Consider the following 72,089-nt stretch of genomic DNA (forward strand, 5'->3'; position numbering starts at 1 on the left):
AAACCCAACAACTAGAAAGGACACTTTGTAGCCTCTTAAGCTTTCTGCAGGTGGTGCAGTGAGACTCAAGTTTCAAGATCTTGTGAGCCCATGCTGAGGTAGGCTTTTGTGATGTGCTGTCCCAGAGTGATTTCTGTTCCTGTAAGTAATCCCCCACCCATATTTCTGTAAGTAGCCTCAGTAAGGGTTCACTATCTAAAGTGAATAGACATTTGTTCAGTCCTCCCAGGAATAGGTTTGACATATGGCAAAAGCTAAATTCTACCTTATCTGTAGCATAGTTAATTATGGGAGTGACTGCTAGCCAGCAGAGAAATCTGTACCAACCCATTTGTATCTCAAGATAATAATAATGGCCTGGGTTAAATGTGAGTGTACCAGATACAGGCAGTGAAATTCATTGAGCATACTTAGATATAAAGGGGACTTGGAAATGGCAGAGATTTCATGCTGAATACAAACATACATGTTAATTTACACTGGATGGGAAGACATGAAGATGGGCCACCAAGGTCTCCTGACTTCCTTCTTGAAAACTGCTTCATTTCTAAATGCTGTAATTCTTTGAATTACCACCCAGATCTTAGCATTGAGAAAGGCAGCAGCAGGGATGGAGAGATGGCTCCGTGGTTAAGAACATTGATTGCTCTTCCAGGGAACTCATGTTCATTTCCCAGCATCCACATGGCAGCTAACAGCTGTCTTTAACTCTACTTCTAGAGGGTACAATGCCCTTTTCTGGCAACTATGGGCACCACACACATATGATATACATGCATTAATGCAGGAGAAGCACCCATATACATAAAATAATTTTTAAAAGGCAGCACCAATTTTCACCTCTCCCTCACCAGGGATATCTCTTCATTCAGTGGACAGCAGTTAATACAAACTCATAATCAGTCAATGTGCAGAGAATAATGGATTGTGGAATGTTCACCCTAAACAGGCAACTGTATCATCCCCTTGCTGGCCAAGGCTCAAGAACCATCACAGAGGAAGGGATAGAGAGACTATAAGAGCCAGATGTCAGGGAAGACTGATAAAACATCATTGCCTCCTGGACCCAGCAGGACTACTGCACTCATGAACTCACAGCAGCCATGGCTGCCTGGACAAGGCTTGTGCAAGACCAAGCCAGTTAGTATCACAGCATGGAAGGTGTCCAGGATGGTTTCATGTCAACTTAACACAAGCATGGTCATCAGAGAGGTAGGAGTCTCAAGAAAACATCTCTGTGAGATTAGACTGTAGACAAACCTGTAGGGCATTTTCTTAGTGATTGATGTGAGAAAGTCCAGCCCATTCCATCCATGGACTATATAAGAAAGCAGGCTGAGCAAACCACGAGAAGCAAGGAAGGAAGCAGCACCCTCCATGGCCTCTGCATCAGCTCCTGCCTCCAGGTTCCTGCCCTGTTTGAGTTCCTGTCTAGGCTTCTTTCAGTGATGGACTACAATGTAGCAGTGTAAGCCCTGGGTAAATTGTCCATTTTCCAGTGGGCATCCCTACACCCATCCATATACAGCAGAACCGGTTGAAAAGGTAGAGGTGTGAAGTTGGAATGGGGGTGTTGGGAGGTCTGGGAAGAGTCTGAGGAGGTTTTAACATCATAGAATGGATAAAAGCACATTGTATCCACCTATGAAAGTCTCAAAGGATAAATTAGAAAATGCAACAATAGAAAAAATAATACAAGGTGTTTGGCTTTTCATTTGTTTATTAAAAAGTATATATCTCTTTCCAGTTCTTTCATGATGCTGGCAGAATGTAAGTTTTGTCCCTCCTCAGGCAGAATCTACACCTAATTCTCCCACAGCCATGGTGACTAGGACCAGGGAGCACATAGGACTCTCTTCTGGAGAGCATCAGGACATACACGCTGCCTCTCCTCTTACTGCATCCCTGAGCTCCAGTTGCCAGTTACTCACAAGATACAGCTGATTCTAGTTGTTAGGCTCTTGGTTCTGTAACCGTGTTCAGCAATGTCCCTAGCTGTGAAACACTAAGACCACATTTCCATGATCTCAGACAACAGAAGCATTTTGAAGGTCACGGCAGAACCTGTATCTGCCCTTTGTTGGATTAGCAGGGGTGTCAAGTCATGAGGAATGTCACCATGACAGACCCTCAGGTCTCACTAGGCCACCTTGAGGAATTCGCCAAAGACGTGATATGTCTCAAAATCAAATTCTTCTTGGAATGTAGGAAAACCGATTCCTCCTGTCACCATAAAACATCAGCTCCAGCGACTCCGATGCAGCCTCTTTGGTAAAACTGAGACCCGGTCTCAGGATATGGAACAGAATGGCATTGATGTGGTGGGTGTGCACAAAGTATAGACACGAGAAGTCTTTATTACACTAACGTCACATTTCTGACCTTCTGAGGACTGGCGATGTCAAAGGAAACCCGCGGATGAGTTGCTGGGCTGGGCCGATGATTATTGAGTTCCTGGTAACAAAGGTAGAAAGGTCAGTGTGCTCCCTCGCTGGGCCTCTCAGGCACTGTGCTCACCTGAGAGGCCCTCACCTGGGAAGACGCACTAGGGAACAGGGATAAGGCATGCCCTCTCCTCCTTTTTCTTCTGCAACACACTCTGCATGCTTTCCAAGCAAGCCCGAGGAACAAGCTCATTCCAAGGATCCAAGATTACTTTTACCAAACCAAGTTACAGATGCAAAGATTCTGTGTTTTGTTTTGTTTTCTAGTCTCCCTACGGAAGTTTTTACTTTACCTGGTAGGTGTTTTTCTTTTTAAACATAAGATATTTATGGATGTCTTCAAATAACACACATTCCTTCTAAAAGAGCAAAAGCAAAATGGAAGGGCTGACCTGAAATCCACCACCCCTGTGTCTCCTGCAGTTTCGTGTGGCACTGGTTTCTCATTCAGAAACCTTCTAGACTAAGCCTGGCCAGTGACATCACCCCAAGAGGATGTGAGTACAAGCTAACACGTGCCCATAAACCTGGGAGACTGAGGCAGGAGGATCATGAATCCAAACTACTCTGAACCACACAGTAAAACCCTGTCTCAACAGCAAAAAAGTTATGTGCAACCCATTTTCCCTGCCTGCCCTGAGAGTAGCAGTTCAGACTGCAGGGCACAGTGAGCGTTATCGAACGTCTTAAATAATGCAGCAGGGCAGGATGAATTATTCAGCTGCAGTGGAACATTGTGGATCTTGAGTGGGAAGAGTCTCAAGCTCCTGGCTGTGTGGCATTCATTCACAGACTCCCAATGAGGAAAGGAAGCCTGCTTGTCGGGGTAGTGTGTCTTGCTGGGGGTGTCTCTGGAGGGCTCCTTCTGCTGGGAGTGTTGGAGGCTTTTTGCAGTTGTTTGCCTCTGTTTACGCTGCTGGGGTGCACAAATGCACTGCCGCTTTCTAAATTTATCACAGGTTTATTTCTGTTTATCTCAACAGGGGGAATGGATTAGTGGGGAAGGCACATGCTGAGTTATGAAACATTCATATGCCCTCAAAAAACTAAATGGTAAAGAGACAGAATTGCTAAAAAAAAAAAAAAAAAAAAAAAACACCGGAGAACTCGACTGACCGCAAATGAAGGCCCCAGAAGAGGAGAAGGGATAAGGAAAGATGGCCATTTCTGTTGCATACTTATCTAGGTAGAAGGCATTCATAAAGCCCATGGTTTTAGACCAAAATTAAAAAGGCTCGCTGTCCCATGAGCTGATTTTGATTTGTAGCAAACATTAAAGCCTTGTGAGTTCAGTCCTAAGGTGTGTCAGTCATAGTATACCTGAGCTCCATCTACCACTATGACAAGCTCTTACTTAGTAATCAATGGCCACGTTCCATATCCTAACCACACACCCCATCATGACCAGAGCCAGCACTGAAGAGGGGTGGGTCATGCTTGGCATGTGTCCATTTTGATAATCTTTTTCTCTTCCAACTCTTCTAGACATTTAATGTCTGAGCTGGTTTCTACAGCCTAAAATCTATTCTCCTAGTCATATTCGATGTGGTATGTCTTAGAACACATCTAAAACACTAGAGACTAAAAAGAAAAAACTTCTGCTGCAGATGGGGGGGTGTTTGATCCTTGAGACCGTGTGCTTGGTGCTGATCACTATACCGAGAAGCATGGGAAGCTCACTGCCGTGGGCACACGAGGTACAGCTTGGGCAGCCTCCTAGAACTCAGAGAGGACACTGCCTTACAAAGAGGCTGCCTGTGTCTACAAGAACAGTTTCCCCAAGCAGGTCATCTGAGGAACATGTGAAAATACAAGTTCTTAGTCTTTCTCTTGTCTAGGCACTCTGGAAGAGCCCTAAAGGCTTGCACAAGCATCCCAAGTGTTTCTTGGATATGCTGCATTGATTTATCAGAGAACCAGGCACAGGTTTCTATATGTGCCATGCATACTTCGTATTTACCCAGCATTCTTTAGGAATTCAGGTGTTCAGCATTTGGAAATACACCGCCATGTTTCTATCAAGGTATGACATGAATTGGGAGTACAAATTCCTAAGACAAAAACTCCCTGGAGCTGAAGAGATGGTACGGTGATTAGGAAAATATGCTGCTCTTATAGAGGACCCAAGTCCCATTCCTCACAACTATAGAGCAACTCACAATCATCCATAACTTCACTTCCATGAGTTCTGACACCCTATTCTGGTTTCTCTGATGGTTCTGCACATACAACACACGCGCACGTGCGCACACACACGCACACACACACACACACACACATGGGCAAAAACACTCATACATATAAAACAAATAAATCTTTAATACTCCAATATCCTAGGAAGACCCCACACATGGGGTTGAACAAAAAGGAGCCCTAGGCAATGGAGGGTTAAGCAGTTCTGAAAGCCTATATCTTGCACCATTGATAGAGCTTTCCATCCTCTGTGATGATCTATGGCAGCTACTGTCCTTCTTAAGATTCCGGCCACGGTGGCAGGCTTTCTGTGGGGCACACCTCCAGCCCCCTAACACTCTGTCCCTGTGACAATCCTTACCCTTCTGAAGTCTTACAAGGACTCTGCACTGAAACTATCAGAAGATGATGAAGGGTTTGACTCAAGAGCACCCCCCACCCCACATGCCTTCTCCATGGCAGTGGACAACAGCACTCTAGACTTCAACTGGAAAGACATGGAACAGAAAAGAGTCATAAGAGCTGTTCCGTCAGAAGATGGGGTCTCCCAGCATTCCAAAAGTGAGCCTGCTGCAGGGTAACTGCTGGACATAGGCTGTGATTAGAATCATGTCACATGGTCCAGGATAAAGATGCATATGTAGCAGATCTCACCAGCCTGGAGATGGAGATACAGGTGCGTGGAGCTCAGAGGTCCTGGAAGCTGAGGCATTGACAGGAAACCCCGAATAGCCCCAAATACTGCCATCTCTTGAGCTATGTGTAGCCCTGAGCTCCTGCTTGGCAGTTGCTGTGCTGCTTACAGAACCAAGCTTTGCCTGCTCTAAGTCCTATTAGCAGCAAGCAGGAGCCTCTGTTGCCAGTGGTACCGTGTCTCTTTGGATACACCATTTATCTGGCCCAATGCAGCTCCCCAGCAATCCAGATGAGGAAGAACACTGACTGCAGGCTGGCTCATAGCTAGAGAGCTCAGACTATAGACTTTTCAGCCTGTGATCTGGATGGAAGAGGGGGGTGGATCCTCAAAATAGCACAGCTTGTAGACAACAACCCTGAAATCTAACTAGCCAGCATTATACGCTGGAGAAGAGCTGGAGGCCAGGGCACAAACAGAAATGCCCTTGTAGTGATATGAGGGGCCTGGGACAAACTGAAGCCACACTGAAGCCTCAGAAGGGATCATGAACACTCTCAGACATCTTCCCTACCTTTCTAGGGGCACAGATCAGTGCTGGATGGAAGAAGGATGGAGGATGGAGGGTACACAAACTATCACATCCTTACAGGAGACAAAAGCTCTGAGAAACACTGCCCATCACCATCCAGAGAATCCTAGACTTGGCTGAGATGAGGAGCTGGCCTTCATGACGTGCTACAATGTTTGAAGTGATACTGTGATAGAAGTGCTACAATGTTCTGTCTTTGCTTTTCCTAGGCATTCTGTCAAAACAAGAAGAGTATCTCACACATCATGCTTGCAGCTGGGTGGCAGGGAGCCTCTCAGCCACCTGTCCTTAACAACCCATGATCCTACCCAGGTAGAGCCACCAAGACTAGACATACAATACTTACCACAGCCTGCCCATTATTCCCTTTATCTGCTACCTCTTGGTCACTAGACCAGTGCTTCTAAAGAAACCCTGTCTCCCTCTGCCTCCCGCCAGTCAGTTACGAGAGACTCGCCTCCATCTTGGTTCTTGGACACCAGAGAAATCAGACAGACTGAGGTACGCAAACATAACCGGAGGCCAACATCGCAGGGGTCTAAGCCTGATGGGCATTGGCCTGCACCCAGGCCCTGGACGGCTGCTCGGTGGGCCGTCTGTGTGCCAACCTGGCCAGGAGGTTGTTAGCCCAGCAGACTCTCCCAGCACTTTCAGGGACCGTGCACACACCCGCCATCCTGGCCACCTGACAGACCCAATTAATACTCATAGCCTGAGGGGAACTTTGCTCGGACCTTGGCCTGCTAGGCTTTTGCCTAGACTCAGGGCCTGAGCAGCTAGGCTAGCCTTGTGTGCAATAACCCGGTTGGGAGGTCAGCTGCCCAGCAGAGTGACCAACACGCAGAAAAGGTCCCGCAGCATACACCCTCAGCACTCTCTGAAGGAGCAAACAGGTACCATCTGGTTCACAGACACAATCTGGGGCAAAGCACACTAGGGCTGCAAGGGCACCCAAGAGGAGGACAGCACGTCAGCAATCTACAACAGGGGAAACCCAGCCATCCAGTGTTGCAGAAATAGCCCTAGAGCCTCTCAGGAGGCTCAATCACTAGCCAGAAACAAGACCAACTAGCTCCAGAGAACAAGATGGCAAAGGGCAAATGCAGGAACGCTACTAACAGAAATCTAGGCAATATGGCAGCATCTGAACCAAACTCTCCAAAATCAGCAAGTCCTGGTTATGCCAATACACCAGAGAAACAAGATTTGGATTTAAAATCACTGGTCATGATGCTGTTAGAAGAACACAAAAAGGACATAAATTAATCTCTTAAAGAAATACACGGGAACATAAAGAAGCTAGAAACCCGTATAATGGAAACACAAAAATCACTTAAAGAAATGCAGGAGAATAAAGCTCAAGAGATAGAAGCCAATAAAGAAGAAACGCAAAAAAAAAAAAAAAAAAAAAAAAAAAAAAAAAAAAAAAAAAAAAAAAAAACTTAAAGAAATGCAGGAGAACTTGAGTCATCAGGCAGAAGTCATGAAAGAGGAAACACAAAAATCTCTTAAAGAATTAAAGGAAAACACAAACAAATGATGGAACTGAGCAAAACCATCCTGGATCTAAAAACAGAAGTAGAAACAACTAAGAAATCACAAAGGGAGACAACTTTGGAGATAGAAAACCTTGAGAAGAAATCAGGGGTCATAGATGCAAATATCAACAACAGAATAAAAGAGATGGAAGAAGGAATCTCAGATGCCAAAGATACCATAGAAACCATTGACTCAACAGTCAAAGAAAATGCAAAAAGCTTATATCCCAAAACATCCAGGAAATCCAGGATACAATGAGAAGACCAAACCTAAGAATTATAGGTATAGATGAGAGTGAAGATTTACAATTGAAAGGGCCAGCAAATATCTTCAACAAAATTATGGAAGAAAACTTTCCCAACTTAAAGAGAGAGATGCCTATGAATATACAAGAAGCCTACAGAACTCCAAACAAACTAGACCTGAGCAGAAATACCTCCCATCACATAATAATCAAAACCCCAAATGCACTAAACAAAGAAAGAATATTAAAGGCAGTAAGAGAAAAAGGCCAAGTAACATATAAAGGAAGACCTATCAAATCACACCAGACTTCTCACCAGAGACCATGAAAGCTAGAAGATCCTGGGCAGATCTCATGCAGACTCTAAGAGAACACAAATGTCAGCCAAGACTACTATACCCAGCAAAACTCTCATTCATCATAGATGGAGAAACCAAGATATTCCATGACAAAACCAAATTTACACAATATCTTTCCACAAACCCAGCTCTGCAAAGAATAATAGGAGGAAAACTCCAAAACAAGGAGGGAAACTACACTGTGGAAAAAGCAAGATAGTTACCTTCCTTCAACAAACCCAAAAGAAGATAACCAATCAAATATAAAAATAACATCAAAAATGACAGGAAGTAATAATCACTATTCCTTAATATCTCTTAACATCAATGGACTCAATTCCCTAATAAAAAGACAGAGACTAACTTTAGACTGGATAAGGAAACAGGACCCTACATTTTGCTGCATACAGGAGATACACCTCAGTGTCAAAGACAAAAACTACCTTAGAGTAAAAGGCTGGAAGACAATTTTACAAGCCAATGGTCTTGGGAAACAAGCCGGAGTAGCCATTCTAATATCAGATAAAACTGACTTTCAACCTAAAGTCATCAAAAGAGACACTGAGGGACACTTCTTGCTGGTCAAAGGAAAAATCCACCAAGAAGAACTTTCAATTCTGAACATCTATGCACCAAATGCAAGGGCACCCTCATTCATAAAAGAAACTTTACTAAAGCTCAAAGCACACATTGCACCTAACACAATAATTGTGGGGGACTTCAACACTCCACTCTCCTCAATGGACCGATCAGGAAAACAGAAACTAAACAGGGACACAGTAAAACTAATTTAATCTTTGGACCAATTGGATTTGACTGATATTTATAGAACATTTCACCCTAAAGCAAAAGAATATACCTTTTTCTCAGCACCTCATGGTACCTTCTCCAAAATCGATCATATAATTGGTCACAAGACAGACCTCAAGAAATATAAGATCGAACTAATCCCATGCCTCCTATCAGATCACTATGGTGTAAGAGTAGTTTTCAATAGCAACAAAAACAACAGAAAGCCCACATACACATGGAGGCTGAACAATACTCTACTCAATGACACCTTGGCCAAAGAAGAAATAAAGAAAGAAATCAGAGACTTTTTAGAATTTAATGAAAATGAAGGCACAACATACCCAAATCTTTGGGACACACTGAAAGTGGTGCTAAGAGGAAAACTCATAGCCCTGAGTGCCTCCAAAAAGAAAATGGAGAGAGCATACACTAACAGCTTAATGACACACCTGAAATCCCTGGAACAAAAAGAAGCCAATTCACCTAGGAGGAGTAGAAGACAGGAAATCATCAAACTCAAGGCTGAAATCAATCAAGTGGAAACAAAGAGAACCATACAAAGAATCAATGATTCCAGGAGCTGGTTCTTTGAGAAAATCAACAAGATAGATAAACCCTTAGCCAGACTGACCAAAGGGCACAGAGAAAGTATCCAAATTAACAAAATTAGAAATGAAAAGGGGGATATAACAACAGAAACTGAGGAAATCCAAAAAAAAATCATCAGATCCTACTACAAAAGCCTATACTCAACACAACAGGAGAATCTGGAGGAAATGGACAATTTCCTTGACAGATACCAAATACCAAAATTAAATCAGGACTAAATAGATCATCTAAACAGTCCCATAACCCCTAAAGAAATAGAAGGGGTCATAGAAAGTCTTCCAACCAAAAAAAGCACAGGACCAGATGGTTTCAGTGCAGAATTCTATCAGACCCTCAAAGAAGACCTAACACCAATACTCTTCAAACTATTCCACAAAATAGAAACAGAAGGAACACTACCCAATTTCTTCTACGAAGCCACAATTACGCTGATACCAAAACCACACAAAGATTCAACAAAGAAAGAGAACTTCAGACCAGTTTCCCTTATGAACATCGATGCAAAAATACTCAATAAAATTCTTGCCAACTGAATCCAAGAACACATCAAAACGATCATCAAGTAGGCTTTATCCCAGGAATGCAGGGTTGGTTCAATATAAGGAAATCTATCAATGCAATCCACTACATAAACAAACTCAAAGGAAAAAAACCACATGGTCATTTCATTGGATGCTGAAAAAGCATTTGACAAAATTCAGCATCCTTTCATGCTTAAATCTTGGAAAGAACAGGAATTCAGGCCCATACCTAAACATAGTCAAAGCAATATATAGCAAACTGGTAGCCAGCATCAAACTAAATGGAGAGAAACTTGAAGCAATCCCACTAAAATCAGGGACTAGACAGGGCTGCCCCCTTTCTCCTTATCTTTTCAATATTGTACTTGAGGTACTAGCTCGGGCAATTAGACAACATAAGGAGGTCAAAGGGATACAAATTGGAAAGGAAGAAGTCAAACTATAATTATTTGCAGATGATATGATAGTCTACCTAAGTGACCCAAAAAACTCCACTAGAGAACTCCTACAGCTCATAAACAACTTCAGCAAAGTGGCAGGTTATAAAATCAACTCAAGCAAATCAGTAGCCTTCCTATACTCAAAGGATAAACAGGCTGAGAAAGAAATTAAGGAAATGACCCCCTTCACAATAGCCACAAACCGTATAAAGTACCTTGGGGTAACTCTTACCAAACATGTGAAAGATCTGTATGACAAGAACTTCAAGACTCTGAAGAAGGAAATGGAAGAAGACCTCAAAAAATGGAAAAACCTCCCATGCTCATGGATCAGCAGGATTAATATAGTTAAAATGGCCATTTTGCCAAAAGCAATATACAGATTCAACGCAATACCCATCAAAATCCCAACTCAATTCTTCACAGAGTTAGAAAGAGCAATTCTCAAATTCATCTGGAATAACAAAAAACCTAGGGTAGCTAAAACTATTCTCAACAACAAAAGAAATTCTGGGGGAATCAGTATCCCTGACCTCAAGCAATACTACAGAGCAATAGTGTTAAAAACTGCATGGTATTGGTACAGTGACAGGCAGGCAGATCAATGGAACAGGATTGAAGATCCAGAAATGAACCCACACAACATATGGCCACTTGATCCTCAACAAAGGGGCTGAAAACATCCAATGGAAAAAAAGATAGCCTTTTCAACAAATGGTGCTGGTTCAACTGGAGGTCAGCATGCAGAAGAATGTGAATTGATCCATCCTTGTCTCCTTGTACTAAGCTCAACTCCAAGCAGATCAAGGACCTCCACATAAAGCCAACACTCTGAAGCTAGAAAAGAAACTGGGGAACACTCTTGAGGACATCTGTACAGGGGATGTTTCTGAACAGAACACCAATAGCATATGCTCTAAGATCAAGAATTGACAAATGGGACCTCATAAAATTACAAAGTTTCTGTAAGGCAAAGGACACCATCAAAAGGACAACCAACAAATTAGGAAAAGATCTTCACCAACCCAATATATATAAAGAACTCAAGAAGTTAGACTCCAGAAAACCAAATAACCCTATTAAAAAATGGGGTACAGAGTTAAACAAGGAATTCTCACCTGAAGAACTTTGGATGGTGGAGAAGCATCTTAAAAAACACTCAGCTTCATTAGTCATTAGGGAAATGCAAATCAAAACAACCCTGAAATTTTACCTTACACCAGTCAGAATGGCTAAGATTAAAAATTCAGGAGACAGCAGGTGTTGGCAAGGATGTGGAGAAAGAGGAACACTCCTCCACTGCTGGTGGGGTTGCAAATTGGTACAACCACTCTGGAAATCAGTCTGGTGGTTCCACAGAAAACTGGGCACCTCACTTCCAGAAGATCCTGCTTTACCACTCCTGGGCATATACCCAGAGGATTCCCCAGCATGTAATAAGGATACATGCTCCACTATGTTCATAACAGCCATATTTATAATAGCCAGAAGCTGGAAAGAACCCAGATATCCCTCAACAGAAGAGTGAATGCAAAAAAATGTGGTATATATACACAATGGAGTACTATGCAGCCATTACAAATGATGAATTCATGAAATTCTTAGGCAAATGGATGGAGCTGGAGAACATAATACTAAGTGAGGTAACCCAGTCTCAAAAGATGAATCATAGTATGCACTCACTAATAAGTGGATATTAACCTAGAAAACTGGAATACCCAAAACATAATCCACACATCAAATGAGGTACAAGAAGAACGGAGGAGTGGCCCCTTGTTCTGGAAAGACTCAGTGAAGCAGTATAGGGCAAAACCAGAACAGGGAAGTGGGAAGGGGTGGGTGGGAGAACAGGGGGAGAGAAGGGGGCTAATGGGACTTTTGGGGAGTGGGGGGCTAGAAAAGGGGAAATCATTTGAAATGTAAATAAAAAATATATCGAAGAAAAAAAAGAAAGAAAAAAAAAAGAAACCCTGTGTCTTTTCCCCCACTTCTAAAGCTCCACATCCATCCAAGGATACACAAACCCAAGATCTGCATTACTGAGAAAAATTGACCTCTTTGTTTTCCTGCTACTTAGCCCAAGGAAGTGACTACTGTGTGTACTAGATGCTAGTACTCTCTCACTGAGACCTATCTTCATTTGTGCCACAGTGCCCCCTGTATCCTCTGCTGGCTTCCTGTGTCCCCCTAAGATGGCTTAAGTTTCTAAGCTATCTACCTGAGCACCAGAGTCTCCTACCCACTTAAAGCCTAAAAGGTCTGTGTCAATGGCAGAATGTATGCAGGCAGCTGGATCCCAGAGACAAGGAAAAAAAAAAACCACAACCTAGAGCTTTCAGGAAATCTAAGTCAGTCCATGTGTCCAAAAAGAACAATCAGGGACCACAAAGACAAACACGCTAGATGCCACCTCCACAAGCCAACAGCAGTCACTGCACAGATCAGACCATCCAGTGAGTGACTTGGAGATCTGAGAAAGCTTTTCTAAAAAGAGAAGAGCATCCGTCCTAACTGGGGAGATCAGGGTGGGATCCCCTGGGGTTCATCTTTCTAGGAATTCACTTGTATGGGTCAGAGAAAGTTGCTGGTTATTTTTTGCCAATTTTTCATATGTAAAATCTTTTCTGCATATTAACTCCAACTCACACATGTATGACAACCAGTGCTGACTCTATTAGAAAATGAGCATACTGTGTTCTCACAGTTCCAAGTCGGCAGTTTAATTATTGTGCATCAAGCACTACAGACTTACACATTCAACTGCACACTAAGTCTCCATGATGGTGTCTAATGGGAACCTCAGAAGCATTCCACATTTGCTCTTTGTACCCAAACCCTGTCTCTCAGGAATCTGTCAGTGACAGCTCCAACCTCCAAGAGGTTTCAGACATCTTCCCTTCTCCACCCAAACTCCAGTCTTAACAGGATCTTCCCCACTCTCAACCTCATGGCCACAGACCTTACATCCACAGCAGACCATATTTATTCTCCTGCCCTTCAAACCCAGCACCCAGCATCCTTCCATGAGTCAAATGGCCCAAGGTCCTAGTGCAGGTGGAGCTTATGCAGATTCCAAGGAAGCCAGGACAGCAGAGCTAGCCCAGGTCTTAGAGACTCCATCAAAGAGAATAAACAGCAAAGTTGCATGTGGCTCACGACTTTGCTAGCTCAGGTCAGTGTCTCCCCAGTCAGAGTACATCCTTTCAAACCACCAGACTAGACTTACAGTCATTTCCAAAGGAAAGAAAGAGATACTTCCTCTCTGTACCCCATTCCTGACAGGCTGTCTGTTTCTTCCACAGTGAATTTTCAGTGTGTGCCTACCACAAGGTATGCCTTTTTAAATGGAAGGAAAAAATATACAAAATATTCTACAACACCTGATAAGGAAGGTTACTGCTGCGTTGTTCTGGAAGGCTGACTTCACCAGATTTAGGAGGGAGAGAAGCAATCTCTGAAAGAGAACAATTTTTTTCAGTGCAACATATGATTTTTTTAAGATTGCATATTCTAATAATTAGGATTGCTAACTAAGCACATTTGCTCCTATGTAGTTCTGGCATAAAATAATTTCTATAGTTTAGATCCAGAATGCCCCTGCAGGCCCATGGACTAAAGACTTGGAACTACTAGAAATAAAGAGTCTTTAAAGGGCGTGGCCTAATGGGAAGAGGCTATGTCACAGGGAAGATGGCCTCAAGGAGACTATTGGGCCCCTGGCCTGCTCCTGACCCTCTCTTTATTTCCTAGCACCATGAAGTAAGTACTCTGCTCCAAATGCTCTGCTCACCACAGGTCCAAGCCTGTGCAACCAAAATGAATGTTTCCTCCTCATCTTTGCTGTTAGGCTCAGAATTCCAAGGATGATGGAAAGATGATAATGGTACTGCTGGTACTTGGTTATTTCTCTTTACATAAGTCTAAAACCTCAGTGCTTTATGCATGTGCTATAAAAACATAGAAAACTGACTTAAACATGCATCTCCTTTCTTTACACATTGGTCTTATCTAGACACAAGATGACCCACAGCTTTGTTAGCTGACCAAGGAAAATAAACACAGGGCAAAGCAGGGGTTTGAGCAAAGAGGTTAGGTTTAAGGCATGATTTTGATCACACTATTTGAGAAATGCCCAAAGTATTAGTGAATTTACAATGGCAAGAAATCCTGGAAGAAGTTGGGTGTTTTCAGGTGCAGAAGCTCATGCTTTGGGGAACTCCTTAATGTGATGTAGAATCTCAGATGCACAAGGGAGGCAGATGAAGAATGGGGATACTAAAAACCAGAGCCCCAATCTCAGCAAGGGCAGCCTGGCTAAGGGCCTCCCCTTGGGGCTCATTTTGCCAGCCCACATGGCTGGGACTCCCTTTCCAGGTGCTAAGGAGCTGTGTGTGCCTCTTTCTCGTTTCATCCTTTCAAAGCCTATCACTGTGACATTGCCTACAGAGAGTCCCCACCCCATAGTGACATAGTCTCATGAAATGAGACTCTGCACAAAGGCAGAAGTTTAACCTTCCAACAATCATCCCATCTGCTGGGATGTACTATATGCCTCTCCTACTCGAATTGGGTTAAATTGGGAAGAAGTTATCTGCAGTAAGTTAAAGGGCCATCTGATAAATTTAAAAAAAAAAATACAGGGGAGGAAAAAGCCTTAAAACTTCTATCTTTTTAACATTCAGAGAGTAAGATCTTTATTGCTAAATCTACTCCTAGACTACTCTTAACTCTAAAACTTCTAAAAAAAAAAAAATCTATCCAAACACTGATTGCTCCCAGGGTCTTGATATTCCTGCTTGAGAGACTGGTGATGTCAGCCTGTGTAGTCTTCCTATACATCTTCCCTGTAGTTTTCCAGTGCCCCGCCTGGTACTTACGTGTAACCCTTGCTTCATCCGAACTGTACCCATAGTTTTCCTTTCCACTCTTTAATCTTGTCTCAGGATCTTCTCTGTATGTCTTCACGGTTGTAGATTTCCTGGAATTAGACCATTCCGGTTACAACCTCCGAGTACAGGTGGATAGTCTGTGCATCCAGACGTGTCAGTGAGAGGGAGAGACAGGCTCAGCTCAGCCCACAGTAAGTACTCTGCTCCTAGAAGCTGCTAACTGAGGGGATCAGTAACCTATGACCTCTGAGCCCAATCATTCTGCCATCAGTTGCTGACACACGGGCACACCTGGCTGCTATCAGTTTCTGGTGCTGCCTTCATGTCACAACAACACAACTCAGCGGTTGTTGGGACAAAGACTTTATGGCTGGCAAAACCAAAAGTATTTACTGTATATTCCTTTATACAAAAAGTATGCTGGTCCCCCAAACAAAGCAGAGTCTGGCATAGCTTTACAATGGAAAGCCAGATAATGGAGGGCATTCAGTCTCAGCTCCTAAGAACATCTGCTGAGGAAACAGTCGTGATGTATACAAAGGTATGCCTGAGAGACCGCCCACGCCTGAGCCACAGACAATACAGGGGCCAACATAAGTCAGTGATGGACTTCCATACTGCCCATAAAATGGTGATAGATAAGAGTTCACTCATACTCAGGGAGACAGTGCCCACTGGGCTCTCTTGGCCACTGTGGTGATTGTTCAACACACCTTCCCTGTGGCCTGGCTCTCATTGCTTCAAGGATGGCACAGAACTCTGAACGAGATGGGCATTCAAGTTCTCCACAAGGACATTGAAACACACTGTGCCCAAGCCCCACAGAAAGCTGAGAGGACAAGACCCACATACAGCAAGAGCACAACATTATGTCATTGGAAAATATCTCCATCCACATTACACATTGTGCATGGGCCTCACTGTACAAAGCTCTAGGGAGCAGTCATGTTTGAATGAGTATGTGTGACAATTGTCTCTGTGACATTTACATGGATCTAATCTTAAGGTGTGGGAAAAGAGAAAGATGTTAGAAGGATGTCGCCTTTGGGGGATGGGGAGACAAGGCTCCAAGGCAGGCCTGAGAAGAGCAGTGTGGGACTACAGACTCACTAGTTCTGAATTTGGGCAGAAACCACAGCTCAAGTAATTGAGAACATCAATCATACTGTGTAAATATACTTTCATGCACTTACATTTGTGAATAAAAATGTCATGAGATCCATCACTTTGTAAGACAAATCAGTACTAAAAAATCTTTAAAGATGTTTCAAGTTAAGCGTATATGTCTACATCTGTGTGGGGGTGGTGTGGAGGGGGTTTGAACATGTGACCACAGGTGCTCATGGGGTAGAAAAGGTGTATCTAGAGTTGGTCATGAGCTGCCTGGCATGCGAGCTGGATTCAGGTCCTGTGCAAGAGCAGCAAGTGCTCTTAACCTCTGAGCCATCTCTCTAGCCCTGCTAATAAAATTGTTTTCACTCCTATACTGTTATATAGAAGTGTTTATTTATGTTTTCAAGCAGAAAAAGGAGGTAATAAAACTATATACACACTTCTCGTAAAACAAATGAAATAAAACCATCTAAAGAAAAAGAAATGACCAGACTAAAGTGCTATTTATTAGGCAAGTATTTGTAAACAGAAATCTTCAGAATAGTGTCAGGTAAAAAAGAACACACTGTAAGATAATGGTTGCTTTGGTCCAGATTGTACAAAATGCCTGCATGTACATCTCTGTTTATATGCAGGGACATACTCATACATATAAGCAAACACAAACATAGGATCTAGGCAATGGATCTACAGGTAACATTAACATTGTTCCCCAGACTTATCTGTGTTTTAACTTCTTTTCTATACTAAATGTGTACTGAATCATCAAAAAAAATGTGTTTGGTTATTTTGATGCAAAAATTGTATGTGGCTGAAGACAGAAGCCTGGGCAAATGGAAGGGGAAAGATGGGAAGACTGTCAGGCAGTAAGCTACCTGCCATGCCCCAGGACAAGTCAACCTGTCTTCAACCTGGAACTGCACATAGATGAGGAACCTGCACCTGGGGCCAGCTGCCCTGTCTACATCCCTGACGCTTTGCAGGAGAAACACTAGAGATTATTATCAATCCTCTGCCTCAGTGCCCTCAGTCACAAGGTGGAAATGGTCTATAATTCCATGGTGAGAAACCAGTAAGACTGGAACCCTGTAAAGCTCCTAACAGCACCCGGCTGTGAGTGTCAGAAAGGGGGTCTTAGCTGTCATTCTGTTGTCTACCCATGTGGCTATACATTCCTATTGTTATTCTTCACCATTTTGCTAAATAACTCTGGGTTGCTTTACTGGGCCTTGAAATCCTCAAATCCTGAGAACAGAATAGAAGGTGGTGGTAACAATCAACCCTGCTCTGCCTACAGTCCAGACTTCAATCACCTGGTAACCATCATCAAGAGAAACGCCAGAATATGCACCAAGAGTTGTTTTTTTTGTTTTGTTTTGTTTTGTTTTGTTTTTGCTCTTCCCTAACCTCAGTAAGGCCCCAAAGGGCAATTTCCAGACTGTTGCTGGATGATGCCTCAGAATGTAGATGCTTCTCTCAGAACTTGTTTTGTTGTTGTTGTTGTTGTTGTTGTTGTCATTGTTGTTTTTAAAGCAGAACCAGAGGACAAATGCAGAGTCATTTAGTAATTGTTACCTATCCATCCATCCATTCATCCATCATCCATCCATCCATCCATCCATCCATCCATCCATTCATCCTTGGAACTATACATAGTCAAAAGTTCAAGTTTCAGAGCCTCAAAACTTTATATTATCTAATAAATACCTTATACTAGATGTGGCTGCAGACATCTTCAACTAAACTGTGTAATTATGTGATTCTGGCAATACCACAGATATCACAGAAGCTACTATGTATTCCCATGAACACACTAGCTATCACATATTCCTGTGAACACACCTATTATCACATATTCCTGTGAACACACTTGCTACCATGTATTCCTGGGAACACAATGGCTCTCATGTATCTCTGTGAATATACACACTACCATGCATTCCTGTGAACACACCTGCTACCATGTGTTCCTGTGAACACACCTGCTACCATGTGTTCCTGTGAACACACCTACTATCATATATTCCTGTGAACACACTGGCTACCATGTATTCCTGTGAACACACCTGCTACCATGTGTTCCTGTGAACACACCTGCTACCATGTGTTCCTGTGAACACACCTACTATCATATATTCCTGTGAACACACTGGCTACCATGTATTCCTGTGAACACACTGGCTATCACATGTTCCTGGGAACACACCAGCTATTGTGTATTCCTGTGAATCTGGACTCAATTCCCTCAAAAGTGTTTGCAGCCACTGTGGATGGTTATGGGAGTGGGAGGCATTTTTTGCTCCTGTCTTCTCAGTGCTGGAACAAGCCACTAACCATGCCTAATTTTTCTACTAGAGCAATACCACATGCCTTACAGGCATCTGTCTGGCTTAGTTTGCTGTCCTGCCACACCCCTCAAGTCCAAGTGCAACCTCTGCAGGTGCCTGACTTAATGGAGGCAGGACAAAAGCCAACAGTCACAGTGCACAGTGTCCTCTTGTGGGGAGAATTGCAAATGTCAGGTGATCATGGTACAGTTCACCTACATGTATTGGTCTCTGTTATTCTACAAGTAGGGCTGCTTTATGAATTTGTAATTGGTATGTTTTTCAGAGTATTCTATATCAGTACTTATTGAGTGACATAAACCCTCATGCCCTGTAGTCCCCTGCTTCTGACTTACTTTTCCATTTTACCTTTCTTACCTTATTTCATTGTGATAAGTAGATTCTGAAAAATAAGGAGAAGAGAAAGCCCCGTTAGCAAAATGATGATAGGAGTTCTAAAAATAAATTCTCCCTGATTTTGAAAAACCTCACTTAGACCCAGTTTTATTCAAAGTGACCCTGCATTGAATTACTAAATGATTAAGCCCAAGGAAAATAGGTTCAAAATCAGAAAAATAAATACTCTATAGGTACTTGAAAGAAAGTAGTAGATGCCCTCCCATGTAACTAGTGAATACTAATTGAGTTTGATATCTAAGAATTATACAAGTTGTGTTGTGGATAGCTCTGGGCTTGTATTTTGATGCTAATTCCACTCCTGGGATGGGATACAGAGGAATTACCTTGGGAACTTTCTCCCTGCCTTAACTTTTCAAATAAAGATTGTGCAGGAGGAAGGAGGAGGAGCTGAGGGTGTGGAGGAGGAAAAAAGGATCAACAGAAAAGGGTAGGAAGGGATGGAGGGGAAGAGGAACGGGGATCTACAGAGAGGCTGGAGAGAATCTCGTGGCCTGGAGAAACTCCAAGTTATAAGGGATAACATAGATGGGAATAGAGTAGTGTAGTGGAAGATCTGCCCAATCTAGGCTTATAGCTTGTATTGTTCCTGATGGAGTTGAGACTTCTTTTACCCAGTAATTGGGTTGGAAACAAAGTAGCAACAAAGTTCCAGCACCTAGAAAGGCTCTAAGTAACCAAGCCAGCCACTAGTTTGGAGACCAGTATAAGGCTGCAGATCTGAGTTTATTGCACAGCATATAAGGTTATACACAGTGTTTGAACCAATCTCAAGACCCTAAATCACTGGCTAATCATCTCTCCACACCAACTGGTTGCTCACTGCATGCCAGCCCAGCAGAATCATATTCTCAAAGCATACTCTCCTCTGACTTAAACACTAGTGCTGCGGAACCTTAACAAAGAAGGAACCTATGTGCCTACATCTGAGTTCCTTAATGTTAAGATCCATTTTCAATCAAGTTCATGTACAAGTTCGTGTACAAATAGTGCCACTGCCACACATTACATATACACACACATGTGGGATGTGGAGGTCGACTTTGTAAAGCAAAAAGTGGGATGGAGAGCGAAGCACCAGAGGATCCTGCAGTTCCTTGCAAAGAGTCCTGCTCTGCCATGCAAGGTATTAAAGGTAGATCTAAACTGGCTTCAGAAGCATGCGTGAGACACAATAAAGGAGCCAAAGCCGGGGTGTGGCTGCCTCCAGGTCTTCATGGGTGTCCTAACACAGAAGTCCTAACAGGTAAAGGAGTCCCCCACTCCTGAGGAACCTCATCAGGCAGGGCTTTCATTGGACATGGTGTGTCCAAGATATGATTCGCCAGTGATTTAGGGTCTTGGGGTTTGTTCAAATACTGTATATAAGTTCATGTGCTGTGTAATAAACTCAGATCTGCACCCTGGTCTCCAAAGTCTGGATCCCAGGATTTATCACATGACTCTGTTGCCTCTCATCCCCTATCCTCAGTCCTATAGACACACACACACACACACACACACATACTACTACTACTACTACTACTACTACTACTACTATTCCTTCCTTGGCTAATGGTTCCAATCTATGAACTTTTAGACTAGAGGGAATCCAGAATCTAAAACTTAAAGTCACATACCAAGTCTGTGTACAGAGCTCTTGTTTCTTTACAACCTCACTCTCATAACCAAGCCTTCCACATGCCAAGCTCGGTTGAGGTCACTAATATCCATTTTCCTTAATATTTTTTCTAGGTAATAGCCTCACCTATTTTCCTTCTAATAACATCATCTGATTCAGATCTCAAACTAAACACAGCAACTTTTTTATCTGAATTGCAAGGATCTCTGATCTCCCTCTATCAAAACCCTCCAATAGTGGGACAAGCCACATGGTCCCACTCAGGTAAATGGGCGAAGGGTTTGGATCTTTCTCTCTACACTGCCATCCCAAGGCCTCTGTGTAAGATTAAACAGGACCCTCAGCAATCCTCAGTCAGTTTTCAATTATCCAGCAGAGGGTCAGGAAAACACATTTTATTGATTGAAATTATCATATTGGGAAAACTCAGAAGGACATTGAATTTTAGAATTATGTAAATATGCAGAACAATTTCACTGCAGTCACATCTGACGTGGTGGCAATAAGTCAAGCACTGTAAGTGGGTTGTGGCCAGTCTCTGTTCACAGCCCCAACCTAGGCCTGTTGTAAACAAGACAGGGAAAGAAATACTTTACACTGACATAGGCTTTTCACCCAGAAGTTACATGGTCAGGAGCTGACATAGGACAAGCTAAAACTTAGCAAGTGATCTTCCTAGCAAGATGATGGATTTGCTCCGATAGGCAATGCCCAGGAGAAAATCCCTTTAGGAAAGATTAATATGCTTTTCCTGATATTATTAAACATATATAATAATCACCCCTTTTGAGCAGATTTCTACAGAACAACAAAGGTGTACTGTCTTATAGTGATGCTATATAGACAAATAGACAATGTCTTAATTCTTAATGATGATCCTATAAGAATTCCTAAAATTATATCAGTATTTATTAAGCTCTTTTATAGTGAGACTGCTATTAGGTCCTTTCTGACAGTCAAAACTGCAATGAGAACTCTCCAAGTCTCCCATGTGTCACCAGGTAATTGCTTCTGTGATAGTAAGCAGGCATTGACTACTCTGAGCACATTCCAAACTATTAATCAAATGTCATTAAAAGGGAACTAACCATTTATTATAGGTACTAGGATATAAAATAAAATACTGACTGGGTTTATCTGCATAAAACTTCACTAATAACTTAGTTATGGTTTTTAACTCTCCATGAACCTGTGGAACTGTGACAAGTGATGAACGTTTAGCCAGATAACTACTTCTAATGGATATGCATGTAAATAGTATCTGTTGTAGATGTCTATTTCAATTTGTAATTTGAATTTATGTGTAAACTGATGACCTGGCATGATTTCTGGCATGTTTCACTAAGAGAAAGATCAATGGAAAAGAGTCAGTAGATCACACCTGGTGCACACACTAAGTGCTCTCAAACTTAACAATGCAAGACAAGTGACAGACACCCAGACACTGAATCTCTGCTCTTACAAAATAATAATTTAACTGCAGAAAATGTTCAAATCAGAGAAAAAGACAAAGATTCAACACTTAGAAAGTTCTGGGTTGTCACATGTCAAATCATGATTATGCACTCAAGTTTCAAACTGTCAAACTCTAGGACAAACCGTCCGTCATTCCAGACCTGACCTCCAAAACATCATGAGCTTCCACATCGCTGGGGGTGTCCCTGAAGACTCATTCACAAGCCCACACTGGAACACTTAGAACACCTCAGGATAGGAAACTGTCCTGAGGCATGTTCTAGCCAATGTTATTCTAGAAAAACCACTGAATGCTAAATGACACATCACCACAGCTGCCTGTCCTTACAAATAAGGACAGGAGTCAAGTAACCTAGGCTAGCATAAAAGTCTAAGTCATCACCTTCTCAGGTATGGGAACAGCCTGGTCTCTGGGCAGAGTTCCACAGGTCCTGGTGCACTGGTTACCTACTACATTCTTGCATACACTCATATATATTCACATACAATTACACACTTGCATATGTGTCCTGTGACCCTTTGTTCAGGTCCTCATGTTGTGATGACCCCAACCATACAATTATTTTCATTGCTACTTCATGACTGTAATTTTGCTACTGTATGAATCATAATGTAAATATCTGATTTGCAGGATATCTGATATGTGCCCCCCAAGGAGGTCATAACCCACAGGTTGAGAAGCATTGCCCTAGAGGAACAGCCCTCTCTTCCCTGCATCCCGTGGATCCTCTCCAAGACTGAAGGCCTCGCCGCTTGGTTTCAGTTCTGTTTTGCAATGTTGCCATAAGCCCCAGCTCATTAAGGCAGAATGGGAGCTAAGAAGAATATAAATCTGTAGGCACCATGTATCAAGCTGATACGAGCAGGTGCTGGGGAATTATGAGATGGAGCTGATCCACATACCCATCATTCCATACACCAGTCACCTTTTATACAGAACACAATTAGGATCTATGTTGAATCCATGACATATCATTACTAATATGACTTTCCAGAACACACTTGCTCTAACCAAAGCCTTGTGCTCTTTAACCAGAATGTCCTGGCTCCTCACCTCACCTCTGTCCCAGTTCCTCATCCCCACCTCTAGAAACCGCCATTCTGCTTTGTTTCTGTGCATCCGATTGTTGCGTGTGCCACAGACACGCAAGATCACACCGCCCTTGTCTTTCTGTAACTGATTCATTTCTCTTAGTGTATTCTACATCATTGTGTTATCCCAAATAACAGGATTTGCACATTTTAAAGGTTAAAAATGTAAGTATGTATGTATGTATGTATGTATGTATATGCGTGTGTATCTGATGGTTTGAATATGCTTGACCCAGAGAGAGGCACTATTAAAAGGTGTACACTTGTTGCAGTAGGTGTGGCCTTGTTGGAGAAGATGTGTCACTGTGGGCATGGGCTTTAATACCCTAGCCCAAGCTGCCTGGAAGCAGTATTCTATTAGTAGCCTTCAGATGAAAATGTAGAACTCTCAGCTTCTCCTGCACCATGCCTGCCAGGATGCTGACCTGCTCCCACCTCGATGATAATGGACTGAATCTTGAACTGGTAAACCAGCCCCAATTAAATGTTGTTCTTATAAGACTTTCCTTAGTCATGGTGTTTGTTCACAGCAGTAAAACACTAAGACAGTGTATATGTATGTGTATATGCATATACATGTTTGTGTACATGAATGTTTGTGTATGTGCACATATGTATTCATGTATATATGTGTTTATATATGCATGTATATATGTAAACATGTATGTATATATTTTATGTGTATATATGCATGTGTATTACTGTGTGTGTATATGTGCATGTGCATAAATATGGGCATATATGTATGTATATGTATATATGTGCATTCATATCTGTATATATACACGTGTGTGTGTATATATATGTGTGTGTGTGTGTGTGTGTATGCGCGCGTGTGTGTGCATGAAGCACTGCTTTTATACATTCCATACCTTAGCTATCATGAACATGGAAAGGCATATATGTCTCGGACACACTTGCTTCATTTCCTATGGATGTCCACCCAGCAGTGGGAGAGCTGGATCATAAGTAATTGCATTTTAGACTCTGAAGAACCTCTATACTATTCTCCATGGTGGCCACACCTATTCACATTTCAGCCAACAGTGTGTGAGTTTCCCTTGCCGGCTCTCGGCCTTTGCCTGTGTGATGTGATGAGGGCCATCCGCCAGGGCACTGTGACATCTCACTATGGTGGAGCTCATCTTTCGAAGAAGTTGATAAACTCACTCACTTTAACAGCTTGTATCATAGATTCAAAACCCCACAGAAACAGATATGAAAGAGGAATACCTTCCTTTTCTCTCCTGCAGTCCCAACAGCAACAGAATATTATAATCAGAGCAATGATCAGGATCAAGAGCAAGGAAAAGGCCACTGCCAGCAGGATGATGGCCCAGGTGGGCAGCGCTGGGCCTTCCTTGCCTTCTACAAGAGCAAGAGGAAGGAAGAGTTAGTGACGTCTGTACCTTGTACACTCAGATCCTAGTGGGTCCCAACTGTTTAACATCTTCGGTGATGACTCCAGCCTGGTGCAACAGGGCATTCTCTGCCAGCCTCTCCCGTGTGTTCAATGACTCAGTCCTCAGCAGCGTCTCCTATCCCAGTATTTGTTGGTACATGTGATTGCTTTGTAACCAGGATACAGTTATCAGCTGGCTGACACTTCTCACATTCTTAGGAGCTGAGTATGGGAGGGCCAGCAAGGTAACTCCCAAGGGTTAGAGTTCTGAATAGCATGCTGAGATAGCCTTTGGTCAACCCAAACTGTGAACTAGAGAATGGTATATCCTGGCATCCATGTTCCCATGTTTTGTGACTCCATAGCCCAGAGGTAATTGGGGCACCCTAGGGAGGGCACAAGACCCTGGGTACACAGCTTTCCCAAGGCTTCATCAGAGCCCACCACTAATGCATTTCTCCTACAGTCATGTGAGATTTTCTCAGCTCTTCTGCAGCCAATGTCATTAGTCTCTACTTTGCCCTCTTAACCAGTAGGCCTGGAGTTGAAAAACAAAGGTGAGGTGACACAGATCAAACAGGGAATGAGAAAAATAGGGACAGAAATAAAAAGGAAGAAAAGTGAACTTGTTTTATTGCTTTGTTTTGTTTTGTTTTGTTTTGTCTTTTGGAGTTTTGGGAGGGTTGAAGCCATCCATGTCTTAGGATTGACATGCTGGCTTTGGGTAGTCATGTAAACCCAAATTTCCACTAAAATTGTGTGTAATTAAATATACAGTTCCTTAGTTGAACTACCTATATTTCAATGCCCAAATCAACCCAGATGGAGCATTTCTACCATCCTTGAAAGTCCTGCTGGGTGGCACATCCGCTGGATTGTGGGAACTATGTGAATGATTCCCAAGGGAGTCTTAAACAGCATTTCACTCCTCCGTACCCAAGCAGGAACCATGTAGAAGCCAAACCACAGACAACCACATTGATCCATGGAACTCTGCATTGTATTCAACAAGGTCTGTCAGACTACCTTACTGGTAGCTCTGTGAAAATGGAGTAGAGGCTGGCTGTCACTAGAAACTTTAAAATACCAGGTTTTTTCTGAAGGAACATGAGGTTTGCTTTGAGACCAAAGGCAGGAGAGGCTAATGGTGAAAATCTCTCTTGGATGCTCTCCCCCAATAGAACTTTTCTTGAAGACTGATCTAGCAGCTATGGCTTGCTGTCCTATGCCAATATTCAGTGGTCAAAATATAAGCAGAATGTTTAGAGAGGATCACCACACCTCAGTGTTGAGTCAGTGAAGCAAAAGCTCACCTGCATAAAGAGCCACAGGCAAGCAAGAACTCAGCTACATAAGGAGCCACAGGCAAGCAAGAAGCCAACCAACCACATGAAGAGCCACAGGCAAGCAAGAAGTCAACCATGTGAAGAGCCACAGGCAAGCAAGAAGTCAACCACGTGAAGAACCATAGGCAAGCAAGAAGTCAACCACGTGAAGAGCCACAGGCAAGCAAGAAGTCAACCACGTGAAGAGCCATAGGCAAGCAAGAAGTCAACCACGTGAAGAGCCATAGGCAAGCAAGAAGTCAACCACGTGAAGAGCCACAGGCAAGCAAGAAGTCAACCACGTGAAGAGCCACAGGCAAGCAAGAAGTCAACCATGTGAAGAGCCACAGGCAAGCAAGAAGTCAACCACGTGAAGAACCATAGGCAAGCAAGAAGTCAACCACGTGAAGAGCCACAGGCAAGCAAGAAGTCAACCACGTGAAGAGCCATAGGCAAGCAAGAAGTCAACCACGTGAAGAGCCATAGGCAAGCAAGAAGTCAACCACGTGAAGAACCATAGGCAAGCAAGAAGTCAACCACGTGAAGAACCACAGGCAAGCAAGAAGTCAACCACGTGAAGAACCATAAGCAAGCAAGAAGTCAACCATGTGAAGAGCCACAGGCAAGCAAGAAGTCAACCACGTGAAGAGCCACAGGCAAGCAAGAAGTCAACCACGTGAAGAACCACAGGCAAGCAAGAAGTCAACCACGTGAAGAACCACAGGCAAGCAAGAAGTCAACCACGTGAAGAACCACAGGCAAGCCTAGAGAGGCAGCTCAGCAACTAACAATGCTTGCTGCTCTCACAAAGGATCTGAGTTCTGACCCATGTCGGCAGTTCACAAATGTCTGTAACTCTAGCTCCAGAGGTATCTGAGGCCCCCTTCTGGCCCCTGTAAACACTGTACTCATGTGAACACACACACACACACACACACACACACACACACACACACATATCTTTTTTTAAGGGTGTATTGGCTTGTCTAAAAACAAACCAGGGAATTCTATGCTTTAAAGAATCATATTTTTAAAAGAAACTTGGTTTTTCTCTTCATGAATTGTTTATATTTCTTTAATTTTTTCCTAGAGAATTAGAAAATGCTAGACAATTTTGATGGTTTCTTTACTTTTTAACAGCTTACATTTACTGTCATTTATTCTGTTTCTTCTTATGTATCTTCTACCATCTAAACGTATCCTAACTCCTTTAAGGTCAAGAGTTGTGTATTATATTTCTTATACCACATATACCTGGAATGTATGAGTCATGATGGATGGATAGATGGATAGATGATGGGTGCATAGATGGATAATGGATGGATGGATGCATAAATGATGTGTGGATGATAGATGGATGGATGATAGATAAATGGATAATGGATGGATGGATGTGGATAGATAGATGATGGGTGGGTAGATGGATAGATGGATGGATGATAGATACATGGATGATGGATGGATGATGGATGGATGATGGATGGATAGATAGTCAAATGGATGAATTGATAGATGGATGATGGGTGATGGAATGTTGGATGGATAAATGGATAGATGATGGATGGATGTATAAATGATGTATGGATGATGGATGAATGATGAATGGTAGATGATGGATAGATGGATGGAGGATGGATAGATGGATGGATGGATGGATGGATGGATGACAGATGGATGGAGGATGGATGGGTGGATAGATGAATGGATGGATGGATGGATGGATGGATGACTAAAACAGATGAGTTCTTATTTGCCTCCTGCACTAGGCAGTCAATTATACAGAAACAGGCTTAGGTCTCTTCTTTCTCCCAATACTTAGCTATCTAGAGAAGAACTGAAGGATGCAGGAAGCCCAAACTAGTTTTCTAATAACATCTGTTGCCACCTCTCCCAACATCTTCCTGAAATAAGATGAGAGAGAATGTGCCCTGCCCAACGTGAAGAACTACAGTTTGCATGTAACTAAGGAATGCTGAGAGCAGGAGGAATAGTCTTCTTCAGGGAAGAGCACTCAGATTGAATATCCAAAACCAGATAGTCAGCCCTGTGAGCATATAAGTAACATACAAGAACACATGAGTAAGATTATTCAAACTGAGAAGGTTGTAGTTATATATTTAGGAATACATATATACATATATATATATACATATATATGTGTGTATGTATGTATGTATGTCATGGCAACTAAAGAAAAAGAGGCCATGATTTTGAAAGAGAGCAAGAGGGAATATATGGGTGGATTTGGGTAGAGAAAATGACAGAATTATAATCTCAAAAGAAATATAAGAAATGGTGATGATAGAGGGGACAGGATTGTGCTTTTTTCATATCATACCACCCCAATCCCAAGCTGGGGAGCTGTCACAAGGCAATCCTCACAGTCAGATGCACAATCCTGAGCATCACTAGTGATGCCTGCAGAGCAATCAGATCCAAAGCCTGCTCCAGTGAGGCAGAGCCAAGCTGTCTGCAAAGGCACCCCAGATGTTCCAAATGCACGTGACTGGTGAGCCACAGTCCGGTGATATTATTCAGGCCACTTTGCCCCTTTATGGTATATGTCCACGCTTCCCTTCCCAGGAACACAGCTACAAGATTATGAAGGCCAGAGCTATGTTCTTGACTCCCACAGTTCAATTGAAAAGCAGACCTCTGTGTCAAAGTCTCTCAACTGCCAGAGTTTTGGGCTTCCCACACGAGGAACTAGTCACTCTGGTGGCCCCTGTTTACTTTCTGGGTTGTCTTTGGCCTCTGGCTCACTTGCAAGTCACAAGTCTTGATCTACTGGGTTACTCAGACTCAAGAAATGTGTGTGAAAGTTTCTGAGGTAGGACCCATGTTCTCACAATCACCACGGACGCCCTACATCGTTAGATTCTCTCTCTCTCCTTCTCTCTCTCTCTCTGTCTCTCTCCCTCTCTCTCTCTTCTCTTCTGTCTCTCTCTATCTCTCTGTCTCTGTCTTTCTGTCTGTCTCTCTGTCTCTGTCTGTCTCTCTGTCTGTCTCTGTCTTTCTGTTTTCTCTCTCTCTCTCTCTCTCTCTCTCTCTCTCTCTCTCTCTCTCTCTCTCTCAACACAAGGTTGCAAATGTCACAACTTTTCATGATAAGGGAGCTAGCTGGTGTTAGACACAAGGCCTGGCTCCTGATATGCGTGATGGTCTTGAATTCTCCCCATGTAGGACATGTTTATTGAGTTCTCACACATTCCCTGCCCATGGTCTTTCCTTCCCCTACATAACATTCCAACCTCTGTCAAACCAGGCTGGATCCAACAACTTCCCACCAGCTGAGTAGAGAGAGCCTGTGTTCTCCTTGAGTGTGCGTGTATTCGGGAAGGAAAGACCACCTCTTGAGGCTGATGACTGAGTCTGGAAGGGAATGGAGGCTTCATGGGTGACAAGTTACTCACTGTACTGCTCCTTAATTCATCCACTAAACCTAGCCTCCCTCAACAGCCCCACACTGAACCAGCATGCATACCCACCGCCATGGTTCCTGTTTACTTCCTCTTTGTGGTGACCATTCTCCCCTGGAAGTCCTTCCTCAGGTCCTCATGCTTAGGTGACACTTCAGCTCAAATTGCCTTTAATGCAGTCAATCATGTTTGCGGTCTTCAGCTTAGGCTACTACTGGAACTTTACAGGTGTCTTATTTTAATAATTTTTTTCATTTATCTATATGTGTGTGTGTGTGTGTGTGTGTGTGTGTATGTATCACTAGATAGATAGGCAGGCATACATATATTATATATATCGCTGGCCTCGAACTCAGAAATCCACCTGCCTCTGCCTCCCAAGTGCTGGGATTAAAGGCATACTCAACCACTACCCAGCTAGAAGAAAGTTATTTTTAGAACAAGTGCATTCACATCTGATTGAAAAACAAATAATAGTCATATTGGTAAGTCAAAAAAAAAAACCGATAATAGATAGAAAAACAGGTTCTTGGAATGGCTCATGATCCAGTCTGCTCATAGATGAGACAGATAGGGGAATGAGCCCTTGCCCTGGCTCGGCACAAGAAAGCCAGGGTTCCCAGCATGTGTCATGCTCTGCCGCAGGTCCTCTCTTTGTGGAACAATCCCTCCAGGGAGGCACCACCCAGGGCTCACCTGATATAAAAATATTTTCAGGGAGGGCATCTGGAAAGGCGTGATCCTGCTGTGTGCAGGGCAGAGGGCAAGTGACTGGGCCCTGGTTAAGGCAGGCACACTCCACCGGAGCAACCCACCGTGACAGCGAACAGGGGAGGTTAGTTCCAGGTTTCAAGCTCAAGCCTTTGTCCCCTAAGCTCTTCCCACCACGCATGCTCCATGATGCCACGTGACTGACTTTACTGAGTATTTGGGGACTGTTCTTTTCCCATCTCTAAGCTCTTCCCACCAGTGCTCCTTTGTTCCACGTGACTGGCTTTACTGGGTGCTTAGGGACTGTCCTTTCACCATCTCTGAAAGAAAGAATCCTTTTCCCAAATGTTCTGAAAAGGAGTTAGCAGAGCTCTAAAGGTGTTGCACAGAATTCCTCAAAATTGGCTACACTGCCATAAAATACCCATCCCCCATCCCACCCTCCACCCCACCCCCGTGTACAAAGCCTATGTCTATAACAACCAGAGAGGACATGGGTGTTTGAGCCTCTAACATAAGCTCACCCTTCTGCTCTGCATGCTCTGGGGCACGGATCACACTGAGGGATTGTCTTAGACATTTCAATATACTTCTCCCAAGATCAACAGCTCTGGAGGCGGGTACTGAAGCTATTTCAGCTTCACAGATGACAGAGAGGTTAAGTAACAGAGCTAGAGAGCAGATGCACTATCCCATCTAAGGTCTGCTGAGACTGTGGAACCTGACCAGCTAAAGTACATTAAATTTTTAGTTAACTGCTCTTTTTTTAAACTTTGTTATTTGGAAACTTCAAGTCAGAAATACCACATTGCATGAAAACTAATCAAATGAAGAGCTTATGGAAAGGGCTAGTCCACAGCAGAGGTGTTCAAGATCCTCCAAGGAATGGCTCAATTCATTGCCTGCCCATTTCACATGCAGAAAAACTGAGCCTGGGAAGTCAGTGATATGCCCAGGCTCCTGTCATCAGGGAGGCCATGTGGAAATGAAGGTCTGAGCGAGAGGGCTGCTCCTCAACCCAGGGAGCATCTACGATTGCCAGCGGTCACCAGAAACAACAAAGGACACAGAAAGGATTCTCTCCTATCACCCCTGCTCAGAAGAAAGCTACCCTGCTCACTGCGACCTCAGAGTGGACACAGGATCAGACTCACCACCTTCTCTGTCCCTGACCTTGTCACATCTTATGTAAATGAACTGTGATCACACCCTACAAGATGCTCATGTGCCCTAGAAATGCAGCCTCTTGACCACCACTTCACAAGCTACACAGGAGGGGAACCAACACAAGGGGACCCTCAGAAGGAGACAGGGGCCATGCTGAGAACATGAAGATTTCTCTGTTGGGTATGACAGGGTGTTGAGTAGCTGTTTCCTCCGAGTGGAATAGTCCCTCTTAAAGGCAGCGAGGAGATCATATACTCAGGAAGGCGGGGAAAGCTGTAAAGCTCTTCACAGAGGTCCTTCACAAAGGCCAAGAAGCTGCAAGAACTGTGGGCAGGCTCTTTGGTGGAACTGCCTGCAGCTTGTGCAGGGAGATGCAAGGACATGGCGGCCTTGCTTCATCAAGCTGCACTCTTGAGCCATGTGCATCTCCTGCTCCTGTACACCTGTGCTCCTGTAACTAACCCCAGAAAACACCTTGGTTCACCCAAGTTTGCTCGAGTAAAGTAAGTTTTTTGGTGTGTCACCCATGCTCTACCTTGCAGGAGTAGGCATTCATTCACATCTCTTCCATATACACAACAAAAGGGCTGTGTTTTCTAATGTTCTGCAGTCTGCCACCCACAGGTGTGTGATTTCAGTAACTATGATGGTTTGTATATGCTCAGCCCAGGGAATGGCACTACTAAAAGTTGTAGCCCTGTTGGAGTACATGTGTCACTATGAGCATGGGCTTTAAGACCCTCATCCTAGCTGCCTGGAAGCCAGTATTCTGCTAGCAGCCTTCTGAAGATGTAGAACTCTCAGCTCCTCCTGTACCATGCCTGCCTGGATGCTGCCATGTTCCCACCTTGATGATAATGGACTGAACCTCTAAGCCTGTAAGCCAGCCCCAGTTAAATACTGTCCTTATAAGAGTTGCCTTTGTCTTGGTATCTGTGCACAGCAGTAAAACCCTAACTAAGACAGTAACTGAGAAAACTGGGCTTTCTATAACTGAGAAACCAGCTGTGAAAACAAGCGGTGGCCTCCCATGCACCTTTCTTCGGAGGAGTTTTGATCTCTAGGGCAGCACACACTAAGTAGCCTGAGTCCATTACACTTCCTAAGTTCACCAAGGAATCAAAATAATTCCCCAGCCTTGTGGGTGCAGAACTGAGGTTCCCCGCCCTGAGGAAGTTTGGCAACTCTTGAGGGTGGTTCACCTGTTTACTCTCTGTGAACATGACCCAGCTCCTCTAGCTCCACAGCTAAATGAGGTCTACAACTAAAATAAAAACACAACAGGCATGGAGACAGATACCAGCTGCTCTGATCTTGATGAATAATTTAAAAACAAAGTACCCTTTGGCAAGTGAGTCCAATAAAGCAAGGTTCCTTGCTGCCTACCTGCAGGGTCTTCCTTCCCAGCCCCCTGGCCTGCAGCTGCTGTGATTAACGTGTCATCCAAGCTAAGGAAGAATTCACTGATAGGGGTGAAGTAGCCTTGCCTTCTGCTTTCCCCTTCAGAAGAAAAAGAAGGCAGAGAGCTAATCTGTAAGATTCATGTGCAGAAGGGGCCATCCAGGCAGAGCTCTGGGCTACCCTATGTTCTTGGTGAAAAAGTTAGGTTTTCCACAGTCAGTTCTGGGCTACTTGGAGCCAACAGAATTTTGGCAACAGAATTCCAATCTTTCTGTCAAAGCCTGGACCAGACTACATTGTCTCTAGATCGCTTATAGGAGAGCTGGGTTTGGCAGGGGTGATGCAAGTAAATCTGGAGTATCTGATTGAGCAAGAGCCCAAAAGCTGATAGTGAAGTGTCAGAAGGGCACTTGAGGGGGCAGGAAACACTGGACCAAGCTGAGTCTCAAGAAGAAGTATGGATTATAATAGAATAAAATTGAATTTACACAAGACAGACAGACAGACAGACAGACAGACAGAAAGACAGACATATGGAGATTTGGACAGACACAAGCACAGGAAAGCCATGTCAGAATAAAGGTTTGAGTCAGGGGCTATTACTACAAGCCAAGGAATATCAAAACAAGAAAAGGAGATGGAGAGACTCCTGTGCTCCATCCAGATTTCCCTTCCTCTTCTGTCAGATGAGGGGTTTATTGTGAGTCTCCAAGGATGGAGTAACTGGGGTTATAGATAGTGACAGATTCTTTATCTGGTACATATGAGGCCCTGGGCTCATCCCAACATTGTCTCTTTCTACACACACACACACACACACACAATCTTCATGTTTTATCATATGACCCCTGTACCCTGAGACCTCTAACCATGTCAACTCAGAGCTTGCAAGTGCCACAGAACCCTTTAATGCACAAGGTTAGAGTTTCTGCTATGTCACAGTAGATTCCCTTGAAAGACAAAAACTTTAAAATCTTGCTACCTATCCAAGTTAGATAATGTGAGGTGGTTTTGGTTTTTTGAGACAGGATCTCACTTTGTAGCCCAGGCTTCCCTGGAACTCACTACATAGCCCAGATTGGCCTCAAATCTCAGCTATCCTACTGCCTCAGCTCCCAGGTGCTAGAATTATAAGCATGTACCAATACATTCAGCTTTATTTTTGAAAAATATTAAGTCAAGTATTTATCTCTGAACCTGCTACCTTCTTATCTAAGTAGTGGACATGGCTTCTCAATGGTTCATTTGCAATTAGGGAAAAAGAACTCTCAAGAAGCAATTGTAAGAGCATGTGAGATCATAGAAACACAGAGCCCACAGCTCCAGATGTGCCTCGTCACTGCCTCCACCCAACGTAAAGGTGATTTTCCAGGTTGATAATGTACATTGACCAGGATTTGCCCCTCCTATGAACTCAGAATGGTCACTCCATAGCTTTCAGGATGGCGAGGCTCACTTACCAGATAAAGACTGAACCACAGTCAGGTTGACAGTTAAGGACTTGCTGTCCTGCAAGTCCTTCAGCTCTGCCACACAAGTCAAGGTCCCGCTGCCCAGCGGTGTGAGATCTAGGACACTGAAGATGCTTGTAAAGTTGCCCGGATCCGGAAAGGAATAGTAACTTGAATGGCTTACAGGAACCTCAACCTCCCAGGAGATATCCGGGAGTGGGGTCCAGCCCAGGGCAGAGCAAGTCACACTACAGGGTTCACCCTCAGTGACTATAAGGTTGTTGCTAGGAATGTTCAGGGTCCCCATGACTAAAGAGAAGAGAGAAATAAGCTAAAGAATGAAAGCTGTCTGATTTTTCCCAATTTTAGCTTCAAATTACATTTCATAAGACTTTCTTCCCAGGCCTGAGGAAGGCTGTGTCTCTCCCAGGAAACCAAGGTTCAGGCTTTATCGGCCATATCTTTATGTACCTGCTGGGCTCTTACAAGAAGGTAAGGTGGCTCCCAATAATAATGGAGAAATAAAAGCCGAGGACCACTGGCCTTAGCTACAGGATTCTCTTAGGCAGTCCTGGAAACTGAGGCAAAGAAGGAAATCTATATTCTTTTCCCAGAGACTCACAAAAAGCAAATCTCTCCCCTTAATTTGGGACAATCGCCTTCATTTTACAATTTTGGGTCATAAGCTGTTTTTTTTTGTTGTTGTTGTTGTTTGTTTGTTTGGCATTTTAAGACAAAGTCTCATGTAGCCCAGGCTAGCCTCATACATCCCTGAGAGTTGGCTTTGACCTACAGATTCTCTTGCCTCCACCTCCTAAAGTCAGGGAAGACAGACACATGCCACCTGACCCAGCAGGAAACTTTAAACATTAACTGCCTTGGATATTCCTTTAAAATGTTTCTATCACATCAAAATGTGATGTTTAAATCACATCAAAATCAAATTCATTATACACTGAATTAACCCAATTAAGTTTTGGAATTGTTGACTTAGATCAGTATTTTCTTAAAGAACCCACCTGCCCCTGGCAGCAGGCACACTGCAAAGAATTCATCTGAAAATGATGTTTACGTGTGCTGACATGACCAGCCTGAAGGTTGGCCCCAGCAAAGACACAGCCTCAGTGACATACATACATATTCATTCAAATGTTCAAACTCGAACATGCTACAAGGCACATCCCCCGGCCGTTTGGTATAATGGAAAGAACACTGGACTAAGACTCGGAAACCCTGCTCTCATTCATGACTCTGTAGCATCATTTAGAGCAAACCACTGAAATCTGGGGGTCTTGGAGCCCTCCACCTCTGCACTCCCCATCTCTTAAGGGGATAGTTTGACTAGGATACATGATCTTCAAACACTTTGGTTTCAATTCCTTTTTGAAAGTCACTGGAGACTCCAAAAGAGCTTCCTTTGTGTCAGCAGTAACTACCTAAATTATTCCGAGATATTTACTTAAAACTAACCCTCATAACTCATTATACATTGATGTAAATGAATGCATTGCCGCTAAGCTGTATTTTTTAAAACTAATAAAATTAAATAAATCAAGTGGCAATGTTTATCTATGCAAATCTCTCTTATGTTCCGCTAGATTCTCAAGTCAGTAGGTTCATTCATATGTTACAGGGTTGCTTTGTTTGTGGAGAGCAGGAAGAAAACAAATCTGACTTCCCACAGAAGCGCAGCTGAAACTGTAGAGTGTTCAATGGCCTTTTTAAGTAACCATGGGTATTCTTTGACGCCGTGCCAAAAGCAAAACCAGGAATTTTCCCTTGGAGGTGAGCTCAGGAGGTTACCTGAAACTTTAAACCACTGTGAGAGTTTTCTCTCTCCTTCTAGACCATGGCAGTTGGGTGGATTTTTGCCTGAGTGTGTGAGTGTGTGTGTGTGTGTGTGTGTGTGTGATCATTATGCTCAGTCTTGTGGATAACACTAGCCTCTAAATGAGAAGACCTCGCCAATGTGCAGCACACTGCGCTCCTGCATACTCAGGAGGCTGGAAATGGAAAAGAGTCCCTAGCATGTTAGCATTGTCTTAGGTCATTATCAGAAGGCACGCCCTGGAGTGGGGGAGGGCCAGAGTCGGTGTACCTTCCATGCCCCTCCACTCTCAAATGTTACACTTCCTGGATGCTACTTAGAAGAGGAAAGGTGTCTGTGCAAACTTTAAACACTCCTGTAAATGGGTCAATGAGAGGAGAAGGGGTTGGCTTGAATCTGAAGGGCTTATGTTTTACTTGATCATTATTTTGCCAACTGTTCTTTTGATGAAGAGGAGGTTTAAAATAGAGGATAATGGAGGCCTCCAGATACATGTGCATGCGCACACACTCGTGTGTGTGTGTGTGTGTGTGTGTGTGTGTGTGTGTGTGTGTGTGTCTGTGTGTGTGTGTGCACGTGCATGTGTGTTTGTAAGACTATGTGTATATGTTTGTAAGTGTGTGTATATTTTTGTGTGTGTATAAATGTGTATACATATGTGTGTGTGCTCACACACTCATATGTATGTGTGTGTGCATGCATGTGTATTTGTAAGACTATGTATATATGTATGTGTTTGTAAGTGTGTGTATATTTTTGTGTGTGTGCATGCATGTGTGTTTGTAAGATTACATATATATGTGTGTGTTTGTAAGTGTGTGTATATTTTTGTGTGTGTATAAATGTGTATACATATGTGTGTGTGCTCACACACATACATATGTATGTATGTGTGTGTGTGTGTGTGTGTGTGTGCTCACATGCTCATGGGGGGGGGGGGGCTGCATGTGTAACCAGAGGCCAACATTAGGTATCTTCCTTAATCATTCTCCATTTTATTTTTCAGACAGAATCTCCCACTGAGCTTGAAGTTCATCAATCTGATGAGTCTGTCTATCCAGCTAGCCCCAAGGACCCACCTGTCTCCGCCAGCAGGGACTACAGCATGCACTACCACACCCAGATTTCCCATGTGGGTCCTGGGGGAATCAAACCCAGGCTCTCAGGCTTGCATAGCAAGCACTTCACAACTGAGCCAGTCCTCTTCCAGCCATCTCTGGGTCATAAGTACCTCAAATAATATGCCTTTTCCATGAATTTAAAAACTGTTTATAAGGTAATTTCTCTGAGCCAGGACAGGCTTTCTACCAACCCCACCCCCACCCTGTGCTACAACAGCCCTGGGAGTAGAGATCCTGAGCCCAGAGCCACTTACTTGGTCAAGTCCATGCAATTCTAAGCAACAAAGACAGAATGGGAATGCAGGCAACCGGGTTCCCAAGCTGTATTTCTAACCACGAGACTGCTCTGAATGTCCAGCTGAATGTAAAACAAGCTAAACTGGACAATGCCTTGGAGTCCTCGGTGGTTTCATTGCCTGATCCCCACAGCAAAAGTGTGGAGGTGAGAGAAGCCTCATCCCCACGTGACAGAGGGGAGGGAGGGGCCAATGCAGGGAGTCACTGGTTGACAGCTGATAAAGGAAAGCCTGAACTCTGAACTCGTGTCTTTAATTCTGCCCTGTGTTCTTTCCATTATAACTGAATTATATCAGAGAACCTGGGCATGCAAACTAGGCTAAGATTTCTAAATAACCCCATAAAAATCACAACTTAAAAAAATGATAATTAATTACAAATTAATTATACCACACACACAAAAAAGATACCCCAAAGTAAAGAACCACCAACTTAATTCAATTTCCAAAGTAAAATAAAAAAATATTATTTTAAATACATATACAAATACATAGACATGCTTTTATACCAAATATTATTACATTTGATTTGACAGAATCTGGGATTTCACTGAAGCGAGGAAATAAGTAGATATATGAAATAATCTTAAAGACACATCATGTTCTCATGAGACTTGCTGCCATAGAAACGAGAACTCTAGAGAACTGGGAACAAAGTCTCTGGATAGAGATCCCAAGGACCTGGGTTAGGATCTACTAGTCACAGCCTCTGTCAATAACATCAGTTCACTTTCAAAAAGCATCAAGGGGGCCGGGCAGTGGTGGCGCATGCCTTTAATCCCAGCACTTGGGAGGCAGAGGCAGGCAGATTTCTGAGTTCAAGGTCAGCCTGGTCTATAAAGTGAGTTCCAGGACAGCCAGGGCTATACAGAGAAACCCTGTCTTGAAACACCAAAAAAAAAAAAAAAAGTGTCACGGGGTATTGATTTGGGTACAACTATCTAAAGCCTCATAAAGTGCATCCATTTACCTTTATCATTGTGTGATGATCTTCTAAAGATCAAATTATTTTCACAAATGAAAATAAGTTATGGTAGAATAGCCTAGTGGTCTACCCTTCTCTCTCAAATACATGATGTACTTGGAGAACACACACCTTTGACTGTGCTATGGTCACTGGGACAAAAATAGATCAGAGAAACTCGAGGAGAGAAGATAGCTACAAAGTATAAGCAGGTTGTGCAAAACCCTAGAGAAGGGGCCATGACCGCCAACTGTTCAAATTAGAGTTGGGGAAGGGGCGTACAAGAACATGGAAAACTCCAGGAGATGATTCCAGAAGAGCAATTAGACACCAGAACAGATTAGATGGGGAACTGATAAGCCCATCTCAAAGGGGAGAGGGGAGGGAAGGAATGGGTTAAACAAAAAAGCCTAACAGGAAAGGAGAGAGGGAGGGAAGACAGAAGAAAGGAAGGGAGGGAGGAAGGGAGGAAGGGAGTGGGACAGAATAGAGGGAGGGAGAGAGGGAAGGAGGGGAATAGAAGAAAGAGGGAGAAGAGAAGGAAGGGAGGGAGGGAGAGAGACATAAAGCCAGCATTAGCTCAGAATACTCAGAATAATGGAATCTACACTGTGAGAAAGAAGAGATGGAGAATATTCCTGGGCAAGAGCCATCCAGTGACCTGCAGCCAACCACCCAGAATGCACTGTGGGGCAGAGATTTTTCTCTCTAGAGAAGAAACCCAGTTGGCAACACAGTAACAAATATGCACAAAGCAGTGGTCAGTTTGGAATTACAGCAAGCACCACAAAACCTAAAGGTGGTCCCCAAGTATCACCGCACAGCTGTGAGCCTCAGAAGGCCCTGGCAACCCTCCAGCTGACTCACCTTGCACTGAGAGGAAGGCAGATCCAAACACATTGCTGTTCTGCAGGCTGCATCGCACGACTCCCGAGTCACTGGGCTGCACATCAAGGATGATCATCTCAGAGATGAAGCTGTCAGTCCGGTTGTAACTCTCAGAGATGAAGCGGTCGTTGGTGATGATGGGTTCCTGGGAGGTGAGACTCAGCACTACCACTTCATTGAGAGTCCACATGATAAGCTTCCAGCCGTGAGTCACAGTGCAGTTGAAGCGAGCCTCTGAGCCCTGTAGGACTGTTACATTCTGAGGGCCTTCTATGATCTGATAACTGGATCCAGAAGCTAGGATGCAATCAATGTTTCGGGGCAGTAAATGAATTAGCTGACACAAATCAACGATGTCTTTTAACTCTCTGTTTGCCAGTTATCATGCTCTAAGTGACCATCTGGAAGGCTCAGCCTCTCAGCTTTATTGTTCCTAAGGCCAGGGACCAGGACTTCTGGTAGACACATGGCCAAGGCAAGCCTCCTCCCACTTTCCTCTAGATGTGCAGCACCCACTTGAACACCATTCTCTAAGAGGCTCACGGTCACCAAAGCCACAGGATGTGGCATTTAAAAGTAGAGTTATTGCAGATAAACTCTGTCAAGGATCCTAATATGAAGCCGTCCTGGATGTAGAATGGACCTCAAGTCCAATCCCAGATGTCTCTATAAGACAAAGGCAGAGGAGGGGAAGACTAGAGTCTCCGTCACAGACTCCAAAGGCAACCAATGTTGTCCACAGGACACATGAGACTTACAGCCACATCAGTAGAATTGAAACACAAATTCAGACTTGCCACCCTGAATACAGACTCTTCCCCAACTCTTGTCACTTAGAAGTCCCACTGAAAGAGCATATGCCCTGGTTTCTTCTGAATCCAGTCATCAGATCATAGAAGACCCTCAGAATGTAACAGTCCTACAAGGCTCAGAGGCTCGCTTCAACTGCACTGTGACTCATGGCCTGACTGACTAACCCACCAGTCAGGATACTTCCATTACCTTTTGGTGTTATATGATTCCTATGGGTCAACACACTAGCCCTCTGTGTATACTGAGGAACTCCTAATAACACCAGCTTTCCCCTTCTCCAAATGTGAGGCAGATCCTAAACGGAACTTAGCTGAGCCCTGAACATCTCCAGGCAAGAGCCAGACAGTGACCTGCAGCCAAACATCAGTACCTCATGATCACCCAGAATGCATTGCGGGGCAGAGTTTCCTTCTCCATGATGGAGAGAAGAGTTACACACACACACTAGGACCAGAAGTGAGAGCGGTCCTGGGAAGACAAAAAGAAGTAGAGCTAGGAGAAGGCTCCTCAACTAATTCAGTGGTTGAGTGCATACCACCCAGGGAATGACAGAAAGAAGAAAGAAAATGGGTTCCTAACACCCACTGCAGTGTGGATCTTCTCTGTAGCCACCAGGCCAAGTCTCACTGATCCACACCCATCTTGATATTCAGCTATAAAACAAACAAAAGGTCTCAAGAAAGAAAGGAAAAACAAAACAAAACAACAACTAGAAATGACTCTGTCTTTACTTTCCAATGCCCTGACGAAACACTGACCAAAAAACAACTTGGAGATGGAAGGGTTTATTTCACATTCCAGGGTTAAGGGAAGCCAGGGCAGGAGCCTGGAGGCAAGAACTGATGCAGAGGCCATGGAAAGACACTATTGACTGGCTCACTCCCCATGGCTTGCTCAACCTGCTTTCTTATACCAAGTAGGACCACCTGCCTAGAGGCTGCTCTGACCACAGTAAACTGGGTCTTCCCATGTTAATCATTAATCAAGACAATGCCCTACAGACTTGCCTATGGGCCAATCAGTGGGGGGGGAGGCATTTTCTCAGTTGAGGTTCCCACTTCCAAGATGACTCTGGGTAGTGCCAAGTACACAAAACTCAATCAGGTCAGACACCAAGTAAACTACAGACACTGGGTCAACTCTAGTCACAAACCTGGAGCCACACTGAGGAAAACAGACTAACTTACACGCCACAGGAAAGAGAAAATGCTAGCTTCTATACACACTGTCCCAAGTATGGAATTAGTAACCACCACATAGAGCCTGTAAGGCTCACAGAATGGGGTAGGTAAGAGCCACAGAGCCTGCAAGGTTGGAAGGTAGTGTGCGTGTGTGCACCTTATCTCACTCCAAAGACAATCTGCAAAGATGTCACCCATGCATACCCCCCCCCCAGGGACTGAGGAGCCACAGGACACTCACAGGCCATGCTGACCCAGCCTTATACGTAAGGTGGACAGGTATGAATAAAACCAGGAGGAGCCTAGGCCATGGGGGAAATTCTTTTGAGTTTGTTGCTACCTGGTTTTGCTGCTGTTTTTTTTTTTTTAGAATTATTTATTTATTTATTTATGTATATGAGTATACCATCCCTGTCTTCAGACACAACAGAAGAGAGCATCAGACCCCATTACAGATGGTTGTAAGCCACCATGTGGTTGCTGGGAATTGAACTCAGGACCTCTGGAAGAATAGTCAGTGCTCTTAACCACTAAGCCATCTCTCTAGTCCCCACTGCTGTCATTTTTAATTTTGGTTTTGGTTTGTTTTGAGATGGGATTTCATGTCTCCCCAGCTGGCCTTCCATTTTCAACACAGCCAAGGATGACCTTGAACTTCTGACCCTCTTGCCTGCAGTTCCTGAGTGCCAGAATTACAAGCAGGAGCCACCATGTCTGAATATTCAGTGTTGGGGAACATACCTGGGGCCCTGTGCATGCTGGGAAAGCATGTTACCACCTGACCTCCAATGAAGCAGGTGACAACAGCCTTAAGCACAGTTCCTGTGAGCACAGCCCCCTCTGGATCCACCAATTGCCCTCAGCTGCACCTGTGACAAGGGACATGTGGCCATAGCACTTCCTCCTCCTCTGTGATTCATCAGTGTTGAGGCCCTGAGTGGCCTCACCCCACACAAACCAAACATTAGAAAACACTTGCAGATAAGACCTGCACTCGGCCACATACCTCAGCTCTCACCTCCCTCACCTCTCCTCTCTCTTTTCCTGGATTGCAAAGCTTTACAACAGAACAGAAAAATCGGGGTCTGCCCTACCTGAACGCCGTCTGCAGGTGTCCCTCAAGAAACCTCGGGTGTGTGCTGCCTGCAAGATTCCTTGAGGAGTTTCTTTTCCTAGAAGGTTTGCGGCATCCACACCTTCACCTGACAGAGCCGAGCTTCTCACATGATCTTCGGAGTATCTGTAACTGTCTGTCCCCTCTAAACTTGAGCAGGACCTGGGCTTCTCAAATGCTCTGCAGAGTGTCTGTAACTCCCCATTCTAACATTAATGTCATTTAAACCACTCTTGTGGAACTAGGGGTCAGCCATCCTTGGCACCTCTTGCTGATACTCCGAAATCATTATTGAGCTGAGAATGTGGCTCGGTCAGAAAAGTGCTTGTTATGCAAGCATGAGGATTTGAGTTTGACCGCCCCCCCAGAACTCACATAGAAAAGCTGGGCTTCATGGTACACATTTGTAATTCCAGCATAGAGGCTCACTGGCAAGGCAGCCTAGCCAAAGCAGCAAGTTCCAAGGAAAAGTGAGATATCCTCTCTCCAAAATAAGGTGGCTAACATCCTAAAAAATAACCTAAAGAATGATCCCAGTATGACCCCTGACATCCACATGCATGTGTGCGCATGCACACACACACACACACACACACACACAGGAGAAACAATCTCCTTGACATAAGAAAGTTCACGGTCCTACACCAATCACCTCTCCATTTTCCTAGTGCAGTGTGGCTTCACACTCCATCCTGACATCACTGCTACATCTGCAGACCCCACACTCTTCCTCTTACTCAGCCGTCCTAGTGAATGGGAGAGCAGGCTAGACATGTGGCTAAAGACCAGGAAGAAATAGAGGATGGAGAGCAGAGGGCAGAGAGGACTGCCTTGATGATAGGCCCTCAGAGGAGAGTATGAGTCAACCACTGGAACCCACTGAAGAAAAGCGGAAGGAGGAGGAGGTCCTGAGAGAAACTCCCAAGCAGGTCTGAACTGGCTGCTGAGCTCCTGGGATGATACAGAAAAAGCCAGTGTCACACCAGCTGCACCCAATAATCTTTTCTGCACATGCACCCAAGGAGAGCATCTTAATAGGCACCTGACTGTGTCCCTCCCCACCTCCAAACTCCTGACCTAAGAGTCCCATCACTTCATATAGAGCAGAGAGTCTTCACAGGACTATACTCTAACACCAAACTGCCCCACAGCAACTCTCTCTCCATCTCCTGTTTGTTCTAACTCCACCCTTGAGGCATTCAACGAACCTTCTTAAGGTACCAAATTTATCAAGTCTTTCAGGGCTTGGAATCCAGTCTCGCTTGCCCCTGGAGTCCTGGCTAGTCGTCTGCCCTGGACCACACCTTTCCAGACCATCCTGTTTATTCTGAACTGTCCTACCACAGTCTTTCCACTATGAAGCTTCTTCCAAGCAACTGTCACAGCGGTGATTTTTGTTATTGTTGCTTTTGTTCTCGATGCCTGTTTGCCCTACTAGACTCTAAGCTCTAGGACCTATGTCTCAACTATGTGGCACATAACAGGTTCAGTGAATATTTACTGAGAAAATAAATGAGGTAATCAAGATCTGTGTAAGCCATGATACTATGGGCAAAGTAGGGAGGAGAAAGGAGGGGATGAGAGAAGAAGGGAAAAGAAGGGTGAGAGAAGGGGAGGAAGAGTCTTGGAAGAGCCCTGAGGGTATCTGGACACTTCCTCAGGCTACAGAGCTAAGTCTACCAGACTCAACTAGCCATAAGACTTTCCTAGATGAAACACGTAAGGGGTCCAGCATCCATTGCAAATTCTCCCTGGGGACTCTAAAACCAGCCCATAATATTGGCCCTCCTGCTGCAGTCATCTTAAACCTCAAACCAGATCTATGTTGGCCCAAGCCAATACTTAAGGCCCAACATCCATAAATAAGTAAATATAAATGGATATATATGATTATATATTTCTGACATATATTCAGAAACATATTGTACATATTTTATACATTATATATATTTTATATTCTAGTATATACATATATATATATATATATATATATATACACACACACACACACACACAATAAGAAATACATATTTCTTATTTGACATCTGAAGCTGAGCACACAGACTCTAAGGATTTTGAGACCTCCAGAATCAGCTCAGACCATCCTACTTGGATGGGGTGTGGGGATGGAGGGTGGAGTCCACCCCAGCTGATGCCCTGAAGGTCTCCTGGTAACAAAGCTATGCTAAGGCTCAGAGAATACACACATACACATACACACACACACACACACACACACAACTTTTTTAAAAAAGCTAATCCCACGGTTGATTCAATTCTCTCCAGTCTTTAAAAGACTTTTGTAACCTCCACGTGTACCTAAAACATGGGTTAAGGTGGCCTGTTAGCCTCTGGCTCAGTCTCTAGACTGTTCTGCCCCAGATCTGGTTTTCCTCTCCATTCTGCTGTGAACCCCTCCAGGCTGCTCCTCACTGTGTGCTGTTAGAGGGCTCCTCACACCTTTGCCTCTGAAGTCCTCAGCCAGGAGCACCTAGGCTTCACACCCAGAGGTGGACTCTCACCAGCCTGCCCACCTGACGCCGCTGACTCCCACTGAACTTCACTCAGGTTCACTTCAGTGAACACGGTCCCAAGCAGGCTTTTAAAGCTCCGTGTCCACCGATCCAGAATGGAGCCCACAAATTCCTGCAGCCCAAACAATCATGACCGCCCATGCTGCTTGTAGAACCATGGGCATCTGGGGAGGAGGGAGACAGCTGGAACTTTTCACTGGGAATCTTATCTCCAGGTCGACCACAAGGATGATTCAGTTTGTGACAAGTTGTCCAGGGTACCCTGCAAATGTCTGTGCATCAGTTCTGACCTTCTATTATAGCATATCTTCATGTTGCCATCACAGGAGACACAGAGAAATAAGAAGCCAGATGCAGTAGGCAAGCAGTCAAGACCTAACTAATCCCAAGCGGAGCACACGGACTCTAGGGATTTTGAGACCTCCACAGTCAGCTCAGCCCATCCTACTTGGATCCGCTGGAGTCTACCCCAGCTGATGCCCCAAAGACTCCTGGTGACAAGCTGTGGTGAGGCTCAGAGAATTTCCATATTCTTGGAAGGCTTGGGGATCCCACCCTAGATATCACAAGAGTCAAGAAGGCTTCCAGACAGAGGAGACACCTGAGCCAGCTTTTCCTTGAGAGAAACAGTGATTGAAGAGGTGAGAAGCAAATGGGAAAGATGTCTCAGTAACTGAAACAATTCACACGACAACCTCAGGGACCTAATGGGGTAAGCCTAGAGAATCTAATGGGGTAAGCCTAGAGAATCTAATGGGGTAAGCCTAGAGAAAGCCCTTAAGGGGACCATGTAGAGGTCAGAGGTAGAAGGTCCCAAGGGCAGAGTTACAATGGCAGGAATGGGAGCTCCAGAGGAGGCGGTGGTGAAACTGAGATGCAGGGAAGTACCTGAGGAGGACCACCTGGAGGGAGTGCCTGAGGAGGACCACCTGGAGGGAGTGCCTGAGGAGGACCACCTGGAGGGAGTGCCTGAGGAGGATCACCTGGAGGGAGTGCCTGAGGAGGACCACCTGGAGGGAGTGCCTGAGGAGGACCACCTGGAGGGAGTGCCTGAGGAGGACCACCTGGAGGGAGTGCCTGAGGAGGACCACCTGGAGGGAGTGCCTGAGGAGGACCACCTGGAGGGAGTGCCTGAGGAGGACCACCTGGAGGGAGTGCCTGAGGAGGATCACCTGGAGGGAGTGCCTGAAGAGGACCACCTGGAGGGAGTGCCTGAGGAGGATCACCTGGAGGGAGTGCCTGAGGAGGATCACCTGGAGGGAGTGCCTGAGGAGGACCACCTGGAGGGAGTGCCTGAGGAGGATCACCTGGAGGGAGTGCCTGAGGAGGACCACCTGGAGGGAGTGCCTGAGGAGGACCACCTGGAGGGAGTGCTGAGGAGAACCACCTGGAGGGAGTGCCTGAGGAGGATCACCTGGAGGGAGTGCCTGAGGAGGACCACCTGGAGGGAATGCCTGAGGAGGACCACCTGGATGGAGTGCCTGAGGAGGACCACCTGAAGGGAGTGCCTGAGGAGGACCACCTGGAGGGAGTACTTGAGGAAGACCACCTGGAGGGAGTACTTGAGGAAGACCACCTGGAGGGAGTGCCTGAGGAGGACCACCTGGAGGGAGTGCCTGAGGAGGATCACCTGGAGGGAGTGCCTGAAGAGGACCACCTGGAGGGAGTGCCTGAGGAGGATCACCTGGAGGGAGTGCCTGAGGAGGATCACCTGGAGGGAGTGCCTGAAGAGGACCACCTGGAGGGAGTGCCTGAGGAGGATCACCTGGAGGGAGTGCCTGAGGAGGACCACCTGGAGGGAGTGCCTGAGGAGGACCACCTGGAGGGAGTGCCTGAGGAGGACCACCTGGAGGGAGTGCCTGAGGAGGAACACCTGGAGGGAGTGCCTGAGGAGGAACACCTGGAGGGAGTGCCTGAGGAGGACCACCTGGAGGGAGTGCCTGAGGAAGACCACCTGGAGGGAGTGCCTGAGGAGGACCACCTGGAGGGAGTGCCTGAGGAGGACCACCTGGAGGGAGTACTTGAGGAGGACCACCTGGAGGGAGTGCCTGAGGAGGACCACCTGGAGGGAGTGCCTGAGGAGGACCACCTATAGCCTGTCCTGATGCGTCATCTGTTCATCCTTCCTCCTGCCTTGCTTTTTAAGATTGTAAACAGCCTACCCACCTACAATCCTACCTGTCAGCTCAGCCAGGATGACCAGCACAGCCAGGACATCTCTCCAGCTGCCCTCCATCTCAGCATGATCTTCCTTACCTGAAAGAAAAAGGGAGCAAGTGATATTCAGAGCCAAGGGCAGCTACCCTGCAGCTCACACACTCTAGATACTTCTGGGGCATTGCATCCTGCAGTGCTCTCTCAGAGTATGCATTTTGGGGCCCATCACAGAAGACCTGGGTGGAAAGCTGTGCTTGACACTGTTTACACAGACCTCTGGGAACTCTGATACAGCTCACTTCAGAGAATCCCTGAAGGACATGACCTGACCTTGAGCCTAGCAGTGCTCAAGCCTGGGACTCACCCTTATACCTAACTCATTCCCAGGTATCCCAGCTCAGGAAAAGGGAAGAGGGTGGGGCTTTGCCCTTTGTCTCTCTGATGCCTTCCAAACCTCAGCATGAGCACTGAACACTAACTACCCACATCCCTACTTTACAGTACTGTCCCATTGTGGGCCTGAAACACTCAACAGAACTGGAGAGTGGGCCTCCTCCATGGTCCTGGCAGCCAGGATGCTGCTGAAGTCACAGCCTTCTGAGACTGAACCCTGAGCCCAGATCCCGTCTCGCAAAGTGGCAAATAAATCATTTGCTAATTTTCAAGCTCAATTAACACAGGTTTGCAAGGAAATTGCTCCATCAGCCACCTGGAATGCCCAGGTCAGCAGGAAAGGAGGGGAAATTGAGCTGCCCGGTTCTGAAAGCCACACTCCATTTGTTGTGGGTTTTGTTTTGGTTATTTTGTTTCAGTTTTGTTTTAAGATAGGATCTTGCATAGCCCAGGCTGGACTCAAAGACACTATAGAGTAGAGGCTTGCCTGCAGCTCCTGTCCCTCCTGCCCCCATCTCCCAAGTGCTGAGATTACAGGTGTATGCTACTATTCCCAGCCTGAATGACACCTGCTTTACTGACAGCCACTCACCATTATCGAAACTACATTGGGGGGGGGGGGGTGCAAAGGTCATGAGGGCAAAGGTCATGAGGAAATGTTTCAAGCACTGATAGATGAGCAGGAACAGCTATAGCATAAGGGCACATTCCTTAACCCAGGGAGAACTCCCCTTGGGAGCTTTCTGCCTGACACCTTCACATCACTCTGTCTGTCCCATAAACCAGCTAGCTATCCCAGCTGCCCCACAGTTGTCCCAGGCCGAAAGCCGAATCCAGGGGCCAACAGTGAGACCACTGCCACAGAAAATGATACACAAGGACACAGCATCTGAGAGTGTGTGCAGCCATTAGCAACGTCAAAAAGGGATAGTTACAGCGTAGCAAAAGTCACACAAGTCGAGACCTAGGTCAGAAATCCTTAGATAATAATACCTCTGGGAGGAGGGGGCTGACCCAAACCTGAGACTCTACTTCTCATTCATTTTGCTTCGGAAAGCTTTGGATAACCTACTTTTAGTTGAAAAACTGTCATCTTTCCAAAAGTATAAGTCTTATTAAGTTTTGCTAACCTCCTACCCACTCCTCACTGGCCTGACAAGGGGGGAAAAGAACCCACTCAGAAAATCTGACATGTCTCCTCCGTAGCTTGACAGAGAGACCATGAATCTGCTGTCTCATAACTCACTCCTTGTTTCTGAGCTGCTCAGAATATTTTATACTGAGACTTCCAAAGAGTCGGAATGTGCTGTTTCAGGCAGAGCAGGGACCAAAGGCTTCTTGGGGACAGGAGGCTTGGCTGAAGTACCACTGAGCAAGGGCCTCCTCCCCTCCCAGCATTTCTGCTACACTTTGGAATCCGAAACTCTGTGCACCTGCGTTCAGCACTGCTTCCTCGCCGAGGTGTCCCTCTTCACTGGGGTCTTTTCCCTCACTAGGATCCTGACTCCTCACACAGACTGGCCTTCCGAAGTAATCTGCCCTCTCAGAATCCTCAGTGGCAACAGAGCATCCTGCTCCCCAAGAAGCTTCTCATCAGGAGAGAGGGAATTTACAAGTTTGTCTAAAGAATGAGGAGACTGCTTTTCCAGCTTCTGGATCCTGAGACCCTCCCCTGAATTCCAGCAGAACCCAAGCATATCCCCAGAACAGCTCTGTGCAAGACAAATTACTGGGATTTTTGAACCCTGAGAGCACCCTTCCTGTTTAATTTTCAACCCAGTGGAAGCTGAAAGGCAAACACTCTGTGTATTTTTGTGGAGAGCCCCACCAATGGTCTACCAAGCGCCCAGAGAGCCCGGAGTAGAAACCCACCAGACGAACACCCCTTACAGGAGAGCCTCACACTGACTGGCGTTGCCCCCCTTACCTCAGGCAGGTAAATCTCTGTATCTTGTTCACACGGGGCTTCCTGGCTTCTGACTGCTCTCTATAGAAACACGGGAACACTCTGACTGGACACTCCCCACCCGGTAACAGGAAGTTCCTTGCCAAGTGGCCCTATCCAGGCAGTGCCTAGGCTATAAACCAGGAGGTGCAGACAGGTGTAAGCGCCCCTTGCTGCAGTGACGTTCCTTCTTAACCATAAGTCAGTCCAAACACAGGAAGTCCAGGCCCAGACTAAGAAACAGAGGCGGAGCCTCCACTCTTCCTCCGCGGGGCCTTTTTCCAGTCCTTAGGGGTCAGGGCTGCCCATATCCTGGTTCAATCGCCCTTCGCCACCAGCCGGAGTCTGACAGGCTCAGTCAGTCCCGAAGACTGTGCCAAAATACCTTGGCCTGGCCATCCACCTGCCTCTAGCAGAGCCCAAGGCCTGGTGAAACCGGTTCCCTCTCCTCCAAGCAAACAGGACAGCCTTAAAGATAAGTGAGCTGGGCTTGAAAGCCCGGAAGAGAGTAAGCTGAATTCCTAGAGAAAGCATGAAGACTGCAGATTGATTGGCAGAGTAAAGATTCCTGGTCGTGGGGAGTTGGAATGTTGTAGACCGAGTGCGGCTTATCTTGGGCTACCTTTAGTGGCCTTCGTAGTCATTTCTCATCCATCTCTGTGTCTGTAACACCCTTTTGGCTTATCATGTAAAACCTTTGCATTATTAACGTAGCCGACAATTGCTTCCACCAAACTAAGACCTAAGAATGTGGTCAGATAGGGACTGAAACCACTAACACGGACTTTTCAGTGTCGCAGTAAAACCCCTACCGGACGTCCCCAACAACTCCTCTGATTCATGACTGTTCTTTGTTCTGTGATTAAAAGTCCACCAAAGAACCCGTCATTCAGGGAAAACTGAATCTGGTTTCCATGGCCGGCGTCACACACATTTTGTCTCAGGATAAACTATCCCTTCCTCCCTTTGCAACTAGATAGAGATCCCTTTGTCTGTGGATCTCATTTTCCTGCAGAGCGGAACACCTCCTGCCCGCAGACTCCTCAGCAGCACCAGGAGGAAGGAGCCTGGAGAGAGGTCCCCTCTCCTGCCAGAAGACCAAGTGTGCACTGTGACCCCCACTCCTGCCAGGCTCCGGGGGAACTGAACGTGGATTGCAGACTGTTAGACTGAGCACGGACCATGATCCCCACTCCTTCCAATCCCCATGTGACCCTCTCTCAGAGATGCCCCTATTCCAGAAAATACTACCTAGGGATCTTTACAAAAGAGTCTGAAGGTCTGCTGTCCTGAGGCATTGTGCCTATTTGAGAGATTTGCATCATTTCTAAGTTTGAGCACAAAGAAAAACTTTCTCGTGATATTTTTGGCCTTTGCTATTTTAAATTGACAAAGTTCAAATCTGCATAACACATATTCATGAGGCAATTCAGATGCCAGGGAGGCTTTGAAGGAAAGTGGAGAGTGGAGGGAGGCCCTTGGAAGCCCCCAGGAAACCGGGGCTGGCCTCAGGTGGGTGTGGACATGCTAGGTGGTCAGAGAAGGAAAGCTGGACTGAGGGAACAGCCGGTCAGTCCTTCAGCAGAGGGAATAATGTGCATCAGGAAGCCTGGAATGACGGAGGCCTGGGATTCTGTGGCACCTACAGAGGTCAGAAGGTCCTGAATGCAGAGGCAGAGCTGGGGTGGTCTCAGGTGTGTCCACAGAAGGTCTGGCCAAGCTTGGTTTCTATATTCAGCTATACACATGGCAGGGGAGGGGATTGAAAACATTGGGACTCATATAGGATTTTAGAGGTGTCTGAGTTCTTATAAAGAACTCTGCGTCCCTAGGCTGTGGGACACTGTGTCTATGGAGGTGTGAGGAACAAGCATTCTTTTTGAGCTCTCTGGTGATTCTGCTCCAACATCATAGTGGTTCCCTCAATAACAGAGGCATTAAATAAGATCTGCAATACGTGTTCCACTATTGGCATTTTATCTTTTTTTTTCCTGAGAAATTTCTTACGACCACTGGAGATGGTTTTGTTTTTCTCATTTACATATGTAACTTTTTTTATTCGATATATTCTTTATTTGCATTTCAAATTATTTCCCCTTTCCTGGATCTCCCCTCCCCAAAGTCCCATAAGCCCTCTTCCCTCCCCCTGTTCCCCAATCCATCCCTTCCCGCTTCCCTGTCCTGGTATTCCCCTATACTGCTGCACTGAGCCTTTCCAGGACCAGGGGCCACTCCTTCCTTCTTCTTGGGCTTCATTTGATATGTGAATTGTGTCTTGGGTATTCCAAGCTTCTAGGCTAATATCCACTTATTAGTGAGTGCATACCATGAGTGTTCTTTTGTGATTGGGTTACCTCACTTAGAATGATATTCTTCAGTTCCATCCATTTGTCTAAGAATTTCATGAATTCATTGTTTTTAATGGCTGAATAGTACTCCATTGTGTATATATACCACATTTTCTGTATCCATTCCTCCGTTGAGGGACATCTGGGTTCTTTCCAGCTTCTGACTATTATAAATAGGGCTGCTATGAACATAGTGGAGCATGTATCCTTATTACATGCTGAGGTATATGCCCAGGAGTAGTATAGCGGGGTCCTCCAGTAGTATCATGCCCAGTTTTCTGAGGAACCACCAGACTGATTTCCAGAGTGGTTGTACCAGCAACCCCACCAGCAATGGAGGAGTGTTCCTCTTTCTCCACATCCTCGCCAGCACCTGCTTTCTCCTGTTTTTGATCTTAGCCATTCTGACTGGTGTGAGGTGAAATCTCAGGGATGTTTTGATTTGCATTTCCCTGATGACTAAGGATGTTGAACATTTCTTTAGGTGCTTCTCCACTATTCGATATTCCTCAGGTGAAAATTCTTTGTTTAGCTCTGTACCCCATTTTTAATGGGGTTTTTTGGCTCTCTGGAGTCTACCTTCCTGAGTTCTTTGTATATCTTGGATATAAGTGCTCTGTGGGATGTAGGGTTGGTAAAGATCATTTCCCAATTTGTTGGTTGCCGTTTTTGTTCTTTTGACAATGTCCTTTGCCTTACAGAAACTCAGTAATTTTATGAGGTTCCATTTGTCAATTCTTGATCTTAAAGCATAAGCTATTGGTGTTTTGTTCAGGAAATTTTGCCCTGTGCCCATGTCCTCAAGGGTCTTCCCCAGTTTCTTTTCTATTAGTTTCAGTGTGTCTGGTTTTACGTGGAGGTCCTTGATCCACTTGGACTTGAGCTTAGTACAAGGAGATAAGAATGGATCAATTTGCATTCTTCTGCATGCTGACCTCCAGTTAAGCCAGCCCCACTTGTTGAAAAGACTATCTTTTTTCCACTGGATGTTTTCAGCTCTTTTGTTGAAGATCAAGTGACCATAGGTGTGTGGGTTCATTTCCAGGTCTTCAATTCTATTCCATTGATCTACTTGCCTGTCACTGTACCAATACCATGCAGTTTTTAACACAATTGCTCTGTAGTACTGCTTGAGGTCTGAGATACTGATTCCCCCAGAAGTTCTTTTACTGTTAAGGAGAATTTTAGCTATCCTGGGTTTTTTGTTATTCCAGATGAATTTGAGAATTGCTCTTTCTAATTCCATGAAGAACTGAGTTGGGATTTTGATGGGGATTGCATTGAATCTGTATATTGCTTTTGGCAAGATGGCCATTTTTACTATAGTAATCCTTAAGCAACCCAAAAAACCAAGAGCATGGAAGATTTTTCCACCTTCTGAGCTCTTTCTGGATTTCTTTCTTCAAAGACTTGAAGTTCCTGTCATACAGATCTTTTACTTGTTTGGTAAGAGTCACACCAAGATACTTTATATTGTTTGTGGCTATTGTGAAGGGTGTCATTTCCCTAATTTCTTTCTCAGCCTGTTTATCCTTTGAGTATAGGAAGGCTTTGAGTATAGGATTTACTTAAGTTAATTTTATATCCAGACACTTTGCTGAAGTTGTTTATCTGCTGTAGGAGTTCTCTGGTGGAGTTTTTTGAGTCACTTAAGTATACTATTATATCATCTGCAAATAGTGATAATTTGACTTCCTTTCCAATTTGTATCCCTTTGACCTCCTTATGTTGTCTAATTGCTCTAGCTAGAACTTCAAATACTATATTGAATAAATATGGAGAGAGAGGGCAGCCTTGTCTAGTCCCTGACTTTTGTGGGATTGCTTCAAGCTTTTCTCCATTTAGTTTGATGTTGGCTACTGATTTGCTATATATTGCTTTTATTATGTTTGGTTAAGGGCCTTGAATTCCTGTTCTTTTCAAGACCTTTAACATGAAAGGATGCTGAATTTTGTCAAATGCTTTTTCAGCATTTAATGAAATGACCGTGTGGTTTTCTTCTTTGAGTTTGTTTACGTAGTGGATTACATTGACGGATTTCCGCATATTGAACTATCCCTGCATCCCTGGGATGAAGCCTACCTGATCATGGAGAATGATCGTTTTGATGTGTTCTTGGATTCAGTTGGCAAGAATTTTATTGAGTATTTCTGCATCTATATTCATAAGGGAAATTGGTCTAGGGTTCTCTTTTTTTGTTGGATTTTTGTGTGGGTTTGGTATCAGCAAAATTGTGGCTTCATAGAACAGGTTGGGTAATGTTCCTTCTGTTTCTATTTTGTGGAATAGTTTGAAGAGTATTGATATTAGGTCTCCTTTGGTTTTTTTTATTTTATTTCCTTCAACTTTTATTTTTTTTATGAACAATATCTTCTCCATTTACATTGCCAATGGTAAAACCTTTCCCAATTCCCCCCCCCAAAAGCCCCCCTCCCCAAAGATTCCCTACCCCTCCTCCCACCCCCTGCCTCCATGTATATGCCCCTCTACCGGACACACTCCCACCTTCCCCCCACCCCCCACCCCCCATCCGTTTCCCTTTGTTGGGGCCTCTATTGAGCCTTTACCTGACCAAAGACCACTCCTCCCACTGATGCCTAACAAGGCATTCCTCTGCCACATTTTTGGCTGGAACCATGTGTACCCCTTGGTTGATGGTTCAGTCCCTGGGAGTCTTGGAGTGTCTGGGTGTCCAAAGTCATTTTTCTTCCCATGGGGCTGTAAACCCCTTCAGCTCCTCCAGACCACCCTCCAGATCCTCTGTTGGGGACTCCAAGCCCAGTCCAAGAGTTGGTTGCTAGTTTCTGCCTCTGTATTTGTAGGTCTCTGGCAGGGCCCCTCTGGAGGCAGCCATGGCATGCTCCTTTTGGTACACACTTCTTTTTGAAGGTCTGATAGATTTCTGCACTAAAACCATCTGGTCCTGTGCTTTTTTTGGTTGGGAGACTGTCAATGACCACTTCTATTTCTTTAGGGATTACGGGACCGCGTAGATGGTCAATCTGATCCTCATTAAATTTTGGTAGTTGGTATCTTTCTAGGAAATTGTCCATTTCATCCAGATTTTCCAGTTGTGTTGAGTATAGGCTTTTGTAGTAGGATCTGATAATTTTTTTAATTTCCTCAGTTTCTGTTGTTATTTCTCCCTTTTCATTTCTGATTTTGTTAATTTGGATACTGTCTCTGTGGCCTCTGGTTAGTCTGGCTAAAGGTTTATCTATCTTGTTGATTTTCTCAAAGAACCAGCTCTTGGTTTTGTTGATTCTTTGTATAGTTTTTTGTTTGTTTGTTTGTTTCAACTTGGTTGATTTCCATCCTGAGTTTGATGATTTACTGCCTTCTACTCCTCTTGGGTGTATTAGCTTCTTTCTGTTCTAAAGCTTTCAGGTGTGCTGTTAAGCTGCTAGTGTATGCTCTCTCCAGCTTCTTTTTGGAGGCACTCAGAGCTATGAGTTTTCCTCTTAGCACTGCTTTCATTGTGTCCCATAAATTTGGGTGTGTTGTGCCTTCATTTTCATTAAATTCTAAAATAGGTTTTGATTTCTTTCCTTATTTCTTCCTTGACCAAGGTATCATTGAGTAGAGCATTGTTCAGCTTCCATGTGTATGTGGGCTTTCTGTTATTTTTGTTGGTATTGAAGACCACCCTTACTTCATAGTAATCTGATAGGAGGGATGGAATTAGTTCGATCTTCTCGTATCTGTTGAGGTCTGTTTTGTGGCCATTTTTGGAGAAGGAACCATGAGATGCTGAGAAGGTATATTCTTTTGATTTAGGATGAAATGTTCTATAGATATCTATTAAATCCATTTGGTCCAAAACTTCTGTTAGTTTCACTGTATCTCTGTTTAGTTTGTGTTTCCCTGATCTGACCATTGAGGAGAGTGGGGTGTTGAAGTCACCCACAATTATTGTGGGGTGCAATGTGTGCTTTAAGTTTTAGTAAAGTTTCCTTTACAAATGAGGGTGCCCTTGTATTTGGGGCATAGATGTTCAAAATTGATAGTTCTTCCTGGTAGATTTTTCCTTTGATGCGTATAAAGTGCCCTTCTGTGTCTTTTTTGATGATTTTTGGTTGAAAGTCTATTTTATTGGGTATTAGAATGGCTACTCCAGCTTGTTTCCTGGGACCATTTGCTTGGAAAACTGTTTTCCAGCCTTTTACTCTGAGGTAGTGTTTGTCTTTGACACTGAGATGTGTTTCCTGTATGCAGCAAAATGTTGGGTCTTGTTTACAAATCCAGCCTGTTAGTCTATGTCTTTTTATTGGGAATTTGAGTCCATTGATGTTAAGAGATATTAAGGAATAATGGTTGTTGTTTCCTGTTATTTTTTATGTAATTTTTATGTTTGTGTGGGTATCTTCTTTTGGGTTTGTTGAAAGAAGATTAATTTCTTGCTTTTTCTAGTGTGTAGTTTCCCTCCTTTTGTTGGTATTTTCCATTCATTATCCTTTGAAGAACTGGATTTGTGGAAAGATACTGTGTAAATTTGTTTTTGTCATGAAATTCCTTGGTTTCTCCATCTATGGTAATTGAGAGATTTGCTAGATATAGCAGTCTAGGTTGGCATTTGTGTTCCCTTAGGGTCTGCATGACATCTGCCCAGGCTCTTCTGGCTTTCATAGTCTCTGGTGAGAAGACTGGTGTAATTCTGATAGGTTTACCTTTATATGTTACTTGACCTTTTCCCCTTACTGCTTTTAATATTCTTTCTTTATTTAGTACATTTGGTGTTTTAATTATTATGTGACAGGAGGAATTTCTTTTCTGGTCAAATCTATTTGGAGTTCTGTAGGTTTCTTGCATGTTCATGGGCATCTCTTTCTTTAGGTTAGGGAAGTTTTCTTGTATAATTTTGTTGAAGACATTTACTGGCTCTTTAAGTTGGAAATCTTCACTCTCTTCTATACCTATAATCCTTAGGTTTGGTCTTCTCATTTTGTCCTGGATTTCCTGGATGTTTAGGGTCAGGAGCTTTTTGCATTTTTCATTTTCTTTGACTGTTGTATCAATGCTTTCTATGGTGTCTTCTGCATCTGAGATATTCTCTTCTATCTCTTGTATTCTGTTGTTGACGCTTGGATCCATGACTCCTGACTTCTTTCCTAGGTTTTCTATGTCTCGAGTTGTTTCCCTTTGTGATTTCATTATTGTTTCTACCTTTAGATCCTGGATGGCTTTGTTTAATTCCTTCACCTGTTTGGTTGTGTTTTCCCTTAGTTCTTCAAGGGTGTCTCCCTGTTTACTTGTGTCCTCTTGTATTTCTTTAAGGGAGTTATTTGTGTCCTTCTTGAAGCCCTCCATGAAGTCCTCCATCAGCATCATAACCTGTGATTTTAAATTTAAATCTTGCTTTCCTGGTGTGTTGGGTTATCCAGGACTTGCTGTTGTGGGAGAATTGGGTTCAGATGGTGCCATATCACCTTGATTTCTGTTAGCAACGTTCCTACGTTTACCTTTGCCACCTGGTTATCTCTGGTGTTAGTCCTGCTGTCACTGGCTGGTGCTTGCCCCTCCTGTGTGCCTGTAGGTCTATCTCAGCAACCCTGGGTGACCTGCTTTCCCCTGGCACAATTTGCTGTGGTGCTGCTGAGTTCCTGGGCGCAGGTGGAGTCCTGGTGGGGTGTGTCCCAAGCAATCCTCTACTCTGGTGATCCCTGCCTACCAATTTGTTACACAGTCACAGGAACAAAGATGGCGGCCGAGACCCACTCTCTTGTGGTTGTATTTGGGTATGTAGCTCTGTGGCCCTGATCAACTCTAGATGCAGGCTGTGCTGGCTCTCTCCTCCGCGCCGCTGGGTGTATAGCTGGCTTCCTGAGCCACTTGGAGATGGTGCGCTGAGGCAGGGGATGTTCTCAATCTGGAGGCAAAAACCGGAAGGCTCCTTCCAGAGGCCTCTGGACAGGATCCTCCAATCTGCAGTGCCAGTCTCACCTGTGCAGGCTGCCTCTTCTGTGCTGGCTGCTTGTTGGGAGATGTTTTTTTAAATATATGAAAAAAGTGAGCCAATGTTCAACTCTATCCTGCCTCCAGAAATACCATTTTTTTAAAGTTTGTTTTTTATTTTATATGTATAAAGGTTTGCTGACATGTTTGTATGTTTTATGGTTTGTATATTCTCAACCTGGGGAGTGGCACAATTGGGAGGTGTGTTTTTGTTGGAGTGGGTGTGGCCCTGTTGGAGTGGGTGCGGCCTTGTTGGAGTAGGTGTGTCACTGTGGGTATGGGCTTTAAGACCCTCATCTTAGCTTCCTGGAAGCCAGTATTCTGCTAGCAGTCTCCAGATGAAGTTGTAGAACTCTCAGCTCCTCCTGCACCATGCCTGCCTAGATGCTGCCATGTTCCCACCTTGATGATAGTGAACTGAACCTCTGAACCTGTAAACCTGCCCCAATTAAATGTTGTCCTTGTAAGAGTTGCCTTGGTCATGGTGTCTGCTCACAGCAGTAAACCCTAACTAAGACACATGGGTACTACTTGCCAGTAGCACCCACAGAGGGCAGACAATGGCGGCAGATCCCCTGGACTGGAATTGTGGGTAAACTGCCTTGAGAATGCTGGGAACCAAATCCAGGTGAGGCTACAAGAGCAGCAAGTGTTCTTAGTCACTGAGCTGTCTGTCTCTCCAGCCCCCAGAAATAGCATCTTTATATTAGGCTCAATGTTGCACAAAGGAGACACTGAGAATCCTCTATACTGTTGCCATCCCATATAAATAAGCTTTATGAATTTTTAATGAGAAACTTTAATTACTTTTCTTATTAAAGAGGTGATTAACATTTACAATCAGAAAATAAGAAAATACATGAAAGCAAAGGAAGAGAAGTTATTTTTATTTTTTTATATATTTATTGTGTATGTATGTGTCTATGTGGACATAGGTCAGAAGACAATTTGCAGAGGTCACTTCTCTGCTTCAACCAAGTGGGTCCTGGAGCTCTAACTCAAGTCCTTGGGTTGAGCAGAATCCCTTTACCCACTGAGCTATATCACTGGCTCAAAGAGGAGATTTGTAAAACAGAATGTGGCTGAGCCCACCACACTATGATAAGCACTGTGGACAGCCCAGCATTATATGTGCTTTAAAATGTAAAGGTGTAGCAACTTAGTAACCAGTTCCTTTAATATATTATACTCCAGGGACTGGAGAGATGACTCAACAGTTAGCACCAGCTGCTCTTCCAGAGGACCCAGGGACCCAGGTTCAATTGCTGCCAGCTTCCAAACATTTAGTCCAAAAAGGTATCTGATGCCACTCTCCCCTTAACTTTTATTTTGAGATAGATTTCAAGTTGTCCAGACTCCCTTAAACTCCACCTGTAGTCCAGGCCAGGCCTTGAACTTAGATTCGGCCTGCCTCAGCCAGCTGAGTAATTAGGATTACACATCAGCACCTGGCCAGGCCCTACCAAGTTATTCTTAATGATTAAGCATATTCTGCCCTCTAGAGGCAGCATGAGGAATATGTTCCAGCTTCTGGCCTTCCCCCCCACCCCCAGCTCTAATACTTGCCACACCCAGTTTGCTTACAGTTTTTAGCCATGTAAACAAATGAACACTGTAAGAAGTGAATCAGAGAGAAAGGTTCATGGAGTGACTTCTTCAGGGTCAAGGCTGGGCAGTTGGCCCTATAAGGTTAAAAAAAAAAACTCAGTGCTTGGCAGGAGCCAGGGAAAGGGCTGATTTGGTAAAAAGTGTGTGTGTGTGTGTGTGTGTTGTGTGTGTGTGTGTGTGTGTGTGTGTGTGTGTTAAAATAAGGGATTCCTGCTCCATGTGAGGGTGTCATTTGAATGCATGTCACAATACAGGTGTTTGTCCAAACACAGTGTCCCACAGTCAAAATGAGCTCTACAGTAAAACCCTGGTGAGAACAAGAACAAGCACCCTGCAGAGTCTTCTTTCTTGTCAGTTCTTCTTGAGGCAGCAGAGGAGGATGAGCATCGGTGGAGGGTAAGACTTTGTCTTACAAGATATTTAGGGTTGCTGTATAATAATAAAGGTTTACTTATCTAAGTCTAAGTTACATTGCTACTGTAGCTGACCTGCCTTCCTCCGTGTTCCTCTGAGGCCAGAAACTTCTGGCACATAGTACCTCATCATAAACTCATCATAAAACAGCAAGAGATTAAGTAAAGGATTAATTGTTAGAGCCTTTTCCCTTTTGTCCAGATGCCTCTTGCTTGTCAGGCTAGGGGCAGGTTTGGAGCAATAAACTTCTATTGAACCAGGAAAAGAGAGTAACACTCACAGAAGGAAAAACTTTTACATAAGCAAATAAGCATAAACTCGCATAAATTCATATATATCATATACAGATTCACCCATGGGCATTTATACATTTCCATTCAAACCAATTGGGCTCAGCTTGTATGCATTCTCACAATTGCACACACACACACACACACACACACACACATCCATACTTACATATGCATATGGAAAAAAGACCAAACACTAGTGCAGAAATAACTCACTCATTCTGGATGAAAAATTATCTCCAATCTTTATTGCATAGCAAAAGAAAAGGCTTCTACCCTTTTATTGCTAAATGAAATTAACCCAAGTTTGTAGGAAGAAAGCCTTGTTTTTTTAATAAGACTAAGCCTGTCTTGTCATTAAGAAAAGACCCGTTCCGCCCCATGGTGAGGAGAAGCCTGCCTGCTCCTTCTGCTCTCTCGCCTGTCCTGCCCCATGGTGAGGAGAAGCCTGCCTGCTCCTTCTGCTCTCTCTCTGCAGCGGCTTCTTTTTTCCTCTTTCCCTCTGCATCCCTCACGTTGCCCTCTTAGTTGCTTACGTTCCCTATAGTTTCCAAGTTATTCCACTCTGCATTCTCCTAGTCTTGCTCTCTCCTCCTGCTCTGATGTCAAAATAATGTTCTTTCAATGCCTTCTCTCCAAAAGCTATGCCTATACTTCTAAGTTCTTCTTGATCAGCTCTGTCTAAAAAATTCTCCTCAGCTCAGTTCTGACTCTTCTCTTTTGTCCTCAGCACTTGTACACCTTTCAGAATACATGATCACATGTTAAAAAGTTCATCACAAGTTCACACATAAGATCAAATCATAAATTGAAATAGAAGTTTACAACAGAGAATGTTTACATGCATATCCATTAGGAATTATTATCTGGTTAAACATTTACACCTGTCACAGCTCCACAGGTTCACTGAAAGTTAAAAACCATAACTAAGTTATTAGTGAAGTTTTGTATAGATAGATGCAGTCAATATTTTATCTTCTGTTCTAGCAGCTATAAGAAATTGTTAGTTCCCTTTTTATGACCTTTGGTTAAGAGTTTTACAACCTCTTGGAATTAGCTCTGAGTAGCAGAAAATCTGGTTACTATCTAGAAGCAATTATCTGGTGACACATGGGAGACAGAGTTCTCATTACAGTTTTGACTATCAGAAAGAACTTAAAGCAGTCCCACTATAAAAGAGCTTAACAAATACTGATTTTTGTCTAAATAGCATCACTACGAGACAGTAGTACATCTTTGTAGTTCTGCAGAGATCTGATCAAAAAGGGTGGGCTAATGCCTAGTGGTTGTCATATATGTTTAGTAATAAGAGGAAAAGCATATTAACAGCAGGAATCTTTCCTAAAATGATCTTCTCCTGGGCCTTGCCTACTGGAGTTCTGTCATAGAGGTCAATCTAAGGTAGTCACCTGCTGTCCCATGATGCCTCCTGACAAACAAGAGTCAGTGCAGGCCCACTGGTCAGATGGCAGTGGTGGGAAGCTGTGCGTGGAGAGGACCAAGGTGTATACACACTCTCAGAGCCCTCTGCTCACTTTGACTGTGAACCCAAGGCCACTCTGAAATGTGAAGTTTAGTATCATGATTACTATTATTTGGGCTTTCTTAGACAAGGTCTCATATGGTAGCCCAGGCAAGCCTCAAACTAACTTTGTAGCCTAGGATGACCTTGAACTTCCAACCTTCCTCCTCCATCTCCCCACCCAGCTTTTATGTGGGTTCAGCACAAGCTTCATGCATGATATGTGAGCACTCCACCCACCGAGCCACGGCCAGCTTGCTGAAGTTGATTAGTTTTTCCATGAGTCACTAGAGATGTTTGCAGTAGTAGCGAATGGGCTGGTCTCCTGAAGACAGTGTCCAACATGTCACTACTGTCTTATGTCACAGCACTTGTGCTGCCTCCCACCAGCAGTCTTAGGCTGCCACTACCCACGTAGCCGCAGGTTATGCATAACTTCTGTACTGTTCTTTAAGTGGCTAGGCAACATTACATTTTATAGCTGTACCAACGTTATTTAAAAATCATTTATTCTAAAGCATTCAATTGTGCCTACATCTTAGCTATTAGAAATATCTAATTCAACAACTATACATTTCTATATGTTATATAGAATATAGTAGTTGAATATACAATTTTATAGCCTTTTAAATTTAAGGCTCTATTAAAACCATGGTTCCATATCATTAAAAGCTACTCACAAACACAATTTTAATGGCTCTATAATAATATGTTACATTATGATCACAATAAAATTATAATATATCACAGCAGCTATAGGAACACCCATCTGGCTCAGCATTATGTTCGCTCCACTTTCCCAAAACTACAAATAATAGTACATGTACATACACACAGAAAGGGAGTCTTTGTGTTTCTTTTATTTTGCATTGGGTTATTTTAATTAGAACCATATGTCAAAACACTGATTGCTTTAAAACCATGATAGAGTTCAGTTAGTTCCCAGCACCATGCCCAGTTTCAGACCCACCTGAGTGGTCTGAAATGGTTCATCCCATTGCACCCTTGATAGGACTGTTAGCAATTTTTTTTTCTGAGTGTGGCATACCTAGGTACCAGGCTCATAAATCTTCCTATAGACAAGAATTTGCAAAATGCCCCCTGACAATTCCTGGGAGGACACTGGACCAGGGCAATGTGGCTTTGGGATGGCAAAAACTGCATCTTCTCTTGGAAAGCTTCGTCTTTGATGGAAGAGCCACCTTCTGCAGCATCGTGGGTGGCAAACAGCTGAAAAATCAGTCTACTCCACTACCATGAATTGCAGTGGCTTCCGAAAAGCACAGTCTATTATTCTGTAGCCTAGGAAGAGCTCTCTAGAGGAGCAGACCAACAGAACACATACATCTAGGGCTTTGTTGAACTGGCATACACAATAAAAGTTGGGTAGTCTAGCGATGGCCGACTGCGCCCTCAGGAGGCTAAGAACTCGTAGCTGCTCAGTCTGGGAAGCTGGTCCCTCAGCAGTCCTGATCCAGCGATGCAGGCCTGGAACTCCCTGGAGAGTCTCTGTCTGGCTTTCAGTCCAGTTGAAAGGCCAGAGAAGATGGACTCTGTAGACCGTAGGTCAGCAGCAAGTTCAAGAGAAAACACTGGCAATTACACCCATGCTGCTCTCTCATTGGACAGCTTTGTCTCTGGGTCTTTTCTCTCATTGGGCTGTCTGGTTCTGCTCTCTCATTGGACTGCTTTGTCTCTGGCTTGCCCATTGGTAGGTGCCTGCATGTAGGGCGGGTCTTCCCCATCAGTTACTTTCTTGAAAGCATTGTACAGATGCATGTGGGGAAGAGAGGGCTTCATAGTGATTCTAAATTCTCCCCAAGTTGGCAAACAAAAACAACCACATGACACTCCCGGATGTCCTTCTGGGTCAGATGGGAGGGACTGTTTGTAAGGAGGCTCAACCACAGGGCTGAACAGGCAGTGCCTTAATTACTTCTACTGCTGTGAAGAGACCACTACCAAGGCAGTTTATAAAGCAAGCACTTCAGTCGGGCTTGCTTACCATTTCAGAGGATTAGTCCATGACACTCATGGCAGGGAGCACAGTGGCAGGTAGGCAGGCCTGGCGTTGGAGCAGTGGCTGTGAGCTCACATCTGATCCATTAAGTCACAAGTAGAGAGAAAGCACCTGAGTTTGGCATGGTTTGAAACTCAAAGCCTACCCCCAATGACACACCTCCTCCAACAAGGCCACAACTCCTAATTCTTCCCAAACAGTTCCACAAACAGAGGGCCAAACATTGAAACAGCGAGCTTGGCTGAAACTGAGGGTCATGGTTCCTTTGAGTGTGGACCCTTTCATGAGCTTGCAGAAACTTCATCTCAGCAAGGCAGCTGGGTTTCCGGGTTCCCTTCTGAGCTCCATGAAATGGAACCTGCTGGCCTCTCACAGTGATATCACCCTGTCAGTTTTCTTTTGCTAAGTAATAAACGACCACAGATGTGGTAGACTGCAGAGACGCTCAGTCTGTTCCAGGCTACACCAGGCTGTGGCAGGCTGCAGAGATGCTCAGTCTGTTCCAGGCTGCACCAGGCTGCAGCAGCACTCAGCCGGTGCCTTGCTGTGCTGGGGGGAAGAAGCCCAGGCTGGTGTGGCTTGGTTCTCTGCTCAGCATCCATAAGATCCTTATTTCTAGAAGGTCCCAGCCTGGGTTTGTCTCTACTCTCCATGTTCAAAGCTGCAGAACAATAAAGAAAGCCCTGTTCCTGTGTCCACATCTGGCTTCCTCTTCTTCTGCCAACTAGAAAGAAACTCTGCCTTCCAAAGGCACGTGTAAGGGAGGCAATCCCTCTTCTGCCCTGTGGTGCCACCATATTTGCAAGCAATCTCACTGGAAGGAAAAGGAATTGCAGAGGATATGATTCAACAGGAGACCTTCACGATCTCACTCACTATATTGACACCTATGGTACTTGATCATCTGTCCTGTGATGGTACCATTCTCATAAGCAAAGGGAAGGGAATCAGATGGCATGTGCCATATTGGGGGACATTTATGACCTCACCTACTATATTCATACCCATGATGCCTTATCAGAGTCAGAGTCAGCTGGGCGGTGGTGGCACATGCCTGTAATGCCAGCACTCTGGGAGGCAGAGGCAGGTGGATTTCTGGGTTCGAGGCCAGCCTGGTCTACAGAGTGAATTCCAGGACAGCCAGGGCTATACAGAGAAACCCTGTCGCAAACCAAATACAAAAAAAAAAAGAGTCAGAGTCTAGATGAGGGATTGAAGACTTAGAACCCACCCCACCCCCTGCCAATGGAGGAGTGCTGAAGAACTTGTGGGTCGTGAGTAGATGGTTCAGTTGTTTTACCTGTGTGAAGATGCAGCTGTGTTAACATTTTATATGTGTTCTCCCTCACTTTCTGATGTTATTACCACAGTAAAATTCTTGAGGCAGGCTAAGCTTATAAAGGAGTTCTGGCCAAGCAGTGGTGGCACATGCTTTTAATCCCAGCAGTTGGGAGGCAGAGGCAGGCAAAGTTCTGAGTTCGAGGCCAGCCTGGTCTACAGAGTGAGTTCCAGGACAGCCAGGGCTATACATAGAAACCCTGTCTTGAAAAACAAGAAAGAAAGAAAAGAAAGAAAGAAAGAAAGAAAGAAAGAAAGAAAGAAAGAAAGAAAGAAAGAAAGAAAGAAAGAAAGAAAGAAAGAAAGAAAGAAAGAAAGGAAGGAAGGAAGGAAGGAAGGAAGGAAGGAAGGAAGGAAGGAAGGAAGGAAGAAAGAAAGAAAGAAAGAAAGAAAGAAAGAAAGAAAGAAAGAAAGAAAGAAAGAAAGAAAGAAGGAAAGAAAGAAAGAAAGAAAGAAAGAAAGAAAGAAAGAAAGAAAGAAAGAAAGAAAAGAAAGAAAGAAAGAAAGAAAGAAAGCAATAAAGACACATGCTCCATTATGTTCATAGCAGCCTTATTCATAATAGCCAGAAGCTGGAAAGAACCCAGATGTCCCTCAGTGGAGGAATGGATACAGAAAATGTGGTATATTTACACAATGGAATACTGCTCAGCAATTAAAAACAATGAATTCATGAAATTTTTAGGCAGATGGTTGGATCTGGAAAATATCATCCTAAGTGAGGCAACCCAATCACAAAAGAATACATATGGAATGCAATCTCTGATAAGTGGATATTAATTAGCCCAGAAGCTCTGAATACCCAAGACACAGTTAGCATAACAAATGACTCCCATGAAGAAGTAAGGAGAGGGTCCAGATCCTGGAAAGGCTTGATCTAGCATTGGAGGAGAGTATCAGGACAGAGAAAAAGGAGAGAGGTGATTGGAGAATGGGTGGAGAGAAGAAGGTTTATGGGACATATGGAGAGGGGGGAACTGGGAAAGGGGAAATCATTTGGAATGTAAACAAAGAATATAGAAAATAACAATATATAATTAAAAAAATAAAATAAAAATTAAAAAAGGAAGAAAGAAAGAGAGAGAAAGAGAGAGAGAGGGACAGAGGGAGGGAGAGAGGGAGGGAGAGAGGGAGGGAGGGGCAGAGAGGGAGGGAGGGAAGGAAAGAAAGAGAGAAAGAAGAAAGAAAGAAAGAAAGAAAGAAGAAGAAAGAAAGAAAGAAAGAAAGAAGGAAGGAAAGAGAGAGAGAGAAAGAAAGAAAGAAAGAAAGAAAGAAAGAAAGAAAGAAAGAAAGAAAGAAAGAAAGAAAGAAAAGGAAGAAAGGAAGGAGTTCTGAAGTGGAAATTTCTAGTTTATTTGGAGACTCAGTCATGTTATGTGACGTTTTTCTGGAACCTGTCTATGAGAGGATGTTTTGCTGAAGCAGACACATGGGGAAAGGTATTTTGCTGAGAACAGACATGTGGCCTTGGGTTTCTCTGGAAGCTGCCTGGAAAGGGGATGTTTTGTGAGAGTGGAAGCTTGAGATATTTGGAAAGGGTGTGATTATAGCCCAACAGGGAGTGGACGGGTGCGTGGCGTTGGTTCACCTTGCCACTCTTTACTGATCTTTGTTGGGCTCTGCTGATGCTGGTCTTCCCTGACGATGCTGTGGTACTGGTTCACCTTGCCTTCTTAGCTAATCCTCATTTGTATGTAGAGAGAAACACACCAAAGAACTTCTCATGATATTCAGGTGGCTTCTTGTCGCTTCTGAGTAGACTCAGGCTGATTGGCAGAGCCTCGCAGTTTCTTCTGGATTGAGCTACTGCAGCTGATTCGTGTGAACTGAACCGCTGATATCCTGACAACAAAGATCGGAATCGCCCCCAAAGAACTATTTCTAAACAGGTCCACATCCTCCTCTGCCCTATTCACCTTCCCTTTCCACTAGCTCTGGTGGGTGGTGGGCTAGAAGGGAGGTTCAAGTATTTAAGAACTTGTATTAATATGCTTGAAAACTCTGCACTTACAGAGTTCTCTCATAGTTCTGGATGTTTGTGATAGCTTCTTACCCCTAAAACTAAGCACTTGAGGAAATCAACTTGAAAGGAGGAGCCATTTTTGTCCAGATGTTTCAGTCCATGGTCACTTGGCTCCCATAGCTTCAGTCCTATGATGAGGCTGGGAACATGCAGTAGATAGGAGGAACTCGGGTCTCCATATCCCTCTAAAGGGAACATCTCCAGTGGTCTAACTTCTTTCCTACCACCTCCCAATACCTGCACAGGCTGATGGTCAAGCCTTTAACACAGCAGTCTTTTGTGTTGGGGGTTACTTCATATCCAAACCACAGCAAGGCTTGGGGGCCTGACACTAACCCCAGCTTGGCTTCATGAATTCCCAAAATCCCATACGTGTGAAAGATCTCAAAACCAAATGCCAGATAGACAACCTCACCTGATAGCATGTTGCCTGACTTCCTTCAGGACCTCCTATAATCCCACATACCGCCACACCCCTAAATACAGACCCTTGGGTGAAAGATCACAATAGAACCACAGCACTGGGCCAGCGAGTTCCCAGATCCATGTCGGATTTCATAAGGTCCAACTGTCCTCCAGATCCATGTCAGATTTCATAAGATCCAACTGTCCTCCAGATCCATGTCGGATTTCATAAGATCCAACTGTCCTCCAGATCCATGTCAGATTTCATAAGATCCAACTGTCCTCCAGATCCATGTCAGATTTCATAAGATCCAACTGTCCTCCTGACTACAAGAAACCTATCGGGACAACCTGACCAGTTGACAATCATCTGTGAGTGTTGCAGAATGGCGTCCTCTGAACATAACAGATTTTTGACATGTTCATCAGCAGTGGCTCTGACTGCTAGCAAGACCTATTAACATTCCCCACAGGGAGGGTTGGAGAGGGTCATCAGAAACTGACTTGAGGTGCCCAGTTTTCAGAGGAACCGCCAGACTGATTTCCAGAGTGGTTGTACCAATTTGCAACCCCACCAGCAGTGGAGGAGTGTTCCTCTTTCTCCACACCCTCTCCAACACCTGCTGTCTCCTGAATTTTTAGTCTTCCCCATTCTGACTGGTGTAAGGTGAAATCTCAGGGTTGTTTTGATTTGCATTTCCCTAATGACTAATGAAGTTGAGCATTTTTTAAGATGCTTCTCCGCCATCCGAAATTCTTCAGGTGAGAATTCTTTGTTTAACTCTGTTTCCCATTTTTTAATAGGGTTGTTTGGTTTTCTGGAGTCTAACTTCTTGAGTTCTTTATATATATTGGATATTAGCCCTCTATCTGATGTAGGATTGGTGAAGATCTTTTCCCAATTTGTTGGTTGCCGATTTGTCCTCTTGATGGTGGTCCTTTGCCTTACAGAAACTTTGTAATTTTATGAGGTCCCATTTGTCAATTCTTGATCTTAGAGCATATGCTATGGTGTTCTGTTCAGAAATTTTCTCCCTGTACCGATGTCCTCAAGGGTCTTCCCCAGTTTCTTCTCTAATAGCTTCAGAGTGTCTGGCTTTATGTGGAGGTCCTTGATCCATTTGGATTTGAGCTTAGTGCAAGGAGACAAGGATGGATCAATTCGCATTCTTCTGCATGCTGACCTCCAGTTGAACCAGCACCATTTGTTGAAAAGGCTATCTTTTTTCCATTGGATGTTTTCAGCCTCTTTGTCGAGGATCAAGTGGCCATAGGTGTGTGGGTTCATTTCTGGATCTTCAATCCTGTTCCATTGATCCTCCTGCCTGTCACTGTACCAATACCATGCAGTTTTTAACACTATTGCTCTGTAGTATTGTTTGAGGTCAGGGATACGGATTCCCCCAGACTTTCTTTTGTTGCTGAGAATAGTTTTAGCTATCCTGGGTTTTTTGTTATTCCAGATGAATTTGATAATTGCTCTTTCTAACTCTGTGAAGAACTGAGTTGGGATTTTGATGGGTATTGCATTGAATCTGTATATTGCTTTTGGCAAAATGGCCATTTTAACTATATTGATTCTACCGATCCATGAGCATGGGAGGTTTTCCCATTTTTTGAGGTATTCTTCCATTTCCTTCTTCAGAGTTTTGAAGTTCTTGTCATACAGATCTTTCACATGTTTGGTAAGAGTCACCCCACTCCTCGGCCCTATTTATAATTGCCAGATGCTGGAAAGAACCCAGGTATCCCTCAACAGAAGAGTGGATGCAAAAAATGTGGTATATCTACACAATGGAGTACTATTCAGCCATTAGAAACAATGAATTCATGAAATTCTTAGGCAAATGGATGGAGCTAGAGAACATCATACTAAGTGAGGTAATCCTGACTCAAAAGGTGAATCATGGTATGCACTCACTAATAAGTGGATATTAACCTAGAAAACTGGAATACCCAAAACATAATCCACACATCAAATGAGGTACAAGAAGAAAGGAAGAGTGGCCCCTTGTTCTGGAAAGACTCAGTGAAGCAGTATTTGGCAAAACCAGAACGGGGAAGTGGGAAGGGGTGGGTGGGAGGACAGGGGGAGGGAAGGGGACTTACGGGACTTTCGGGGAGTGGGGGGCTAGAAAAGGGAAATCATTTGAAATGTAAATAAAAAATATATCGAATAAAAAAAAAAAAGAAACTGACTTGAGATTTCAGCCACTGCCTCCTGCATCTCTCTCTCTCTCTCTCTCTCTCTCTCTCTCTCTCTCTCTCTCTCACACACACACACACACACACACACACACACACACACACACACCTTCAGGGTTCTGCCTTAATCATATGTGGCCTTGTGGCTGTAGAATATACTGACTGGGGACAGGTAAATGATGGTACTTCCCACCTAAGCAGCTGTTAAGAAACTATCATCTCTGCTGGGTGAGCCTTTCAGGTTGGGAGACTCCTTTGGGGTCACCCTTTATGTAGATAACACTTTGCCCACGTTCTAGAAGCACCATAAACTCATTGGCTCCCTGGGTTGGACCCTGGTGCAACCATGACTGGTTATTACTGGTGCCTTGGAGAAGGCTTTTGGGTTTTGTCTCCCCAGGAAAAAGTTCAAGCAACCGTGCTGTTTTGGTCCAGGTCTTCCAGAAGACTGGACTATATTTGAGGACTTCGACTGGGTCCCTGGTCCTATGCAAGGAGCTGCTCCACCCCACACCGATAATTTTCTTGAGAGTCACACAGTCCATACACTAACAATTGGCACAGAGTAAAATAAGAGTTGACTGTGAGAATAATCTCAAAATTTCAAAGGCAAATGTGTTTTGAAAACAACACAGGAGATAGAAGCAGAAATCGCCTTTGCAAGCTCCTAGTCTAGTTTATTCTGATCTATTTTTACTGAGGAATCTTGCCTCAGGCATGACTTGATGACTGCCACAACACAGGTATGCACACTGAGAATAAGCATGACGTCCTTTTATGGCCATAGGTACTTGCACCAGAGAGGCCAGTTGCTGAGGAAACAAAACTCCACAGATGTTTTTGTTAGCTTCAGAGGGACTCTTCTTGTTTCTGGGGAAGAGAATTGAATTTACTCTTCTTGTTTCTGGGGAGTAGAATTGAATTTACTTTGGCTTCAGATAGGAACATTTATCAAGCAGGCTATTGTAGGTGAAATACAACTCCTCAAAGCAGATGTGCCTGGGCCTTAACCTCCAGTACCTGTAGATGCCTCCTTATTTAGACATGGAACCACTCCTCAGTAATCGAGTTCAAACAAGGTTAAATGAGTAAGCCTCAGACACTTGGAAGAGAGACCATGTGGAGAGACCCCAGAAAAGGCCAGGCTCTGGCAGACAGAGACTAGAAAAACAGATGCTATACCACAGAGAAGGTCTGTGGTTACAAACATATAATGATGCCTGGAAGAGGCATTCCTCTGCAGGTTGGATCCAGGGCACTGATGCCTTGCAGTCTCCTCATAGCATTTCCTCTGTGCAAACCAACAAGTTAGATCTCTTGGTTATGGCATCCTCTTTATAACTGGACTGCTAGCTAGAAGGTGTCATCTATTCAGAGTACAGGGTTCCCACCTCAGCCAGTCCTCTCTGTGAATACCCTCAAACGCAGGCGTAGAGGGTATGCCTCCTAGATGACTCCAAACCCCACCAGGCTAACCAATAGTCTCTGTACTTAATGAATGTATTGGTTGCTTTTTGCTACTATCAATAAACACCATGATCAAAAGCAACTCAGGGAAGAGAGGGTTTATTTTGGCTTTTTGTCTTCAGAGGAAGAGTCCTTGGTAGGAAGCAGAGCAGCAGATGGCTGTCAAATTTACCAATTAATCTCTACTAGAATCATCCAGGCAATGGTGACATGTTCCTCGCTACCCACCCCAATGTTCTGGGTTCCCAAATGAAAGATAGACACATAGACACAGACACACATACATACACACATACACACACACACACACACACACACACACACAGCCTTATATTTTAATATGCCTTAAACAGCTCAGTGGCTGGGCCACTCCCAAACTTCCACGTGACTAACACCTCCCCTCGGATACTCCTGAGTTACTACTTACTAAAATCTGTATTTCATCTTTGTTGCCCTAGACCTAGTTGGGGAGCACCCTGGGGCTGCTCTTCCCTGGCTGTCTCTCTGTCCTGCCTTCTCAGGCATAGCAACTACTCCTTTCCCAGGGTAGCAGCTATCCCTTTCTCCTCCCTCCCCGCCAGCTCTGTCTCTTGCCCAGGAATCCAAAAAGCCCTGCCCCCCCCTCTGCCTAGCCATTAGCCACCAGCAACTTTATTACCAATCAAAACCAACTGACTTAAGCATTCCTCATGCATGACTTGGGTGAAGTCTACAGAACAAAGGGCCCAGAGCCCCAAATTGCAGCAAATTGCTGTGAGCATTGAATGACCTGCCACAAAACACAGAAGCTGCTCATTCTCTGCTGAAATCAGAGCTCAAACCGAGAGACGGTGGGCCAGAGTCTGCCCTGACCCACCTTAGATCATCTCAGCTACACACCAGTTCTGTTCTGTTACCATGCCTGCAAGGTCATGGTGGACCACAGCCTTCAAATGAATCCAGACAGGTAAAAAAAAACGAGCATGACCTTTGCTTCTCTCATTGCCAGGACAACTCAAGAGATGTGATTTGACTCATGTTTTTATAGGTTTCAGTCCACTGTGGATGGGAGGGCCTGACAGAGCAGCATGGTGCAAAATGTGGTGATGGGAAGCTGAAAAAGAGAC

The 72,089-nt window shown here is 44.4% G+C and overlaps 1 protein-coding gene across 1 annotated transcript; it reads right to left on the reverse strand.

The window, feature by feature from the left end:
- Positions 1 to 1,713: 1,713 nt before the first annotated feature.
- On the reverse strand, positions 1,714 to 49,529 carry Igsf5 (immunoglobulin superfamily member 5). Its single transcript, XM_052158426.1, has 9 exons — positions 49,374 to 49,529; positions 47,075 to 47,152; positions 39,234 to 39,551; positions 34,167 to 34,466; positions 24,515 to 24,649; positions 19,054 to 19,078; positions 15,224 to 15,324; positions 13,727 to 13,800; positions 1,714 to 2,454 (listed from the first exon to the last, which is right to left on the reverse strand). The coding sequence occupies exons 2-9, from the start codon at positions 47,130 to 47,132 to the stop codon at positions 2,359 to 2,361; spliced, it is 1,107 nt and encodes a 368-aa protein (XP_052014386.1). The 5' UTR covers positions 47,133 to 47,152; positions 49,374 to 49,529; the 3' UTR covers positions 1,714 to 2,358.
- Positions 49,530 to 72,089: the final 22,560 nt, after the last annotated feature.

Source organism: Apodemus sylvaticus, chromosome 15 (assembly GCF_947179515.1).
Source record: "Apodemus sylvaticus chromosome 15, mApoSyl1.1, whole genome shotgun sequence".
Taxonomy (NCBI): domain Eukaryota; kingdom Metazoa; phylum Chordata; class Mammalia; order Rodentia; family Muridae; genus Apodemus; species Apodemus sylvaticus.

Coding starts and splice junctions, on each gene's coding strand:
- Igsf5 (XM_052158426.1), bottom strand. CDS start 47,132: ATGGAGGGCAGCTGGAGAGATGTCCTGGCTGTGCTGGTCATCCTGGCT. Junction 34,467..39,233: donor TGCCTTCCTCTCAGTGCAAG/GTGAGTCAGCTG, acceptor TCTTCTCTTTAG/TCATGGGGACCCTGAACATT. Junction 2,455..13,726: donor GCAGTAACCTTCCTTATCAG/GTGTTGTAGAAT, acceptor CTTTGTTACCAG/GAACTCAATAATCATCGGCC.